At 42.6% G+C, this 60,948-nt stretch overlaps 1 protein-coding gene across 2 annotated transcripts; it reads right to left on the bottom strand.

Moving 5' to 3' along the window:
- Nucleotides 1–2,354: 2,354 nt before the first annotated feature.
- Nucleotides 2,355–41,236, bottom strand: LOC110509887 (signal peptide peptidase-like 3). 2 transcript variants are annotated; one of them, XM_021591070.2, is made up of 11 exons: nucleotides 40,693–41,236; nucleotides 29,322–29,399; nucleotides 28,774–28,865; nucleotides 28,404–28,523; nucleotides 28,014–28,092; nucleotides 27,320–27,432; nucleotides 25,426–25,532; nucleotides 20,648–20,811; nucleotides 20,120–20,307; nucleotides 7,592–7,701; nucleotides 2,355–4,922 (listed from the first exon to the last, which is right to left on the bottom strand). In XM_021591070.2, exons 1-11 carry the CDS (start codon nucleotides 40,716–40,718, stop codon nucleotides 4,851–4,853), a joined length of 1,149 nt encoding a protein of 382 aa, XP_021446745.1. In that variant the 5' UTR covers nucleotides 40,719–41,236; the 3' UTR covers nucleotides 2,355–4,850. The 2 variants fall into 2 exon arrangements, with proteins under 2 accessions (XP_021446745.1, XP_021446744.1); XM_021591069.2 differs by having other exon boundaries at nucleotides 28,756–28,865; nucleotides 40,693–41,234.
- Between the last annotated feature and the right edge of the window lie 19,712 nt (nucleotides 41,237–60,948).

Here is a 60,948-nt window from a genome sequence, read left to right as displayed (position 1 = left end):
CAGGGTCAGCCGTAGTAGTATGGCACGCCTTGCTCAAGTGCACATCATTTTGCTCGGGTATACAAACCAGCGACCTTTCGGTTACTGGCCCAACGCTCTAACCGCTAGGCTACCTGCCACCCCAAATAGAACAGCTCCAAGTTTAAAATCCCTCTACCCTGTTGCAAAAAAAAAACACAATCACCAATGGATTGTTGAAGTCTTGTAAGAATGGTATTTTACAAATAAGTAAAAAACAGCCAACACACCCATAAGCTCTTTGGTGTACACCAAGACTGTTTTCCTTCTGCTGGGTAACCGTTTGGAGCAGAGTCCAAAGGATGAAAACTCAACCCCATTAACTGAACTTCAGAGGAATTCTTCACTTTAGATGGGGAATGCACTTAGGGTCAGAGGGCAAAGGGCCAGAAGGGAATCCACCCACGCCCAGGCAGGCTAACCTGATTTAAACAAGCCTGGAATGCCAGGCGTGGAGGGGACGTGAAGAAACCTCTGCCATTTGCATGGGTCATGACCAGCACATGCATGCACACTTTTATAGTAGGCTATACCAGAGTTGCGTACTAACAACCATTGTTGTAGGTTTACTCTTGTACCGGAGTTTGCAAAAGTTATGGTAAAGGCAGACAAGACTAAAATGTTATTGAGTATAATGTTCATCATTCTGTTTTTGACCATAAGTTAACATGAGTGATGTCATTGTCAAAACATGTCTTCTTGGTAGATTGAAAATAAGGATTTGGCTGAGAACCTTACTCAAGAGTAAATCAGTTCTCAATCTACTCAGTGGTTGACTTGTTCTTGGCCTGCACTTGTACCGGTCTTATGTGAAAGGGACCTCTTCACACAGAACCCTACATTCCAATGGTGGGTTGACTTCTTATTTTAGGACACCCAGCTTGGCGAACTGTGTTCCAGATGCCCTGCTACAATCCCCATGGCCCCGGTGGAATCCTGCCACCTCAGGGCCCTGTAACTGGGGAGAAACCATTGGATGCTCTGGCCAATACGTGACGAGGGGCGGACCCTGAAAATTCAACAGCCCGTCTGTCTCTCTTTCTGCCTTGACCTCACTGACCCTTCCCCACCCCCAATGTCCTGGAAGCCCTCTCCCTCCCTGCCCCCTACCACCACATCTCACTCTTTCAATATGGTCTCTCTCCCACCAGTAGCCTACTCCCTCTACCTCTGTCAAATGGTACAGAATTCTTCACCAAATTCACTAGGTGTGATAGCCTTTGTAGTAACTGTCAGAAGTGGGCAGATTGGCTGTGGTTTCAGTAACAAATATTTAGCTTTACATTTCAGCCAGGGGACTGTAATGATAGATGTGTCTTCGGTTAATTCAACCTCAATGTGCACACTGCCCACCACAATCATATTCAGATCTTGGCCAAATTCATTTACAAACAGATTTTCTATAGACAAATTGCAACTTTCCCATTTAGGTAGACAAGTGTAACCGGAACAGTGGTGACTCAGCAGTTTTGCCACCCATCGCAACTCTGGTCCAGTGGCCTTTCACTCTGTGCTCTATAAATCCCTTACTCAGCATCTTTGGTGCGACTAGGCAGCCATTTTCCCACAGAAGCTTAAGGCTCCTCCATGCTAGAGCTTCCATCAAGCCTTTGACATGCAACAGAGAGATAGAGAATGAAAGAGCAGAAAAGCATCTTTAGAAAATAGAATGATACTCACCAATTATGTCAGATGATCCACAGGGGTAAAAAAAATTAACATACTGTACCTTACAGCTTCTTAAAAGGGAAAGCCTTTCAAATCATGGGACACATACAAACCACCTGGTACAACCCAGAACACCCATTTCACCAGACAAGTTCTGCAGTGTTCAAAGTGAAAATATCAGAAAAACAGTTTTTTTGGGGTGGGGTTTAGAAATGAAAGGGCCACCATCTCAAACTAATGCGCTTTTGTGGGAGCCCAAGCAAATTCTTTGTGAAGCATATACATAATTTGTTGTAATTCACATGCTGTGTGAGGGAGCTATTCATATCGGGCTTGCGCATGTCTAGATTTTCATTTTTCACTATGCCACAGGTATCTGACTTGGACTGTGTCGCTATCAAGTGGTACATCTTGGAATTACAGCATATCTTTAACATAAGGGCATTTGCTCATATTTTCTCATGAGAACACATTTCAACATCTATTCCTCATACAAAAACATAATATAAACCACCAGTAACATCACAGCGTATGACTGAATAATCAAACATGATCCCCTTTGCCCAATACAGGAGCTAGTGTGGAAGAAAGTAATCTATCAAAAGCTCTCCAACTTTCTCCCCTTAAAGTTAACAGATAAATAAAATAAGAGATGGACACAGGAACCGTATAGTTAGAATTATGTTTTATTTACAGCAGAATCCTGACTGAATGGAGGGAAAGGGGGGAGAGGAACAGGGAGCAGAGAGGGGGTTAAAGGAGACACAATGTTTTAGATTCAGCTCATTAGGATTCATGTTTCACTAAACAGCTCTTAAATTTATTCAACTTTTTAAAAAAAAATGATAGAATCCATTTCAGCTATAAAGCCCTCTGCTGCAAGGGAGGAAAGAAAAGTATAAGATGGAAAACCTAAAGCTACAGCACTAAGAAAAAAAAGTCAAACAAGGAGATAAATAGAAAGCCATCTTCCATAAAAAATGAAAACATCTGTATTTTTTTTCTTCTTCAATTATTCATCACTATGATCATCATCAGTTTTCTTTGCCAAGTCCATAAAGAGGCAGAGGGGACAGGAATGGGGTTGTGGTTACATGTCCATTTATGTTCAGGCTGTCCGACAGTGGTCTGTCCCATAGCCAGACAATGTCCAGGTAATGATCAGCTAGAGTGAAATCGGGGCTAAGTGTAAAAAAAATAATAATAAAAAAAACAAAACAACAATTATCAGCCAGGTGGCCTGTTTAGTCAGAACTGTTCAGTCCTCCCGACTCCCTGGCCTTTGTCCATGTAACTTTCCTCTCTGCAGCCTTGCTGGCAAAGCTTAGTGCATTGGTTGGGGCCAGCAGTCTGTTGTTGCAGTCTGAGGAATGACACACACTGTACACTTGACATGCAAGGCCAGAGAACAAACATAAAAAACAGGTAAAAAAGAAAACTCAAGACAGGAAGCCAGTAAACTGCATTTTCCATTCAAGTCTCTCTCTTCGTCCGACTGTCTCGCTTTCACAAACACTTTCACACACACACTTTAATTCCAGTATTGTTTAAGCTATGATCTAACTCAGGATTTCCAAAGTTTGTCCTGGGGCCCCTCTGGGTGCACATTTTGGTTTTTGCCCTAGCACTAGAGCTGATTCTAATAACCAACTCATCATCAAGCTTTGATGATTTAAAATCAGCTGTGTTGTGCTAGGGGAACAAAATCAAAACATGCACCTGTGAGGTTTGGGTGGGGGCTGATCTAACTGACAAACACCACAAAACTGTGAGAGGAATGACAATCCAAAAACCGTTGGGATACCCAACCTTTGACAGTAAAAACCTAGCTATGGGTTAGTTTTAACCTCAGGGTCCATTGATTACAATCCTTTATTAAGATAAATCCCTCAGAAGGGCATAGAGATTTCCTCCCTCAAGGTCCATTACAGACTTTATAGAGGTTATTCTAAACGACCAGGCGCACACACACACACACACACACACACCTCCAGGTACAGCCAACGGCAAGTGGAGGGTTAACTTGGTTTTTCCCAATGTCCATTCTGTCACTTGGAGGAAATTTGTTCACAAGTAAACCACTCCTAGCCTTACAGAACCGAGCTGTGGTCCAAGTCAGACCTGCCCATGTCCCATCAACCCCCAAATGTCACTCCACAAGTTCTCATTGTCAAGGTCTTTTATACCTGTCCTGGATCCAAAACATAATTAAATTGTTCATAATAATGAAATAACACAGTCTCACATACTATGCGCTCTCGCTCACACACACACAGTCACACAACATGATACCCAAATACTTGTGTACACATATATATACAAAGAGAGATGCTTCCCCCCGCAATAGTAGGGACACATTCACAATTTATAATGCATCATTTCTGTATATGCCAAGAATAAAATATTTTCTAAATAAAATACCTGTATCTGGAATGGGGCAGCGAATGACGGAAGGTGGGAGTTTGTTAGAGAGGGGGAGGATGTTGAGGATAAAGAGGAGAGGTGTTCAGGGGACAGAGGGGGTAGATGGAGGACAGAGAAACAGATGGAGGGAGCGACTGATGAACCGTTGCTGTTCCTTCTCTCTCTCTCTCCGATAGGCTGCTGGTCCTGTGCACGGATGTCATTTTCCTGCCTAGTGGCAGCAGCAGTTCTGCCTACTCTCCTATCCTCCTCCGCAGTTCATTCCAAATCATTCCAGAATAATAACAATAATTGTAATGAAGATGCTAAAAAAAGCCTCAGTCACATCCCACACCCAGTAGTCCATATAGGGGGACGCCTGGCCTTGGAGTCCAGCAGAGTCGGGGAGATACACAGATGAGAGGGGCGGTAGTAAAACAGAAAGACCAAGAGCAAAAGGAGAGAGGGAGAGGCCTGACAAAATGAAATGAGCCATGGCAAGGGAGGTGGATGAGGGAAGGAAAAGTAGGAAAGAGAGAGAGGAAAACAGGAAGCAATGAGGAGTTGTGTCTGGCAATGAGGTCCATACACTGGTGTCCATATGTGAGGTCTGCTGCTCAGAGGATGGGTGGAAAGAATGAACTAGTGATGAGGACGAGGCCTCTCTTCAGTGTGCGCTCTCCCTTTCACTCCCTTTCTCTCAGGGCAGGGGGTAGGTGTCCCTGGTCCTGCCCACGCTGGCTGTGTGTTCCCAGGGTGCATCATACCTCCAGGAAGCGGGAGCTGCTGGCCTTCGTGTGGAAAGGCTCTGACCACATACGCCGCAGGTCTCCCTGTAGGACACACCACAGGGTTAGCTTCCCTGTTAGTACTGGTCTCTCATTTAGTATCACACCACTCCTATCCTCACCCACAGATATTACCTAGAGGCCCACTAACAGTGGTGCGTCAAACGTGTTAGACTCACTGGCATGGAGGATTCCTTACCACATCATATTAGGCAGGGCAAACCAATTTTAGTGATTTCTAGTGTAACATTTTTGGACTCATTAAGCAGTTTTTACCTGATTAAGTACAATACCATTGGAAATGAATGTTGAAAGTTGAATTTATATTCCTAACACTTAAGTGGAAAATATTGCTGTCGCTGTTTCCTGTTGAGCAGACATTTTGATAAATAGCCCAATGTCAAAACAAAGTTTCAAAGTGTCCAAATCAATAACCAATATGCAGAAACAGTCTGGTAAATATTGAAAATATAAAATGTATTATGTACACAATACTCTCAATGTGCAATAATAGTTGCTATATTACTTTTTTTTTTTTTTTAAACGAGCACCTTGTAAACGGCAGACGCACCAAAATCCCTGTCATGGTAATAAAATCACTGATATCGATTAGGGGGGACCAAAGGAAATAAAGTTAGATATGGTTAGTGAGCAACTTGCAGAAGACAGCCAGCTACATTTGGAGTGATGCATTTTGATTTGGGGGTCGCCAAAGCGGAAAGAGAAACGCAACACTTATTTGCTGATCCCTCATATTGACATCACATTGAAATCAATTGTGAGAGAGAGGGAGATGAGGTTGCACGTCCTGTTCAAACTAAGGAAAACAAAGTTGTGATCAGAGATCGGGAGGGGGGTTGCAGGAAGATTAGTAGGCGAACAGTCTCTAGTAAAGAGAGGTCAAGTGGATTGCCTGCCTTGTGAGTGGGGACTGGGAAAGGGTGAGGTCAAAAGAGGCACGTGGAAAGAAAGAGTTGGAAAAATTAGTTGAATGCCGATTTCGGGAGGTTGAAGTCACCCAGTACGAAGAGCAATGAGCCATCGTCAGGAAATGAGCAAGTTATCAAGCTCATTGAGGAACTCGCCAAGGGCACCTGGTTGGCGATAGATGACAATGTTAAGCTTGAGTGGACAAGTGACAGTGATGGCATATAATTCAAATGAGGAGCTACAGGTGACTGAGGGTGAAAAGAGAATCTCCACTTGAGTAGCCCTGTGCCACCACCGCGACGACCAGATGCTCTCCGACTATGATAGAAAACGTTGTCAGATCAAGAGAGCAGCTGGAGTAGCAGTTTTCTCAGGGGTGATCCATGGGACTAGGGACTGAAGGGCAGCAAAGGCTGAGATGAACTCAATGTTATTGACTGCCGATTGGCAGTTCCAAACTCTGCCAGAGACCAGGAATTCCACATGGGTTGTGTGCGCAGGGTACACTAAATTACAAGGGTTGCAGCCAAGGGTGGAAGCCTTAGAGCGAACTGGAATAAAACACAGTTGCCAAAGCTACAAAAAAGCTAAATAATGTTATCTGAAAATAACTAGGTAAGATACCCAACAGAGAAAGTGGTGTGGAACTTTCCTCAAATAACTCGGCAGAACAGTCTTTGTTTCAGAGAAGTTCTTAGTTTTGACGATGAGATCGCAGCAGAAACGGATTACCAAAACCACAAGTGATGCATTTTGATGGAAGAGGAACGCCAACTGTGACAACACCTTTCTTGTAAATAACTTGCATGGATATCAGGGTAAAATCAATAGAACCGGGAGCAAACGTTTGGGGTGTAGCTCGGTTTAAAATAACACTATTCAAAGGCCACATGGAAACTTGGAATAACCTATACATAGTTGGTTAGATGAGAACTTGTAGAAGGCTCATTTCTATATATTGGAATGGTGGATTGTTTTGATTTTGGTAGGCTGCCATCCCGAAAAAGGGAGCGGAACACTTTTTCTGTTAGTTAACTTAAACGAACCACGACACAGCATAAGATATCAACAGTCACAATTGCATTAACTCCGTTTCAGCACAAGCCCGGCACGTGTGAATAAAATCAATGGATCAAAACCAAATCTGTTTTAAGCAATCAATCTTGTCATTGTGATGACTATAAACTTTTAAACTAACATCACCAATCTGAGGTAAAAAGGATGTGAAATTCCACTGTATTCTATGGGATGAAAATGCAAGCCTGGGTAAGGTAGTAACAAATTGTCCACATTAGGGAAATTTGCGCAATATAAAATACGGCAAAATAATTCTATATGTCAATTTATGATGATAGTAGATGTTGCCCACTCACAAAATACTGCAACAATGACATCACTCATTTAACCATTTAGATTAAAAAAATGCTTTGTCCGCATAACGGGGCGCTCTGTGGCATCCCTAATAATACCCTCTACATCCACTTATGTCCTCATCCATTACCTCTGGGTCCCTGGCCTGGTATCCCATCTGCCTAGATCCTGGATTACTCCTCTAGGCCTCCTCTACCACTTAACACTGCTTCTATCGGTTCATCTCAGTCCCGTCTCCCTCCCTCTGGGTCAGCATTCAGTCAAAACACATTTACACAAAACACTTGAGTCATATAAAATGATTCCCCAGCAGTCCTGCCATTTTGACTGATCTCATAACCTACTTATGACTGACTCCATATCTCCCAGCCCATCACACCCCTCTCCCCCTTATCAAGCCTCCCAATATGTACCTTCAGGTAGGCCATGGTGAGTAGAGGCAGCAGGGTGAAGGGCACCAGGTAGAGCAGGGCAGGCTGAGCCGCACGGTGGATCCTGGAGGCCACAGTGGCAGTCAGCAGGCCTAGAGGGAACAGAGACAGGTCAGAAAAACTCCAGTCAAAATTCCAGGGGTTAAAGTGCAAAAAAAAGGGAAAGAGTTAACCTCCCCTTTAATGTAAGAAAGTCATGACCATTACACTTTCATGGAAAGAGGATCATTTGTACATGTATTAAACTGCGAGTTTGGCCAATTCCAGTCACCTTGCTTAGGGGGGGGGGGTTTATATTTTTATATTGAAGGACTGAGAAGCTCAGTCCTGGTGACCTCTTAAATGCCCCAAAACATATTGGGGGAAAAAAATGTACCTAAAAATGATTTGAACAGGGGCGCTGGTGAGCAGCAACATGTGAAGACGTGTTTTCTCAGTGTTCCGATCCAGGGCGAACAATTTACTATTAATACTTGACCAACACCTCCCCTGTGTTCATTTTGTAACATTTAATTTGGAATGAATTCATTTGGAACCCAATTAAATATTTTTTTTCCCCCAGAAAATGTTGGCCTTTTAAATCGTAAAATGTCGAGACAACAAAGGCCACAGGCCACAAAGGAGCAGGTCTCTGCTCAAGTCTCAGGCTCACCTGACACAGACTTTGATCCCCCTGACAAAGCCATGGTAATGGAAGCTATCATTAAATTGGACTGTGCTGGCTAAGGTGGAGTCATTATCCACTGACCTATCCACACAAATAGCTATTCTCGCCACGAGGTCAACATAAAGACCGACTCCGTTAACGAAGACCTGGTGAGACATGACACCCGTCTGAATAGCCTGGAAGATGGCGCAAATACTTACTCCAACATAGTGGTGACACTGAAAGAACAAGTCACCCGGCTATCATCAGATGTCATCTAACTCACTTCCAAGATTGAGGACCCAGAGAACAGAGCGCCAGGGGAACGGTCGCAATTTCGGCTGGGAGAGGGACTCGAGAGACCGTAGGCGGAATGCAGCCTACCCTGTCCATAGCTAAACTGCTACAGGAAATTCTAGGCCTCGATTATGCCCCCACACTTGACCGTGCGCACAGAAGCATACAGTCCGCACCGAAGAATGGGGAACCGCCCAGACCCATAGTAGTTAAATTCCACTACCTTCAGGAGACGTTTTCTGTAAGGCAGCGCGAGCGGCTCCCATCACCCACTTCAGACAGAATGTTGGTATTTACCTGGACTACACGGCGGCAGTCACAAAGAAGAGGTCAGCCTTCAACGAGGTGAGGGGGCTCCTACACCGCTGTCTGGACACCAAGTTCGGCATTCTTTACCAGCTGTCCTGAAGATTACTACTCCCTCCCTCCGGCAAGCAGAAGACATTCTTAGACCCAACCAAGGCCAAAGAATACATTGTTACACACCAACACCCACAGGAGGACAAGCAACATAATACTAACTAGCCATTGTGGGCTCATACTGTGACCCTGCACTAGCCGTGCTAACGCAACCACGGACCAACTAGTGAATTTATATCTTGATTGAAACGTGCCTCCACTCTGCTGCCAAAAATGACAATTATTAATCCAGTAACATAACATTATAAACAATGATGGTATGTATATGGTGACATGTTCTCACAAGGACAATATAGTTTGAATACTATTTTATTTACAGTACATGGCACAATTAGCTTTCATCAACTAGTTGCGGCTGTACAGCGACGGTGCTAGGTGGAGCGGTAATAATTAGCCTAGTCGCTACCTAAGGCTAGCCACTGAGCTCTCTTTCCATGCCTTAATAGGGTACCCTACTAACACACTGTGAGCGTGTTTAATACATATACCTACAACTCCCTTTTTTTATATATTGTTTTACTATCCTTCAAATATGCATATTGCATAAGATACCTTGGATGGCTGAGGTGGTTGCCTCCAGAATCCCCTTTCCCAGGCGTAAACTTGATTATGTTCGCCCTGGATTGAGCTCTACTGAGGTTCAGTTTTACATGGTAGCATTTTGCTCTAGTCTAGGAGAGGTAGATGCAGCCTTCCAAAAGGAGGAAGACCAGCATAGGGGTCCAAGGTTTTCTGGGTATTTTGTTGTTTTAAGCCGTTTTTTAATTTTCTTTATATTTTATTACTCTGACCTTTCAGCACATTGGTCATATGATCGTACTAACATTAATTTCTGATTACTATGGCTATGCCTCACATACTCGAGGCGCCACATGCTTTATCAGCTGGAACGTGAAAGGAATTAACCATGTGGTCAAGTGTAGTCCTAGCGTATGCTCATCTTAAGTCCTTAAATCCAGACAGTTTATTTCCGGTCCAGCGACCATGATAAACTAAAGAGGATGGGTAGACCAAATATTTCACTCCAACTTTGGTGCTAAGGCCACAGGGGAAGCCATCCTTATCGGGAAAGGCAACCAGTTTGTCTCCTCCAAAGTCATTTCAGATACTAATGGCAGATATATTATAGTGATGGGGAAATTGTTTAGCACATGTTATTCTGGCTAACCTCTATGGTCCTAATTGGGATGCTCAATTTCTCTGACCTCAACGCAACTTTTCCCGACCTTAACTCTCATCATTTGAAATTGGGCGGAGACTTCAATTGTGTATTGCATCCAAGTCGAGACAGATCCAGACCGAAGCCCAACAATGTAATTTCAAAATCAGGTACAGTAATCAACTCATTTCTAGAATCCTATAATTTGTCTGATCCATGGAGGAGGAGCAATCACACTGCTAAACAGTCATCCTTTTTTCCTCTCCAGTCCACCCCTCATACTCTAGGATTGACTTTTCCTGCTAGACAATATAATTCTTCCTTTTGTAACTAATAGTCAATATCACAGCATTGTCATCTCAGACCATAGCCCTGTTCAGCTAGATATCCGCTTTCCAGACAGTACTGTGTCACAATGCGCGTGAGGACTTGACCCACTACTACTATCCTGTAGTGCCTTTAAAAAAAATACATATCAACTCACATTGATGTCTTTTTACAGATCAACTGCACCCCTGACTCTACTGTGTGGGAGTCGTTAAAAGCCTATCTAAGGGGCCAAATAATTTCATACACAGTGTATGGCACCAAACGCTTATCGGAGCCATCTCAATTCATTCTAGATGTGGACAACAGATATGCCTCTTCTCTTGACTCCTGAACTCTACAAAGAGAGACTGCTACATCAATCGGAATTTGACCATCTTTCCACCAAACAAACGGAGCAGCTTCTGTTTAAGTTGAGACAAAAATTTGATGAACACGGAGAGAAAGCTGGCAAGTTGTTCTCACCAGCTTTGACAATCCGCTGCTAGCAGCACCATAACTGAAATCTGTATTGCAACAGATTTAACTTCTACCAATCCCAAAGAAATAAACAATCAATTGAAGCAATTCTATTCTGCCCTTTACTCGTCAGAGGCTCTTCATGACATCTCGTACGCATGCATTTCTAGACAGACAATCTGGACATCCCCTGTCGCAATTCAGATGAACAAACCAACATGGATGCCTCAATAAGTGATGAAGCTACTATGGCAATCCAGTCCATTCAGATCGGTAAAACCCCTGGGCCTGATGGCTTCCCTATTGCATTTTATAAAACATTCTCCTCTAAATTATCCCCCATCCTCAGCTCAATGTACAATGAAATCCTTTCTAGTCAGAAACTGCCACAGACACTTACCCAGGTGACTATTTCAGTTTTGCTTAAATAAAAAAAGACAAGAATCCCCTAGACTATGGCTCATACCGCCCTATAAGCTTTTTGTGCTGCGATTATAAATTCTCACTAAAGGTCCTCTCGCGCCGTTTAGAGACTAATGCCTAATATAATTAACTCTGACCAAAGCGGATTTCTCTCAGGTAAGCAATCTTTCTATAATATGAGCCGGCTACTTAATGCTCTTTATTCTGCCCACTCAACACTACAGCCAGAGTTGTCATCTCGCTTGATGCTGAAAAGGCTTTCGACCGGGTTGAGTGGGAATATCTATTTACAGTACTAGAGAGATTTGGGTTTGGCCCATCATTCCTTTCCTGGATTAAGATTTTGTACTCATCCCCAGTGGCTTCTGTCCGCACCAACAATGTTATGTCCAGCTACTTCCCTCTCCACAGGAGGACCACGCAGGGTTGCTGTTTATCCCCTTTCCTATTTGATATGGCTATTGGCCTCTTGCTATCACCCTGTGGGCGGAGCAGAGGATTAAGGGAATATTAAGGGGCAGACGATCTTCTTTAATACATCTCTAAAATGTCTATACCCTCTCTCTTGGACATGTTACAAGGTTTTGGGACATTCTCTGGTTATAAGTTAAACCTAACAAAAAGCATGATCCTCCCCATTAATCAGTTAGCAGAAGAATTGGGTATGCCAATTTCCCATTTAAGGTGAAGCATCAGGTCTTTACTTATTGGGGGATAAAGGTCACACGCTCATTTAACCTCTCTGCGCACCGAACCCGTTAGCGGGATGAAATTCAACAACATATGGTGATCGCTACATAAATAGTCATATTAAACATTCATGAAAATACAAGTGCAAATACAAGTGTACAAGTACCCACCCTATGACTCTTGCAACTTGAATGCACCTCAAAAGGAATATTTATCTGGCATGGAACACACAAGGGAACTAGGTAAATAGTTAAACTTTTCTATGGGGTTTCCTGATTTTGTTCTAATAACATTACATGGCAAAAATATGAGCACTGGAAAGTTGCATCCATACCTGAATGTTAAAGTATAGGATTTGAATAACTGACAGCAGCTACAACAGGCTACACACCACTGTTTGAGTTGAGCTCTGCGATTGTGCGCATGATAAGACTTTTTAATTCTCTTCACCTGAACTTCGGCGTGTCAGCAACAATCATGCATGTCAATTCAGTGCACACAGCTTAACAGAGAAAATACTATTTGAGAATACATTTAAATGCCATTATAAAGTGGGTGGTTTAAGCCCTGAATGCTGATTGGCTGAAAACATTTATTTTTACTGCTCTAGTTATGTGGGTAACCACATAAGGCACATCAGGTGTTTGTGGTATATTTCTAAGGGCTGTATCCTTAGCCGTGGTATATTGGCCATATACCACAACACCTTAGGCCTTATTGCTTAAATATACACTACAAGTACAAAACATTAGAAACACTTTCCTAATATTGAGATGCACCACTTTTGCCTTCGGAACAGCCTCAAAATCATCAGGGTATGGACTCTACAAGTGTCAAAAGGCGTTCCACAGGGATGTTGACTCCAATGCTTCCCACAGTTGTGTCAAATTGGCTGGTAGAGGATCTCTACGCTGAATAGTTTATTCTCTCTCATCCCACAGATGCTCAATTGGATTAAGATCTGGTGACTGGGCAGGCCACTGCAGTAAAACTGAATTCACTGTCATGTTTGTGGAATCATTCCTGGACAATCCTAGACTTGTGTCAGAGCATTATCCTCCTGAAAAAAATATATTTGCAGATGGATACACTGCTGCCATAAAATGCACCTGATTCACAATGATGTTCCGATATCCTGTGGCATTCAAACATTTCTCCACTTTTAACAAGGGGCCCAATGTGTGCCATGAAAACACACCATGACGGATATGTATGGTTCTTTATACCATACAAACTATCACGGATTACAAAGGGAATACCAGCCGCGAGCTGCCCAGTGACGGGAGCCTACCAGACAAGCTAAATGCCTTATGCTTGCATCAAGGCAAGCAACACTGAACTATGCATGAGAGCACCATCTGTTCCAGACGACTGAGTGACCACGCTCTCCATAGCCAATGCGAGTAAGCCATTTAAACAGGTTAACATTCACAAGGCTGCAGGGCCAGATGGACTACTAGGACTCAGAGCATTCGCTGACCAGCTGGTAAGTGTCTTCACTGACATTGTCAAGCTCTTCCTGACCCAGTCTGTAATAACTACATGTTTCAAAGAGTCCACCAAAGTCCCTGGCCCAAGAATGCCAAGGAAACACACTACCGCCCCATTGTAAATTACTACCGCCCCATAGCACTCACATCTGTACCCATGAAATGCTTTGAAAGGCTGGTCACTCCACAATGCCCTTTCCCACCTGGACAAAAGGAACACCTACGTTAGAATGCTGTTCATTAACTACAGCTCTGCGTTCAACACCATAGTGCCCCCTAAGCTCATCACTAAGCTAAGGACCCTGGGACTAAACCTCTAGAACTGGATATTGGACTTCCTGATGTGTCGCCCCCAGGTGGTGAGGGTAGGCACATCTGCCACACTGACCCTCAACACGGGTCAATGTGAGCAAGACAAAGGAGCTGATAATGGACTACAGGAAAGGGCGACTACGCCCCCATACACAGTCAGGGCTGTAGAGAGCGGGTCGAGAGTTTCAACTTCCTTGATGTCCACATCACTAAGGAACTATCATGGTCCAAACACACCAAAACAGTTAAGAGAGCACGACAACGCCTATTCCTCCAAAAGGAGGCTGAAAAGATTTGGCATGGGAACTCACACTCAAAAAGTTGTACATCTGTACCATCGAGAGCATCCTGACCTGTTGCATCACCGCTTGGTATAGGAACTTCTCAGCTAGGCGCTACAGAGGGTAGTGTACGGCCCAGTACATCACTGGGGCTGAGCTTCCTGCCATCCAGGACCTCTGTACCAGGCAGTGTCAGAGGAAGGCCCTAAAAATGGTCAAAGACGCCAGCCACCCAAGTCATATACTGGTGTCCCTGCTACTGCAAGGCAAGCAGTACCAGAGAGCAAAGTCTGGGACCAAAAGACTCCTTAACAGCTTCTACCCCCAAGCCATAAGACTGCTGAACAGTTAATCAAATGGCTACAGACTATTTGCATTGACCCCGTTATTTTAGCACAGGCTTTGATTTACACTCATTGGACTCTAACCACACACACACACTACAGACACTAACACGCATGCATATTGACCATAAACATGCTGCTACTCTATTATCTATCTATACATCGTCCCTTTACGTTGACTTGTTACAGGTACCTCATATATAGCCTTGTTATTTTACTGTGGTAAACCAGTTCTGTTAGTTTATTTAGCAAATTTGTAATTTATTTTTTTGGTTGGTTATTGAAGTTGACATCAATAAGTGATCATGGATTCACCTGGTTGGTCTATGTCATGGAAAGAGCGTGTGTTCCTAGTGTTTTGTACACTCAGTGTATTTCATAGAACATACATGCTTCTAGTAGTAGTATTAAGCTGTAATCTCTAAACCAGTGGTTGTGTTACATCAGGGCAGCCCAACCATGTGGCTGGAGACCTACTGTCCTGTAGGTTCTAGCACACCTGATTCTAATAATTAACTGGTTGATGAGCTGAATCAGGTTAGTTACTACTAGGGCTGGGGGATATTGCCTAAATCTCATAATATTTTTCACATTTCACTGTATGACGTTATTTGACATATTGAATAATAAAAAGTTCTAAATATAAGTAATCCAGGACCCTAGCTAGGGTGGCAACTAAATTGACAAGTCATTTCAATGGGGCTCTCTCTATTCTGATTTAACGGTATAACACAATCGAACTTCACAATCTAACAGATTTATTGGCACGACAGCCATATTGCAGCTCCATCCCAAAGCTCTTGCTTGGAAGTATACTTCACCAGACCGCTAAGAACCTTGCCCTCAGCTAGGCCAAGGTGGTGAAACATGGCAGTGATGACACCATAGGCCTTGTGGATCTCTGCACCAGACAGGATGCTTTTGCCAGCATACTTGGGGTCCAACGTGTACGCTGCGGAGTGTATGGGCTTCAGGCAGAAGTCTTCACACTTTATGTATTTCAGAACTTCAGTTTCCTCTGCTTGGAGCATCAGTGAAGTGGGCAGGGCAATACGGATTTCTCTCTTACATCTGCAAGCAGAGTCTGAACATCAGACAGGATGGCATTGTCTCCCTCAATCCGTGCAATGGCTACTGCTATTTTTCAGGAGTTCCAGGCTGCTTTACCTCGCTCTCCCAAAATACATCATCCAGGAGGATCCTCTTGATGGGGCTGTCCATATCAGCAGACTGATTAGCCATTTCTTGGAGAGACTTCTTCGCCTCCAGGAGACTGTTAAACATGATGACAACACCACCCCAATGGGTTTTGCTGGGCAGCTTCAATGTGGTGCTCTTATTCTTCTCACTTTGCTTGGTGAGGTAGATTGCTACTACAACTTGATGACCCTTCACATACCTAACCATTTCCTTGGCTCTCTTGTAGAGTGTATCCATTGTTTTCAGTGCCATGTCGTCATTGAGGAGCAGATTCAATGCATGAGCAGCACAGCCAATGGGTGTGATGTGAGAATAGGACTCCACTTTAGACCAAGCAGCCTTCATGTTCGCAGCATTGTCTGTCACCAGTGCAAATACTTTCTGTGGTTCAAGGTCATTGATGACTGCCTTCAGCTAATCTGCTGCTAATCCAGTTGTATACACAACTTGAGCAAGACATTCATTAGCACTTCTCTGATTACGTTCCTCCATTGAGTAAAAAAAAAAAAAAAAAAAAAATTGATTCCAGGAGGACCATGAGCTGTTGCTATCGATAAGGTGTCCGGTCCATCATTTTCACCTCAAATAGAGGTAGAGGGCCTTTTGTCAGTTGCTGCTTGTTGTGAGCGCCGAGGGAACTTTATGCACTTGGCCAGATAATTCTGCATCTTAGTTGCATTCTTCACATATGATTTGGCACTGTATTTGCAAATGTACACAGCTTTTCCTTCTACATTAGCTGCAGTGAAATGTCTCCACACATTTGATAGTGCCCATGGCATTTTCTTGTAAAGTTTAGGGAAAAATGAGAAGAAAAAAAAACAAATACAATTCCATGTACAGATAAATAATTATGCAGTTAGATTAAACAACTCCTTTGTAAGATACAGTGCCTTGCGAAAGTATTCGGCCCCCTTGAACTTTGCGACCTTTTGCCACATTTCAGGCTTCAAACATAAAGATATAAAACTGTATTTTTTTGTGAAGAATCAACAACAAGTGGGACACAATCATGAAGTGGAACGACATTTATTGGATATTTCAAACTTTTCTAACAAATCAAAAACTGAAAAATTGGGCGTGCAAAATTATTCAGCCCCTTTACTTTCAGTGCAGCAAACTCTCTCCAGAAGTTCAGTGAGGATCTCTGAATGATCCAATGTTGACCTAAATGACTAATGATGATAAATACAATCCACCTGTGTGTAATCAAGTCTCCGTATAAATGCACCTGCACTGTGATAGTCTCAGAGGTCCGTTAAAAGCGCAGAGAGCATCATGAAGAACAAGGAACACACCAGGCAGGTCCGAGATACTGTTGTGAAGAAGTTTAAAGCCGGATTTGGATACAAAAAAGATTTCCCAAGCTTTAAACATCCCAAGGAGCACTGTGCAAGCGATAATATTGAAATGGAAGGAGTATCAGACCACTGCAAATCTACCAAGACCTGGCCGTCCCTCTAAACTTTCAGCTCATACAAGGAGAAGACTGATCAGAGATGCAGCCAAGAGGCCCATGATCACTCTGGATGAACTGCAGAGATCTACAGCTGAGGTGGGAGACTCTGTCCATAGGACAACAATCAGTCTTATATTGTACAAATCTGGCCTTTATGGAAGAGTGGCAAGAAGAAAGCCATTTCTTAAAGATATCCATAAAAAGTGTCGTTTAAAGTTTGCCACAAGCCACCTGGGAGACACACCAAACATGTGGAAGAAGGTGCTCTGGTCAGATGAAACCAAAATTGAACTTTTTGGCAACAATGCAAAACGTTATGTTTGGCGTAAAAGCAACACAGCTGAACACACCATCATCACTGTCAAACATGGTGGTGGCAGCATCATGGTTTGGGTCTGCTTTTCTTCAGCAGGGACAGGGAAGATGGTTAAAATTGATGGGAAGATGGATGGAGCCAAATACAGGACCATTCTGGAAGAAAACCTGATGGAGTCTGCAAAAGACCTGAGACTGGGACGGAGATTTGTCTTCCAACAAGACAATGATCCAAAACATAAAGCAACATCTACAATGGAATGGTTCAAAAATAAACATATCCAGGTGTGAGAATGGCCAAGTCAAAGTCCAGACCTGAATCCAATCGAGAATCTGTGGAAAGAACTGAAAACTGCTGTTCACAAATGCTCTCCATCCAACCTCACTGAGCTCGAGCTGTTTTGCAAGGAGGAATGGGAAAAAATGTCAGTCTCTCGATGTGCAAAACTGATAGAGACATACCCCAAGTGACTTACAGCTGTAATCGCAGCAAAAGGTGGCGCTACAAAGTATTAATTTAAGGGGGCTGAATAATTTTGCACGCCCAATTTTTCAGTTTTTAATTTGTTAAAAAAGTTTGAAATATCCAATAAATGTCGTTCCACTTCATGATTGTGTCCCACTTGTTGTTGATTCTTCACAAAAAAATACAGTTTTATATCTTTATGTTTGAAGCCTGAAATGTGGCAAAAGGTCGCAAAGTTCAAGGGGGCCGAATACTTTCGCAAGGCACTGTAAATGTTTTAAAATTAAACATGTATGGAAACAGGTGAATTAACACTCAGTTAGCAGGCTCAAGCAAGCTACAACCCACATGGTAGCAGAAACTAACTAGCAGAAATTGTTAACAAGTTAGAAATGATTTACACACTTTGCTGTAGGCTGCTATTTACTAGGTAAAAAAAACAATGTGTTATAACATATATTCACCCCACCCAGTATTGTAATCAATACTTACCAGAAAGTACAGTGGGGGAAAAAAGTATTTAGTCAGCCACCAATTGTGCAAGTTCTCCCACTTAAAAAGATGAGGCCTGTAATTTTCATCATAGGTACACTTCATCATAGGTACACAGACAAAATTAGATTTTTTTTTCTCCAGAAAATCACATTGTAGGATTTTTAATGAATATATTTGCAAATTATGGTGGAAAATAAGTATTTGGTCACCTACAAACAAGCAAGATTTCTGGCTCTCACAGACCTGTAACTTCTTCTTTAAGAGGCTCCTCTGTCCTCCACTCGTTACCTGTATTAATGGCACCAGTTTGAACTTGTTATCAATATAAAAGACACCTGTCCACAACCTCAAACAGTCACACTCCAAACTCCACTATGGCCAAGACCAAAGAGCTGTCAAAGGACACCAGAAACAAAATTGTAGACCTGCACCAGGCTGGGAAGACTGCATCTGCAATAGGGAAGCAGCTTGGTTTGAAGAAATCAACTGTGGGAGCAATTATTAGGAAATGGAAGACATACAAGACCACTGAATCTCCCTCGATCTGGGGCTCCACACAAGATCTCACCCCGTGGGGTCAAAATGATCACAAGAACGGTGAGCAAAAATCCCAGAACCACACGGGTGGGACCTAGTGAATGACCTGCAGAGAGCTGGGACCAAAGTAACAAAGCCTACCATCAGCAAGGGCATTGAAGATGAAACGTGACTGGGTCTTTCAGCATGACAATGATCCCAAACACACCGCCCGGGCAACAAAGGAGTGGCTTCGTAAGAAGCATTTCAAGGTCCTGGAGTGGCCTAGCCAGTTTCCAGATCTCAACCCCATAGAAAATCTTTGGAGGGAGTCCATGTTGCCCAGCAACAGCCCCAAACCATCACTGCTCTAGAGATCAGCATGGAGGAATGTGCCAAAATACCAGCAACAGTGTGTGAAAACCTTCTGAAGACTTACAGAAAATGTTTGACCTCTGTCATTGCCAACAAAGGGTATATAACAAAGTATTGAGATAAACTTTTGTTATTGACCAAATACTTATTTTCCACCATAATTTGCAAATAAATTCATAAAAAATCCTACAATGTGATTTTCTGGATTTTTTTTCTCATTTTGTCTGTCATAGTTGAAGTGTACCTATGATGAAAATTACAGGCCTCATCTTTTTAAGTGGTAGAACTTGCACAATTGGTGGCTGACTAAATACTTTTTTGCCCCACTGTATGTAGTCCTTGGCAGTGTAGTAGTGTGGGCTTAATAGCATCTCATTAGTGTGCAATATCTTGAGAATCAGTTGTATATTTGATGGAAGAGCACACTGTGCATGCAAAGGGTTGCAATTCCATTGAATTTGGAATAGTTTAACCAAAATATGCCACAAGACCTAGAATTGCCTTGTGTAGTATCCGCCCCAAAATGTTCACTGTTATAAGCTAACTTTTTTGATAAATTTAAGCAAAATTCCCAGGCTTAACTTCACATGGAAAAAGTCCAGAAAAATTCCAGAAATTTACCAGAAGGTTTCTGACACTTTGCCAAGCCCTATTTACTACTCGAGTGTCACTCTGATAGGAGGGTAGCTCTGACAGGAGGGTCACTCTGACAGGAGGGTAGCTCTGACAGGAGGGTTGCTCTGACAGGAGGGTTGCTCTGACAGGAACAGGATTGGGCAGCCCTGTGTTACATGATGGTCCATCCCACCACTCTCGCTTCTCCACTCTGTTCTTACCCACAAAGTATCCGATGAGAGTGCAGTGGAAGTAGGAGACGCGCCCCATGCGCCCGGGTGTGCCTGGCCCCCCCGCCTCCCCGTTGGCCTGCTTCTTGTAGTTGTCGTAGCGCAGCACAAAGCACAGCAGTAGCCCCGGCATCACTATGTCCCCGATCCCCAGCATGGAGAAGTGACTGCCTGTGGAACTGGAGGGAGAGAGGGTTGAGATATAGGGGGACAAAGGGGGAGGGATGGATGAAATATAGGGAGAAAATAAGAGGGGGAGGGAACCAAGACACGATGAAGGGCAGGATAAAAAGAGGAGGAGCGAGAATAATAAGGAGATGACAGTTGTGGGTTGCATCATAGCAGGAAGGTAAAAGCAGTAGTGAGAAATGGTGGGAAAAGGCAAGAGAAGAGAAATACAAGCGTGAGTTTCAGCGCTCATAACAACACCAGAGGTTAATCAATACAGCTCTAGTGAATGGAGCTGGAGGTTCACACACAAAACCAGCGACCCCACCCCACACGGTCAGGCTATGGTACCTGGGGAAAACCAGCTTGCCAGGCAGGGACAAGCGTGGGACGTCACGGCCCATCCCAGGGCCCAGGTGGAGCTTTCTGGAGAGCACGTCTAAGGGGTTGTCAGCCGGTTGGGTGGCCACCTTCACCATCACGTTGCTGTTGAAGATATAGGCCGAGAAGAACACCTGCAGGACAGACACAAATGGAAGAGTAATCTACTGGGGCTCAAGCAATCCTAAGAAATTGCCACTGTTTGTAGTTCTGTCTTACTAACCACAACAAATGTGATTGAAGAACAGAGTTGGCCTTTAAGGCTCTACCATGGTGCACAGCGGGATTAACCATTAACGTCAACTGTCCTGTTAGCATGGAAATGTCAGTCTATACCATTCTGCTCTATTCCCTGTTCTGCTCTTTCCACCTTAATTACCCTAAGAGACCTGGAACATTGGAACTCTGTACCTTATGTCTTCGCACATACAGTAAGCCACTTTGACATAGTCTACAACGACGAGGTGAGGACCCTCAGAGTGTGGTGTCAGGAAAATAACCTCACATTCAACGTCAACAAAACAAAGGAGATGATCGTGGACTTCAGGAAACAGCAGAAGGAGCACCCCCCTATCCACATCGATGGGACAGTAGAGGAGAAGGTGGAAAGTTTTAAGTTCTCGGCGTACACATCACGGACAAACTGAAATGGTCCATCCGCACAGACAGCGTGGTAAGGCAACCTCAGGAGGCTGAAGAAATTTGTCTTGTCACCAAAAACACACAAACATTTAGATGCACAATTGAGAGCATCCTGTCGGGCTGTATCACCGCCTGGTACGGCAACTGCTCCGCTCACAACCGCAAGGCTCTCCAGAGGCTAATGAGGTCTGCACAACGCATCACCGGGGGCAAACTACCTGCCCTCCAGGACACCTACACCACCCGACGTCATAGGAAGGCCAAAAAGATCAAGGACAACAACCACGCGAGCCACTGCCTGTTCACCCCGCTATCATCCAAAAGGCGAGGTCAGTACAGGTGCATGAAAGCTGGGACCAAGAGACTGAAAAACAGCTTCTATCTCAAGGCCATCAGACTGTTAAACAGCCATCACTAACATTGAGTAGCTTCTGCCAACATACAGACTTAATCTCTTGCCACTTTTATAATTAACATTTGGATGTAATAAATGTATCACAAGTCACTTAAACAATGCCACTTTATATAATGTTTACATACCCTATAGCATCTACTGCATCTTGCCTATGCCGTTGGGCCATCGCTCATCCATATACTTATATGTACATATTCTTAATCATTCCTTTCCATTTGTGTGTGTATAAGGAAGTTGTGACATTTTTAGATTACTTGTTAGATATTACTGCACGGTCAGAACTAGAAGCACAAGCATTTCGCTACACTTGCATTAACCTCTTGAACCTCTGGGGGCAGTATTTAATTTTTGGATGAAAAACATTCCCGTTTTAAACAATATATTTTGTCACGAAAAGATGCTCGACTATGCATATAATTGACAGCTTTGGAAAGAAAACACTGACGTTTCCAAAACTGCAAAGATAGTCTGTGAGTGCCACAGAACTAATGCTACAGGCGAAACCAAGATGAAATTTCATACAGGAAGTGAGCCAGATTTCGAATGCGCTGTGTTCCAATGTCTCCTTATATGGCTGTGAATGCGCAAGGAATGAGCCTACACTTTCTGTCGTTTCCCCAAGGTGTTTGCAGCATTGTGACGTATTTGTAGGCATATCATTGGAAAATTGACCATGAGACTACATTTACCAGGTGTCCGCTCTGTGTCCTCCGCCACGAGTGATTTATCATTGAATAGATGTGAAAAACACCTTGAGGATTGATTCTAAACAACGTTTGCCATGTTTCTGTCGATGTTATGGAGTTAATTTGGAAAAAAGTTTGCGTTGTAATGACTGAATTTTCATTTATTTTCCTAAGCCAAACGTGATGAACAAAACAGAGCGATTTCTCCTACACAAATAATATTTTGGGAAAAACTGAACATTTGCTATCTAACTGAGAGTCTCCTCATTGAAAACATCCGAAGTTCTTCAAAGGTAAATAACTTTATTTGAATGCTTGTTTTTGTGAAAATATTGCCTGCTGAATGCTAGGCTTAATGCTATGCTAGCTATCAATACTCTTACACAAATGCTTGTGTAGCTATGGTTGAAAAGCATTTTTTGAAAATCTGAGATGACAGTGTTGTTAACAAAAGGCTAAGCTTGTGAGCCAATATATTTATTTTATTTGCGATTTTCATGAATAGTTAACGTTGCGTTATGGTAATGAGCTTGAGGCTATAATTACATTCCCGGATACGGGATTGCTCGTCGCAACAGGTTAACATCTGCTATCCATGTGTATGTGACCAATAAAATGTGATTTGACTTGACAGCCGGGGTGACAATCTAATTTTGCCCCGGGGCCGCTTTTGGGGTTCACACTAGAGGTCAACCGATTATGATTTTTCATTGCCGAGAAATAGCCGATACCGATTAATCGACCGATTTAAAAAATGTATTTGTAATAATGACAATTACAACAATACTGAATGAACACTTATTTTAACTTAATATAATACATCAATAAAATAAATTTAGCCTTAAATAAATAATGAAACATGTTCAATTTCATTTAAATAATGTAAAAACAAAAGTGTTGGAGAAGAAAGTAAAAGTGCAATATGTGCCATGTAAGAAAGCTAACGTTTTAGATCCTTGCTCAGAACATATGAAAGCTGGTGGTTCCTTTTAACATGTCTTCAATATTCCAAGGTAAGAAGTTTTAGGTTGTAGTTATTATAGGAATTATAGGACTATTTCTCTCTATACCATTTGTATTTCATATACCTTTGACTATTGGATGTTCTTATAGGCACTTTAGCATTGTCAGTGTAACAGTACAGCTTCCATCCCTCTCCTTGCCGCTACCTGGGCTCGAACCAGGAACACATCGACAACAGCCACCCGACGCAGCGTTACCCATGCAGAGCAAGGGGAACAACTACTCCAAGTCTCAGCGCGAGTGACGTTTGAAACGCTATTAGCGCGCACCCCGCTAACTAGCTAGCCATTTCACATCGGTTACACCAGCCTAATCTCGGGAATTGATAGGCTTGAAGTCATAAACAGCTCAATGCTTGAAGCATTGCTGTCAAACACACGAAAGTGCTGTTTGAATGAATGCTTGCGAGCCTACTGGTGCCTACCGTCTCTCAGTCAGACTTCTCTATCAAATCATAGACTTAATTATAACACACAGAAATACGAGCCTTAGGTCATTAATATGGTCGAATCCAGAAACTATCATCTCGAAAACAAAACGTTTATTCTTTCAGTGAAATACGGAACCGTTCTGTATTTTACCTAACGGGTGGCATCCATCAGTCTAAATATTCCTGTTACCTTGCACAACCTTCAATGTTATGTCATTATTACGTAAAATCCTGGCAAATGAGGCGGCCCAAACTGTTGCATATGCACTGACTCTGCGTGCAATGAACGCAAGAGACGTGACAATTTCACCTGGTTAATATTGCCTGCTAACCTGGATTTCTTTTAGCTAAATATGCAGGTTTAAAAATATATACTTCTGTGTATTGATTTTAAGAAAGGCATTGATGTTTATGGTTAGGTACACGTTTTGAGCAACGACAGTCCTTATTCGCAAATGCGCACTGCATCGATTATATGCGACGCAGGACACGCTAGATAAACTAGTAATATCATCAACCATGTATAGTTAACTAGTGATTATGATTGACTGATTTTTATAAGATAAGTTTAATGCTAGCTAGCAACATACCTTGGCTTCTTACTGCATCCGCGTAACAGGCAGGCTCCTCGTGGAGTGCAATGAGAGGCGGTTAGAGCGTTGGACTAGCTAACCGCAAGGTTGCAAGATTGAATCCCTGAGCTGACAAGGTAAAAAAATCTGTTGTTCTGCCCCTGAACAAGGCAGTTAACCCACTGTTCCTAGGCCGTCATTGAAAATAAGAATGTGTTCTTAACTGACTTGCCTAGTTAAATACAAGTGTAAAAATAAATAAAATAGGCAAAACCGGGGTCCAAATATACCGATTTCCGATTGTTATGAAAACTTGAAATCGGCCCTAATTAATCGGCCATTCCGATTAAAATCGGTCGACCTCTAGTTCACACACCCCTTAATTTTTTTATGCATTTCCTCACCATCAAAATGTGCTAAAAATAGTCCTCTATCCATAGTTTTACTTGAATTATATATTACCAGGTTAGTCTCATTGAAATGAACCTCTTTTACAAGAGGCCAAAATAGCACACAGTTAGCACAAAGAGCACAAAGTTGCAGAAACATTTACAACATCAAATACAAAGCACCACAGTTTAAAAAATATAAATGTACACATTGAACACCAAGATGGCTTGGGAACGTGTGGTGCAACTAGGGATCAAAATATTGACAGCCCCCCGCTTAATTTTTCATCATAGTGTTTTGGAATTTTCCATGTTCCCCAACTGTCTAGCTTAAATGTTGGTGATTATTAGCACGCTGGACACATTCAAGATATTCGTAACTTAAAAAAAAAAACTCAAACCACCCGTGGGACAGATTGGACCCCCTCGCGGGCCAGATTGGACCCCCTCGCGGGCCAGATTGGACCCCCTCGCGGGCCAGATTGGACCCCCTCGCGGGCCGGATGACTCATGACCCTGCCTGTGTTTTAGCAGTCGTATTTGGGTCAACTGGGTGGCGGTGGGGTGAAGGGAGGAGAGGGGCTCTCTTACCCAGAACACGTCATAGATGAGCAGCCCTGACAGCAGCAGGCAAGACACCTTCAGACTGGGCAGCCGCACAAACGCTATCATGGCCACACACAACCCCATGGCTAGAGCTGAGGAGAGAGATAGAGGAATATCACACATGGAGGGAGGGGGAGAGAAGGAAAGAAATGCACACACACAGATCTGAGATAGCCAGAGGAATCAAACCTTTATGAACACACACATGAAGCTCAGAGAGCACGAGAGAGAGAGAGAGAGAGGAATCAGACATGAACTAGAGGTCTTCACATGTCCAAAAACCACCCAACCAAATATGCAGTAATTACATTTTAAAAACAGACTGTTCCCAATGGACCCGAGGACAGTCAGACCCATTCCGAAAAGGGCCGTGGTAAAGAGACCCGTGCTGGTTTGGCTCAGAGAGACCTGTTCAGATCCGAAAGCAGAACGAACGAAAACTCCCAACTGGGCGCTGCTAGCGCCATCAATAAACAAGTGATATTGGCCAAATGATCCACAGTTACGTGCCCTTAACAACTGCCTATAACAAATGACAAAAACGACTATTCGTTGTGTAGAATATTCATATATAAAGGGAGCCCAGCCTAGAGAGAACGAGAGATATATCCCGGCACCATGGATTTCTTTAGATTTGTCAGATATCTGTATAGGCTACTACTGCTATACGTGTACAGGAGGCTACTTTGTACATTTTCTATCAGAATATTTTTTAGAAAGATAAGCATGATAATTGTTAGCCTAAAGGAGCAACTCTGCTAAGCCTAAAACAGTCCCCTCACCCGAAGTTCAACTGTCAAGAGTCAGTTTGAGTGCCTGTGTGCACTGCCTAAGTCTAATAATAACCATACCTACACAAAAGTTGCTTAACTTTATTAGGGTAGTAACAAAAGCCAGTCAAGTCTTTTATAATAAAAATACAGAACTGGACTATAGAAGTGTTTACCAACAAAAGATATTGCGTACAGTAGTCCTTCCCAACAAATGACAGCAATAGATTAATGCTATTTATTTTACAACATGCCTACTTTTAACATAGATTTTTTTGTAATTTAGCCTTAAACTAAATACGAAGCACAAAGTTAGCCAACAAAAAGTAAAACATACCAATTTTTGCATAAGTTATTTAAAGAACTGGTTTAGATTATTAATAGGTCTATAATAATGGATTTACAATAATACAAATAATAATAACAACACAATTGATTGAATACGAAAATAAATAAATGAAAGGTAGAAAATTGCATCAAACCTAAATAGCAGTCAATTAGGCCACACCAACGTGCTTCTCATCTTTGTCCACTAGAATATTAAAACTTGTCCGAGGACATTCCCCTTGTCGGCTTCTTTTCACTATACTCCTCATCCCCTAACTTTTGTTTTACTACATCTTCGCAATAACAGTAGCCTAGGCTACTGAGATGAGCAGCCGGAAACAGTTTCAGCTGGACATAAGCTATACGATTTATTGAGTTGCAATTAGCTGACTCAGATAACAAGCATGCGCAGTTCTCATCACACAAACACAAAATTAACAGAGGATAGGTCCAATAAGGTCGAGTCGGTAAATTAATTTTGATTGCACATACCCAAGACCTGTGGCAATTATTTCAGTCCCAACCCTGATCCGAGACAAAAGTCAGAATTTAGGACGCGCGCCCGCTCCAGTCCCGATCTCGAAAACTCTGGTTCCGTTGGACCCATGAAGACCTCTAATATGAACACATGCTCAAAAACACAAGTAATGGAGCTCAGAGAGTGAGACACACAAACTGAGATAGAGAAACTAAAGAAAGGCAATGGCAAACAATCTGAAACACGCCATTTATGCCCCCACACACATTCACAAACACAAGGTAGTTATGACACAATGATATACCATCCATGAGCAGCCAGTGTCCCGTCAGCACCCAAATCAGCACCAGCATGACAGAGAGGGAGAAGGCGAGGAGCTCGGCCAGAGTGAAGCGCCCACAGCAGCCAAACGAGATCCTACAGGGGGGAGGAGGGAGAGAGATGGTTTATACACACTGGACAAGACACAATCTCTTCACTGGAAAATTACATTCTCTAAACACAAGTCGATATGTACGGGGTTAAATAAGTAGATATAGCAAAGTTTACTCAAAACCTGGACATGGCGGTCCAGGTTAAGAGTTCAAATAAAGGCCAGATGCTTTACATTGTCAAACAGAAAAGGGGAATTAAAGAGTTGTGGCATTGGAGACTTGGCTATGGTAGCCTCTCAGTTTGACATGTGGACCAACATGATACCATGCATCTCTAACATCCTCTTGATGAGCCTGAGGACGGATGGTGCCGAATCAGTTGTGCCTCTGGAGTGAATAGAGACCCATTAGCATATGCTGCGGAACAATTGGTATTTTGCTATTTTTGGTGCCAAAGTAATCACAGGCCAGCAGGCACACACCGATTCAAATGGCATTATGTAGATTTGTGAGAGATAAGAGAGAACAAGAGCGATAAATAGAGCCAGAGGGGGAGAGGAAGACAGCAGGGTCCTGGGAGAGAGAGAGAAAGAGAGAGACAAATGGACAAAGAAACTTACTTACTTGTTTTGTGGGGAGCAGGGTCTGGTCAAGTACTGGCACATTGGCAACAGGAGGAATGCAAACGCAATTGTCGCAAGAACTGATGAGGAACAACAAAGAGGGAGATAGATAAGTGAACGAGAGACTACTCGTAACCAGACAGTTTGTTTCAGTCCATTGGTTTCCACTCAGTTTAACAGTGATAATCATTGTCATCTCACCCATAAGAAGTATGCAGATAAATGTTTTTTGTTATATCAATGCATGATGACTTGTATTTTGCCTAACTGCACAACTAATATATCATGCTTCAAGGAAACAACTAAATGAATGTCTGCTTGCCTTTAGACAAGAAATTGCTCTAACATTATGGCACATTTGTTTGTGTGTGTGGTGTGACGGGTCAGGTACCTGCAGTGCAAATGGTGAAAACCACCTGGACAGAGTCGAAGAAAAAGAACATGACGAGCAGAGACACGGAGGCTCCTATGGGCAGGAACAGAGCCTGCGTGGAGTCTATGGTTTGAATACCTGCAAGACAACACAATACATGCACAAGTGAGAATGCTCAAACACACAGAGATGGACAATCACTATCATACACACACACACACACAGGCATACACATTTCTGCATGTGCTGCATCTATAGCCTGGGTAACAGCAAACAAACCAACCAATAAATATACAGAATCCATGGTATGACGACTTCCAACTTGTAAACAGAAAAGAAAAACACACGCTCTGTATGTCTTATGTCTCACCAAATATGTGAGACTCACTGTTGTTTGTGTTGCCATTGTTGAAGGCCCCATTTGGGACAGGGTTACCATCCTTATCCTTCTCCTGGTTCTCACAGTCCATGTTCAACGATCTGCATGGGGAAAGAGAGAAAGGTGGAAAGAACGGTTGACTAACTGAAATAAATCAAGCTTCTCTCACGGAGAGAAAAGCAAATTCAGAGATCCTCACTGAACTTCTGGAGAGAGTTTGCTGCACTGAAAGTAAAGGGGCTGAATAATTTTGCACGCCCAATTTTTCAGTTTTTGATTTGTTAAAAAAGTTTGAAATATCCAATAAATGTCGTTCCACTTCATGATTGTGTCCCACTTGTTGTTGATTCTTCACAAAAAAATACAGTTTTATATCTTTATGTTTGAAGCCTGAAATGTGGCAAAAGGTCGCAAAGTTCAAGGGGGCCGAATACTTTCGCAAGGCACTGTAGGTGTTCAATGCTTACTATAATGGAAATAACATGATAAAGAAGATGAGCCCCATAGTGACGAGTGTCTGCCTATCTGGGATGTAAGCACTTAGACGGGGTACCCACCTGAAGCTGCCATAGACAATGAGGAGGATGGAGATGAGGAAAGTGGACACCTGGCTGGAGTCGACGAGTGAGTACGCCCTATAGACAGAGAGCGAGAGATATTTCAGATGATCATCCATTTCCTCCACAGAATATAGTAGCCCATAGTATACTTCAGTGATGCATATGTCAACAAAGTTGAATTAATAACATGGCTAACTTTGCTACATTGAGTTATAAAAGTGGGTCCATTTTTCTTTACTATATTGTAGCATAATAGTGAAGACATCAAAACTATGATATAACATATGGAATCATGTAGTAAACAAAAGAAGAAAAAAAAGAGTTGATTCAAAATATATTTTACAAATGGGAGATTCTTCAAATAGCCACCATTTGCCTTGATGACAGCTTTGCACACATGGCATTCTCTCAACCAGCTTCATGAGGTAGGAATTTCTTTCCTTCTTAATGCGTTTGAGCCAATCAGTTGTGTTGTGACAAGTTAGTGGTGGTATACAGAAGATAGCCCTATTTGGTAAAAGACCAAGTCCATATTATGGCAAGAACAGCTCAAATAAGCAAAGAGAAATGACAGGCCATCATTACTTTAACACGTGAAGATCAGTCAATGCAGAAAATGTGAAGAATTTTGAAACTTTCTTCAATTGCAGTCACAAAAACCATCAAGCACAGATGAAACTGTCTCTCATGAGGACCACCACAGGAATGGAAGACCCAGAGTTACCTCTGCTGCAGAGCATGAGTTCATTAGCGTTACCAGCCTCAGAAATTGCAGCCCAAATAAATGCTTCAGAGTTCAAGTAACAAACAACTGTTCAGAGGAGACTACATGAATTAAGCCTTCATGGTCGAATTGCTGCAAAGAAACAACTACTAAAAGGTCATCAATAATAATAATAATAATAATAATAATAATAATAATAATAATAATAATAATAATAAGAGACTTGATTTGGTCAAGAAACACGAGCAATGGACATTAGACCGGTGGAAATCTGTCCTTTGGTCTGACGAGTGTCTTTGTGAGACGCATGTATGGTTTCCACCGTGAAGCATGGAGGTCATGTGACGGTGCTTTGCTGGTAACACAGTCTGATTTATTTAGAATTCAAGGCACACTTAACCCACATGGCTACCACAGCATTCTGCAGCGATACGCCATCCCATCTGGTTTGCACTTAGTGGGATTATCATTTGTTTTTCAACAGGACAATGACCCAACACACCTCCGGGCTGTGTAAGGGCTAATTGACCAAGGAGAGTGATGAGTGCTGCATCAAATGACCTGGCCTCCACACTCAGATGACCTGGCCTCCACACTCAGATGACCTGGCCTCCACACTCAGATGACCTGGCCTCCACACTCAGATGACCTCAACCCAATTGAAATGGATTGGGATGAGTTGGACCACAGAGTGAAGGAAAAGCAGCTAACAAGTGCCCAGCATGTGGGAACTCCTTCAAGACTGTCGGAAAAAGCATTCAAAGTGAAGCTGGTTGAGAGAATGCCAAGAGTGTGCAAAGCTGTCAAGGAAAAAGGTGGCTACCTTGAAGATTCTCAAACAAAACACTTTTTGTTACTACAGGATTCCATGTGTGCAATTTCATAGTCTTGATGTCTTCACTATTATTCTATAATGTAGAAAATAGTAAAAATAGTAAAAAAATACAATAAAGAAAAACCCTTGAATGCGTAGGTGTCCAAACTTTTGACTGATACTGAACGTTTGGTGTTGTCAACGTTTGATGCTGTGAAACTTGAGGAATAGCAAGCACTGTCATGTAATGATAGCTTGGTTGGGACAGGCGGAGGAGCTCGAATGATTTCTCTCTGTCACATGGAAATAGTTTCAGTGTTTAGCTAGCTAGCTAGTTAGTTGGTCAGGCAAGAAAAGGTGTGTAGCGTTAAAATTTGGGCTGCGCTCAAAGCGCCAACCTCAGCTGTCACTTTCACTAGCCAGCCATAAAGGGCAGCTAACTAGCCACTGAAATGAAGGCTAGAGTAATTTGTGTTTATCTGTTGGGCTTAGGTTATGGTTTGTCATGTTTGCAAGGTACAGATACTCATTGGCTTGTCTTCCTATTATTTGACAGCTTAGCTGTCATGTTAAAGTAGTAGATGCCTGCGCAGTGGAGCTCATATGAGAAGGATATTTGTTACAAAGCCAGCTAACAAACTACTTGTTTTGGCCCATTTCTACTGATGCAAATCATTTGGAAACTGTCCCAGCTTCGTAACTAACCAGCCAACATTGGCTAACTCTGTAGCTAGTCAAGCAAGAAAGCAAGAGTTGATTGGAGGAGAGAGAGAGTGTGGAAAGGGAGCCGGGTAACTATCACACAATTTATTACGGAAACCCTTTATTAGGAAGAGAGTATGTGTATGGTTGAGAAAAAAAGGAGGAAGGAAGAGACATTGAGTGAGTGAGTTGTTCCTGACTACAATTGCATCCTATTTGTTGCTCCTCTCCCTGTTCCTCTGGGTCAGTGAAAACAAAGGACATGATTTGGAGTCAGGGCTCAGCAGCAAAAAGGCATGGAGAAAGAGGAGTTAGATGATTGGAGAGATAGAGATGTGGAGAGTAGAAGCAGAATGAGAGTACAGAGCAGAGGGAGGGGAAAAGGGCGAGCACACCTGAGAGGGAAGCCTACGTTTCCATCGAGTGTGTCTGCCCCAGATCCCACCATTGTACCACACAGCCTGGGCCTAAAGTGACAGTGGCAGGGGGTTTGGAGTCGTTTTTAAGTGGTAGGAACTTATCTGCTCTAGAGCTTGTAATGGGTTATACCAAGAGAATGGGCGGGGTTGGCCATCTTGACCAACCGAGGAGCTATTACAATATTGGACGCACAGGCAGAAAATTGTGGAAGTATGTGTTTGGGTGATGCTCAACATTGCCATCATAAATTGTGTGGGGGACCCTGCAAAAGGCTCCTTACCAGAAACCCCAACTGCAGGGGCCTAAAGCATTCAAAATGCAGCTTGTGCAATCACTTTGTGATATGGCTACAGTGGCAGGAAGAGGAGAACCAATAGTGTGGCACCAGGGCGTGTGAACTGAGTTGTAACTCATTGGAAAGCAGGTGAAGCTTGAAGGGCACAAGAGACGGTGCGCATCCGGAGTGGATGCAGGGCAAAGAGTGGGAAAAACCTCTGTTGGGTACTCCACGTGTTCTGTGACACTTTGCAGGGTGGGGCCGTGGTTCCAGAAGTTCCATGATAGGTTGTAGGCTAAACGCAAACACTAAAGTGACAGTGTGAAATACATCCTACAAATCATTTGTCTCTGAACAGTTGCGTATCTTCTCTCTTCGTCTCTAATACTTGTTGCATTAACTGAATTGTCAAAGTAGGCTATTATTTCTACATTGTGTTTTATTTTACCTTTATTTAACCAGGTAGGCCAGTTGAGAACAAGTTCTCATTTACAACTGTGACCTGATCAAAATAAAGCAAAGCAGTGCGACAAAAGAGTTACACATGGGATAAACAAAAGTACAGTCAAATAACACAATAGAAAAATCAATATACAGTGTGTGCAAATGGAGTAAGGCGGTAAGGCAATAAATAGGCCAATAGTAGCGAAGTAATTACAATTTAGCAAATTAACACTGGAGTGATAGATGTGCAGATGATGATGTGCAAGTAGAAATACTGGTGTGCAAAAGAACAAAATAAGTCAAAAACAATATAGCGATAGTCAGTTTTATGAGGGTATGTTTAGCAGCGTGTGTGAAGGAGGCTTTAATGCAAAATAGGAAGCCAATTATAGATTTAATTTTGGATTGAAGATTCTTAAGAGCAGTTGGAGGCCACAGAATGAGTGCTGTATGCCATTGAAGCTCATTTGGAGGTTTGTTAACACAGTATCCAAAGAGGGGCCAGAAGTATACAGAATGGTGTCGTCTGCTTAGAAGTGGATCGGGGAATCACCCGCAGTAAGAGCGACATTGTTGATATATACATAGAAAAGAGTCGGCCCGAGAATTGAACCCTGTGGTACCCCCAAAGAGACTTCCAGACATCCAGACAACAGGCCCTGCCAAATCTGACACACTGAACTCTGAAGTAGTTGGTGAACCAGGCGAGGCAGTCATTTTAGTAACCAAGGCCGCTGAGTCTGCCGATAAAAATATGGTGATTGACAGAGTCGAAAGCCTTGGCCAGGACGATGAAGGCGGCTGCACAGTACTGTCTTTTATCGATGGCGGTTATGATAGTGTAGTATCTTGAGCGTGGCTGAGGTGCACCAGTGACCAGTTCGGAAACCGGATTGCACAGCGGAGAAGGTACGATGGGATTCGAAATGGTCAGTGATCTGTTTGTTAACTTGGCTTTCAAAGACTTTAGAAAGGCAGGGCAGGATAAATATAGGTCTATAACAGTTTGGGTCTCGAGTGTCACCCCCTTTGAAGATCTTTAGGAATCTCGGACGATACGAAAGGTTGAAAAAAATAGAAATAGGGGTTGCAACAATGGTGGCGGATAATTTTAGAAAGAGAGGGTCCAGATTGTCTAGTCCAGTTGATTTGTACAGGTCCAGGTTTTGCAGCTCTTTCAGAACATCTGCTATCTGGATTTGGGTGAAGGAGAGCTGGGGAGGCTTGGGCAAGTAGCTGCGGGGGGTGTGGAGCGGTTGGGGAAGCCAGGTGGAAAGCATGGCCAGCCGTAGAGAAATGCTTAATGAAATTCTCAATGATCGTGGATTGAGAAATCAGTGGTGACCATGTTCCCTAGCCTCAGTGCAGTGGGCAGCTGGGAGGAGGTGCTCTTATTCTTCATGGACTTTAGTGTCCCAGAACTTTTTAGAGTTAGAGGTACAGGATGCAAATTTCTGTTTGAAAAAGCTAGCCTTTGCTTTCCTAACTGACTGTGTGTATTGGTTCCTTCCCTGAAAAGTTGCATATCGCGGGGACTAGTTGATGCTAGCGCAGTACGCCACAGGATGTTTTTGTGGTGGTCGAGGGCAGTCAGGTCTGAAGTGAACCAAGGGCTATATCTGTTCATAGTTCTACATTTTTTGAAAGGGGCATGCTTATTTAAGATGGTGGGGAAATTACTTTTAAAAGAACATCCAGGTCTCCTCTACTGACGGGATGAGGTCAATATCCTTCCAGGATACCCGGGCTAGGTCAATTAGAAAGGTCTGCTTGCAGAAGTGTTTTAGGGAGCGTTTGACAGTGATGAGGGGTGGTCGTTTGACTGCGGACCCATAACAGATGCAGGCAATGAGGCAGTGATCGCTGAGATCCTGATTGAAAACAGCAGAGGTGTATTCGGAGGGCAAGTTGGTCAGGATAATATCTATGAGGGTTCCCATGTTTACGGATTTGGGGTTGTACCTGGTGGGTTCCTTGATAATTTATGTGAGATTGAGGGCATCTAGCTTAGATTGTAGGACGGCCAGGGTGTTAAGCATATCCCAGTTTAGGTCACAACAGAACGAACTCTTTAGATAGATGGGGGGCAATCAATTCACATATGGTGTCCAGGGCACAGCTGGTAGCTGAGGTGGGTCTATAACAGGCAGCAACAGTGAACAACTTATTTCTGGAGAGATTAATTTTTAAAATTAGAAGCTCGGACTGTTTGGGCATAGACCTGGAAAGTATGACAGAACTCTGCAGGCTAACTCACCCTTTGGCAGTTCTATCTTGACGGAAAATGTTGTAGTTGGGGATAGAAATCTCTGAATTTTTGGTGGCCTTCCTAAGCTAGGATTCAGACACGACAAGGACATCAAGGTTGGTAGAGTGTGCTAAAGCAGTGAGTAAAACAATCTTACGGAGGCTTCTGATTTTAACATGCATGAAACCAAGGTTTTTACGTTAGAAGTCAACAAATGAGAGCGCCTGTGGACACACAGGGCCTGGATTAACCTCTACATCAACCGAGGAACAGAGAAGGAGTAAGATGAGGGTATGGCTAAAGGCTATCAAAACTGGTCGTCTAGTGCGTTGGGGGCAGAGAATAAAAGGAGCAGATTTCTGGGCGTGGTAGAATAGATTCAGAGTAGAATGTACAGACAGGGGTATGGTAGGGTGCGAGTACAGTGGAGGTAAAACTAAGCATTGAGTGACGATAAGAGAGTTTGCATCTCTGGGGGCACAAGTTATGCTAGGTGAGGTCACCGCATGTGTGGGAGGTGGGACAAAAGAGGTATCTGAGGCATGTTGAGTGGAGCTAGGGGTAACTTTTGAGATATTTTGTAGTCACGTTGCGCAAGTTGGAACCAGTGTTTTTCTGGATCAAACGCGCCAAATAAATTGACATTTTGGATATATATATATATATAGACAGAATTAATCGAACAAAAAGGACTTCTTTATTTCTGCGTTTTGTGTCGCGCCTGGAGGGTTGAAATAGGCTTGTCAGTGTTTGTTTACTATGGTGATATCCTCTGATAGTAGCATCGCTCACTTTCGCCGAAAAGCCTTTTTGAAATCTGCCATGTTGGCTGGATTCACAATAAGTGTAGCTTTAATTTGGTATCTTACATGTGTGATTTCATGAAAGTTTGATTTTTATAGAAATGTATTTGAATTTGGTGCTCTGCATTTTCACTGGCTTTTGGCCAGGTGGGACACTAGCATCCCACATATCCCAGAGAGGTTAACGGCAGTCAAGCACCCAAGCTGTGGTGTCAGAACATTCGGATCAACTCTACTCATCGGCCAGAGCGTCCAGTGTGTGCTCTGAACGCAAAACGTTTTGAACTTACGAACGGACAATCACCAACACTCTGGATAACATAACATCCTAAACAGCTCTGCTAGGGCGAGTAATGTTCAATGAGCTGTTCTCTCTCACTTAGATGTCTGGAAGTAGCTAGCAAGTTGGCTTGGGTGCTTGACTGGTGTTAGTAACGTTACATACAGAGCCACCCTTAAAGTGGTGGGTGGGGCTAAAGCTTAAGAGGGTGTGAACGATGCTGAATGGGTGTAGACAAAGAAGGGATCTCCAATAGCAGTACCAAAACATTCAAAAATCATTTTCACAAAAGTGAGTTTACAAGTTTATCAACTTTCAAAACAAAAATACTTTCCCATTGTTCCTAAACTATAGTGTATGAAATACCATTTTGGTCTTTTTTTAATATTTTTTACATTGGATAAAAGTAATTTCAAATGTTGCTACATAAGACCGATTTGAGCCGTTTGGTCACATTTGCACATTATTCTTTTCAAAATTCTTCAAGTTGTGTCAAATTGGTTGTTGATCATTGCTGGACAACTATTTTCAGGTTGACAGATTTTCAAGTAGATTTCTAGTCTAAACTGTAAAATGCAGGTTTGGCCTTGTGTTTTGGGTTATTGTCCTGCTGAAAGGGGCGGCAGGTAAATCAAATCATATCTTATTTGTCACATACACATGGTTAGCAGATGTTAATGCGAGTGTAGCAAAATGCTTGTGCTTCTAGATCCGACAATGCAGTAATATCCAACGAGTAATCTAACAATTCCACAACTACTACCTTATACACACAAGTGTAAAGGGATAAAGAATATGTACATAAAGATATATGAATGAGTGATGGTACAGAACGGCATAGGCCAGATGCAGTAGATCTTATCGAGTACAGCATATACATATGAGATGAGTAATGTAGGGTATGTAAACATATTAAGTGGCATTGTTTAAAGTGGCTAGTGATACATTTTTTACATCAATTCCCATCCCTTTCCATTATTAAAGCGGCTGGAGTCGAGTCAGTATGTTGGCAGCAGCCACTCAATGTTAGAGGTGGCTGTTTAAAAGTCTGATGGCCTTGAGATAGCTGTTTTTCTGTCTCTCGGTCCCTGCTTTGAAGCACCTGTACTGACCTCGCCTTTTGGATGATAGCGGGGTGAACAGGCAGTGGCTCGGTGGTTGTTGTCCTTGATGATCTTTATGGCCTTCCTGTGACATCGGGTGGTGTAGGTGTCCTGGAGGGCAGGTAGTTTGCCCCCTGTGATGCGTTGTGCAGACCTCACTACCCTCTGGAGAGCCTTATGGTTGTGGGTGGAGCAGTTGCCGTACCAGGCGGTGATACAGCCCAACAAGATGCTCTCGGTTGTGCATCTGTAGAAGTTTGAGTGTTTTTGGTGACAAGCCAAATTTCTTCAGCCTCCTGAGGTTGAAGAGGTGCTGCTGCGCCTTCTTCACAACGCTGTCTGTGTGGGTGGATCAATTCAGTTTGTCCGTGATGTGTACGCAGAACTTAAAACTTTCTACCTTCTCCACTACTGTCCCGTCGATGTGGATAGGGGGGTGCTCCCTCTGCTGTTTCCTGAAGTCCACAATCATCTCCTTTGTTTTGTTGTTATTTTCCTGACACCACACTCCGAGGGCCCTCACCTCCTCCCTGTAGGCCGTCTCGTCGTTGTTGGTAATCAAGCCTACCACTGTGGTGTCGTCCGCAAACTTAATGATTGAGTTGGAGGCGTGCATTGCCACGCAGTCATGGGTGAACAGGGAGTACAGGAGAGGGCTCAGAACGCACCTTTGTAGGGCCCCAGTGTTGAGGATCAGCGGGGTAGAGATGTTGTCACCTACCCTTACCACCTGGGGGCGGCCCATCAGGAAGTCCAGTACCCAGTTGCACAGGGCGGGGTCGAGACCCAGGGTCTCGAGCTTGATGACGAGTCTGAAGGGTACTATGGTGTTAAATGCTGGGCTGTAGTCAATGAACAGCATTCTCACATAGGTATTCCTCTTGTCCAGATGGGTTAGGGCAGTGTGCAGTGTGGTTGCGATTGCGTCATCTGTGGACCTATTGGGGCGGTAAGCAAATTGGAGTGGGTCTAGGGTGTCAGGTAGGGTGGAGGTGATATGGTCCTTGACTAGTCTCTCAAAGCACTTCATGATGACAGAAGTGAGTGCTACGGGGTGGGGCGGTAGTAGTTTAGCTCAGTAGTTTAGCTTTAGCTTTCTTGGGAACAGGAACAATGGTGGCCTAGTGGTTAGAGATTGTTGGAATAGTAACCGAAAGGTAGCTAGATCGAATCCTGCCCCTGAAAAAGGCAGTTGACCCACTGTTCCTAGGCCGTCATTGAAAATAAGAATGTGTTTTTAACTGACTTGCCTAGTTAAACAAAAGGTATTTAAAAAAAGGTCGATGGTCACCAGTGTCTGGTGGAAAGCAGATTGAACCAGGTTTTCCTTTAGAATTTTGCCTGCACTTAGCTCAATTGGGGCAGCAGGGTCACCTAGTGGTTAGAGTGTTGGACTAGTAACCAAAAGGTTGCAAGTTCAAATCCCTAACCTGACAAGGTACAGATCTGCCGTTCTGCCCCTGAACAGGCAGTTAACCCACTGTTCCTAGGCCGTCATTGAAAATAAGAATTTGTTCTTAACTGACTTGCCTAGTTAAATAAAGGTTAAAAAATACTTTTTTTTTTAAATCATGAAAATCTCCACAGTCCTTAATGATTACAAGCACACCCATAACATGATTCAGCCACCCAGAGCATCCAGGGTCAAGCTCCCCACCAAAGGGCACATCGACAGATCTCCCACCAAAGCCAAATCGGGGACCCAAACCAGCAAACCCTCGGACACCGACCCAAGCTCCCAACCATCTAAGACCCCCAACACAGTTCCCCCGAGAGCTGCCCCTCAATCATCCGAGATCCCCCCCCCCCCCCACACAAAAAAAATCTCACCCTCCACTCCCCATAATTATGGAGAGTGAATGAAATCATTTTTTTGTCATCTTGCTAGGGAGTTATCGAGCTGTGGCCATCTGGCTAGTATTATCAAGCCAGATGGGCTCCCAGGTGGCACAGCGGTCCAAGGCACTGCATCTCAGTGCTAGAGGCGTCACTACAGATACCATGATTTGAATCCAGGCTGTATCACAACCAGCCGTGATTGGGAGTCCCATAGAGCGGCGCACAATTGGCCCAGCGTCATCCATGTTTGGCCTGTGTAGGCAGTCATTGTAAATAAGAATTTGTTCTTAACTGACTTGCCTAGTAAAATAAAGGTTAAAATAAATAAACAAACAAGGGCTTTCTGCAAAATAGCAACATTAGTGCAGCTAGCTAACTAACGTTAATCTAGACCAAACCTAAGCAACAACCACAGACATGCATTGCCCCCAAAAAATGTACTGCCGCCTTCTAGTTTGGGAATATTTTAACAAGGCTGAATGGCTGACGACTTCAAGGTCTTTGCTGTGTTAACACAAAAGAGATCGACTGCCTACACGGGCAAACGTTTGACAATCCTACCGGTGTGTCTGAGCAATAAATGTTTTCCTCCACATCAATACTTAACAATACTAGCCATTTAGATGGCACATAATTAGACTTTAGTTATGCCATGATCTGCAGCATAGGCCTTCAATTAAAAACATCAAATGTACAGCTAAAGTGGACAAAATGACCCCATTCCCAACTGCGAAAAATCGACAAATGACACGGATGGACATGTTATTTATCAGTCTACCTAATATTGGTCTGGTACACTTGCTATCACACATAAAAAAATAAATTAGAAAACTATTATTCTGGCACATTACAGTAGGGATTGCAATCAGTTAGTTATAGCTAACAATGCGGGAAGATAAACCCCGATTTACAGATCAATGCCTTACTTAGCCAGCTAGCTACTCTTAGGAAGCAGATATTATGATGGACAATCAAGATAACAAGCTAGCTAACGTTAGCTAAACAAGCTAGAGGTGTTGACTTGCTAGCAAGCCAGCTGCGCACGTCATTAACAAAATAAAAATGGATGACTCAATAACATAGCTATTTCTCTCCGACTTTATAAAACACCGGGCGTGTCATAAATGTATCACAATAACAACATAATTATTGTGTGAAAAGTTAGACATGCCATGAATAAAGCCGGTGAGCTTTTCTGCTAACGTAGCCTGGCTAGCAGGCGTAAACTGGTTCGGTAGGCTAGCTACGCTCATAGGCTCCCTTTGTGTGTAACTGGCTAAGGAGACGTAGCAATAAGATATTTATGCATACAAAACAACTGATGTTGACGAGGGGCTTACAATCTAGATAGCTAACTAAATAATATTATTTTGGTAGGAGTTGGCGAACTAACGTTAGTTATATACAACCCTACAGATTCGTCTACCTTGTATAACCATTTCCGTATGACCAATGAAATGCCAACATTAAGACGAGCCGCTAAGTTAGCTAACTGGCAGATAGCGAGCTAACCCTGTACTTGGACCGTAGTTAGCTAGCTCAAGAACACAATTTGAAAACAGGGCCATCTAATTCTAGTTAAACAAAATAGTGGCTGATTTATTTAGGAACGATGCAGGTTGTCAACTATATATGTAACAAAAAAAAAGTACATACAGCAATCAAGTCAGGCTATTAGCCAACTCGTGCAATGGCTATACCTATGCGCACTCACCAAGAAGAGTAGCCTTGCTCCGCCATGTCACCGACGACAACAGTCAGTGGTGGGTTCCGCGACTGTTGAGATTCGGTTCCCTGTGGCCAAAACGAAGGACCTGGTGGACAAAATTTCCGCCTTTACTTCAAGATGTATTTTTTAACAGTTACTATTTGATAACAACATGGCGATGTACCCCAGCCCCCATCTAGCAAACACTAATAGAATAGCTTCCAATCGAATGACAATGATGGTTTGCTAGCTGGCCAAGACAAAGCACCCCGAGAAAAACTGTATATTTCGTCAGTTTCGCGAGTGTCCTGCAGTCTCACTGCCCTTACAGGCCCGAGTCTCAAATGATCCTATACTCGCTGAAAATCCATATTTAGGAGTGTTTCCTAGCGTCTATATTCATATATTCCCGTAGTCTGCACCCTCCGCTGTAATGGATGCCGCGCAGACAGCTTTGTTTTCTATGGCAAGCCAGTCGCGTGCACGCGCAATATCGCCCTTGCTAGAAAGATTTTACGAGTAATTTGTGTGCACTGAAGTGCAATGGAAACACGCGAATATGCGTGTATTCATTCCACCGATTCTGTTGCGAAAGTTTCTTAAACGGAACGAAACGGGGAGGGACCTTCCTGAATTTTTTCAATAGAAACTCTTGTATTTTTTAAATGTAAAATGTTTTCTTGGCAAAACAGCTTATTCGACACATTTTGCCATGGGACACAAAACAATTGTTGCAGTTTCATAACTAATTCTACACATTTTGCAAAGAGAAAATGTAGATTTTTTAAGCAAATTTGCTGCTATTCTAAACCTTCTGCTACGAAAAGTCACTTCTGAGAGCTGCATCCCATTTGGTCAAAACCCACTTGTTAGTTGGCCGTGAACACGTTTACATGCACACCAATATCAAATCATATGTTATTGGTCACATACACGTGATTAGCAGATGTTATTGCGAGTGTAGTGAAATGTTTGTGCTTCTAGCTCCAACAGTGCAGTAATATCTAACAAATTACACAACATATACCCTATACACACAAATCTAAGTAGGAATGAATTAAGACTACACATATGGACAAGCGATATCAGAGCGGAACGGACTAAGATACAGTAGAACAGTATAGAAAACAGTATATACATATGAGATTAGTAATGTCAGATATGTAAACATTACGTGACTAAGATAGCGTAGAATCGTACAGAATACAGTATATACATATGAGATGAATAATGCAAGATGAAAACATTATCAAGTGACTAAGATTCCGTAGAATAGTATAGATTACCGTATATACATATGAGGTGAGTAACATTATTAAAGTGACTAGTGTTCCATTCCTTAAAGTGGCCAGGGATTCCTAGTCTATGCCTATAGGCAGCAGCCTGTAATGTGCTAGTGATGGCTGTTTAACAGTCTGATGGCCTTGAGATAGAAGCTGTTTTGCAGTCTCTCCGTCCCAGCTTTGATGCACCACTACTGACCTCGCCTTCTGAATGATAACTGGGTGAACAGGCAGTGGCTCGGGTGGTTGATGTCCTTGAATATCACGTTATTATTCAGGATACTCAAGTAGGGTGTTCTGTTTTTGAGTTGACACATATGGGCTTAAATTAGGAATATTCTGCTTATTCACGGATACAGGGATACTTGTGAAATCGGGATATAAACTACTATCAGGAGTACTATGCGCATGTAAACGTGGTCACTGTTGCAGCAGCAGAGATACCACATGATGGAAAGCGCCTCAATATTGCTTGAGACATTTTTGTGACATTTTACTCAATCAATCAATCAAATGTATTTATAGGGCCTCCCGGGTGGCGCAGTGGTCTAGGGCACTGTCTAGTGCTAGCTGTTCCACCAGAGACTCTGGTGGGCTCTGTCGCAGCCGGCCGCGACCGGGAGGTCCATGGGGCGACGCACAATTGGCCTGGCTTCGCCCGGGTTAGGGTGGGCTTGGTTGGTAGGGATATCCTTGTCTCATCGCGCACTAGTGACTCCGGTGGCGGGCCGGGCGCAGTGCACGCTAACCAGGTTGCCAGGTGCACAGTGTTTCCTCCGACACATTGGCTTCCGAGTTGGATGCGCGCTGTGTTAAGAAGCAGTGCGGCTTGGTTGGGTTGTGTTTCGGAGGATGCATGGCTTTCGACCTTCGTCTCTCCCGAGCCCGTACGGGAGTTGTTGCAATGAGACAACATAGTAACTACTAACAATTGGATACCACAAATGGGGGGTCAAATTTAATAAAACATGAAAAAAATGATTTATAAAGCCATTCTTACGTCAGCTGATGTCACAAAGTGCTGTGCAGAAACCCAGCCTAAAACCCCAGGGGTTTCAAGCTTCATGACGAGTTTGGAGGGTACTATGGTGTTAAATGCTGAGCTGTAATCGATGAACAGCATTCTCACATAGGTATTCCTCTTGTCCAGATGGGTTAGGGCACTGTGCAGTGTGGTTGCGATTGTGTCGTCTGTGGACCTATTGGGGCAGTAAGAAAATTGGAGTGGGTCTAGGGTGTCAGGTAGGGCGGAGGTGAAATGATCCTTGACTAGTCACTCAAAGCACTTCATGATGTAAGTGCTACGGGGCAATCATCAAGTTTGCAGATGACACTACAGTGGTAGGCTTGATTACCAACAACGACGAGACGGCCTACAGGGAGTAGGTGAGGGCACTCGGAGTGTGGTGTCAGGAAAATAACCTCACATTCAACATCAACAAAACAAAGGAGATGATCGTGGACTTCAGGAAACAGCAGAGGGAGCACCCCCCTATCCACATCGACGGGACAGTAGTGGAGAAGGTGGAAAGTTCTAAGTTCTCGGTGTACACATCACGGACAAACTGCATTGGTCCACCCACACAGTCAGCGTTGTGAAGAAGGCGCAACAGCACCTCTTCACCCTCAGGAGGCTGAAGAAATTTGTCTTGTCACCACAAACACTCACAAACTTTTACAGATGCACAACCGAGAGCATCCTGTCGGGCTGTATCACCGCCTGGTACGGCAACTGCTCCGCCAACAACTGTAAGGTTCTCCAGAGGGTAGTGAGGTCTGCACAACACATCACCGGGGGCAAACTACCAAATCACCAGTCACTTTAAACAATGTCACTTTATATAATGTTTACATACCCTACATTACTCATCTCATATGTACAGTGCCTTGCGAAAGTATTCGGCCCCCTTGAACTTTGCGACCTTTTGCCACATTTCAGGCTTCAAACATAAAGATATAAAACTCAGCTGTAGATCTCTGCAGTTCATCCAGAGTGATCATGGGCCTCTTGGCTGCATCTCTGATCAGTCTTCTCCTTGTATGAGCTGAAAGTTTAGAGGGACGGCCAGGTCTTGGTAGATTTGCAGTGGTCTGATACTCCTTCCATTTCAATATTATCGCTTGCACAGTGCTCCTTGGGATGTTTAAAGCTTGGGAAATCTTTTTGTATCCAAATCCGGCTTTAAACTTCTTCACAACAGTATCTCAGACCTGCCTGGTGTGTTCCTTGTTCTTCATGATGCTCTCTGCGCTTTTAACGGACCTCTGAGATTATCACAGTGCAGGTACATTTATACGGAGACTTGATTACACACAGGTGGATTGTATTTATCATCATTAGTCATTTAGGTCAACATTGGATCATTCAGAGATCCTCACTGAACTTCTGGAGAGAGTTTGCTGCACTGAAAGTAAAGTGGCTGAATAATTTTGCACGCCCAATTTTTCAGTTTTTGATTTGTTAAAAAAGTTAGAAATATCCAATAAATGTCGTTCCACTTCATGATTGTGTCCCACTTGTTGTTGATTCTTCACAAAAAAATACAGTTTTATATCTTTATGTTTGAAGCCTGAAATGTGGCAAAAGGTTGCAAAGTTCAAGGGGACCGAATACTTTCGCAAGGCACTGTATATACTGTACTCTATACCATCTACTACATCTTGCCTATGCAGTTCGGCCATCGCTCATCCATATATTTATATGTACATATTCTTATTCATTCCTTTACTTTTGTGTGTATAAGGTAGTTGTTGTGAAATTGTTAGATTAATTGTTAGATATTACTGCAAGGTATTACTGCAAAACTAGAAGCACAAGCATTTCGCTACACTCGTATTAACATCTGCTGACCATGTGTATGTGACCAATAAAATGTGATTTCACCATTCCAGTGTAGTCAATTGAGTGAAAGTGAGACTGTAGGGAGCGCACCAATGATGTGAATAGCATATTATGACCTAGCTCATCCTTAATAAATAAAACATGTTTTCTATGATGATTAATGATCAATAGATGTTCAAATTATTGAAGAGAAAACGTAGCCTTGAACTAGGAAGCCCTTAATCATGACTTACAGTTCCATTACATTACACGTAAGAGAGTCAGCCATTGGACGAAGGCGTCTTCTGTAGGGGGAGTTTTGTTAAGATCCTAGACCCTCAGTACTGAACATTTACGCCTTGGTCATACCGACAGTGTCCTTGCATTTTGGTAAACCAGAAGTACATTAATTTCCAATGGAACGCTGCGTTTGCCTTGCAGCATTGCGTTGTAGAGGCAGTTGCTGTGACTTCTGTGTGGTGCATACGTTGGGTGTATCGAACGTATGCATCAAGCTGTGTAGACGGCTTGACAGAAAAGGTAGCAGAAGGCGAATGTTGAATGTCCAGATGATGCTGCATACCATTTTGCGACAAAAGACTGTCGGTGGGATCGAGGCTTAACATGCATTTGCGGTAGCCAACGGTGTTGGAAGCATAATAAGTTAAGAACCTTATCTTTCATATCAGCAATAAATAATTTTCAAAGCGAGACAACAGTAACCGTAGCTTGCAAACACCCGCGGAACCTTTGATGAGTATGTCGGACCACTATCGGTTAAAAAACTGTATCTTTGTTTTTTATCGGATTTGGTACAACTGTACTGTGACTGGTTTGGCATGGCGGCTAGTTCAGATGGTAGCGCTAGGGCAATGTATATTGATAATGATGATAAAACCAGCTTGTTTTCATGGATGCCAAGGGAAGTCAGGCTTGCCCCAAAAAATGCACCCCCCAAAAATATATATTTAAAATAATGTATATTTCGTCTCTCTGTTTCAGAATTTTTCTTCAGTTTGCAAGAGGTTGAATGTATCTCATCAGAGAAAGCAAGCAAAACAGCACCCTTCTTTCTCTGTATGTGTAGGCCATCTATCTGATACTGTCTGGTTCCAAAGAGTAGGCTTATGACATTGCTGCCCCTACCATTGAATGCAATGGAAGCAAGCATTCGGTCTCCCTTGATAAAAAATGTATAAAATAATAGCCAATCAGCCTTGAGCTAAACTGAGTGAGCTCAACTGTGAATGGTCCTGGCGCACCAACAAAAAGTGTAAAGAGAAGCCTATCAAATCTCACCAAGAGCCTATGTCATTGACAGAAACAATTTTAATTGTTTAATCTCATTGTAGTTGTGCTGTTGTCCTCCAGTGGCTAGCTAGCTTGCTAACATTAGCCCTTTCTAAATTAGCCATGGATGAAGATAGGGATATGGTAGGGATAGGGATATGGACTTGTGGTTTTACTTAATTCTCCATACTGGCCAATGATTATAATGGCGATTCTGATCCAACCATTAATTAATGCATTGTGCCCCTAGCCTGAGAGGATGAAAGTTCAATATGTAGCTAGATGTAGTGTTTTCCATGAGAGGAAGTTAGGCTAGCGAACAAACATTTAAGCCAATTGTGTACTGTATGACAGAGTGATAGACCATTTCCTCAACATGAAAGAGAGGAGGATGGCATTGGTGTTTCTATACAAGTGGGGTGAGTCAACATGTTTTTTTAAAAGAAAAACAGGAGCTGCCTCCACTATTTCAGCACCATTTCAACTTCAACATTTCAACATCATAAAATCACCTGTGCTTAGTCAATGTTGAAATGTTGAAGTTGAAGAACGCACACACACACACACACACACACACACACACACAGAAATCAGAACCATGGACAGCCACATCATATTTAGCTTACATTGATTGGACTAAATTGTTTTTGGTATCTTTCAGTTGTCAATTTATGTGACTAAGCACAGGTGATTTGATGATGTTGAAGTTGAAATGGTGCTGGAATAGTGGAGGCAGCTCCTGTTTTCTTTGTGACTTGTAGTAACTCTCGTGGTTCTAAATCAATAGTTGTTTAGTGGTCCTAAAATGTCGGAAACATGAACTTTCTTGAACATATGTAGGTCATGTAACTGTTTGTTGCATTCAGTATGCTTTGTGGACTTCACCGGACAGAGGTTGCTCTCTGGTTTTGTGATGTGAACCAGAAAGTAAGTACTTCAATCCGTTGCATTTGACAAAACCAATTAGGAAAGAAATTGGGGTGATTAAGGGTGCCAAACCACTGGGTTATGGGCCCTGATCATTGCAAATAGTCAAATTCAGTAGGAGAAAGTTTTGAAATTGAACTCACTAAATGGGGGTGAGGTGAAAATGTCACATTCCTGGTGCTATGTCTAAACTGAGGGAAATAATTGCTGGGATGCCATTGGAAATTACCATGGAAGAAATGTACCACTTTCAGGCTTCCCTGAAAGGAGGAAAAGTTATTGATGTGAAAAGGATGAAAAGCAAAAAAGTGGCAGTCGAGTGGACACTACAACTGTACTGTTACAATTGGAAGGGAAACTGCCGAATAGGGTGTAGCTAGGATCACTCAGTTGGAGAGTATGTGACGCCTCCACTTTGGTGCTTAACATTCCAACGGATGGGGCATGTTGCTAATGTGTGCAAAGGTAAAATGAGCTGTGCAAAGTGCGGTGGGGATCACGAGTATGGGAAATGATCAGAGATGGAAACTCGAGTCGCGATTAAGAAAAGAAAATGACTTGCGACTTGACTTAGACTTGTGATCAATTGACTTGTGACTTGACTTGGACTCTAGATGAAAGACTTGTGAACAATGCAAGTCAGTACTGGGATAAGTTTTAGTTGTGCATTCTGTCAGATAACATGGAACAGACGGCGTTGTAACACGGAGAAAGTAGTTTAATACAGAGGGCTGAAAAGCGTGCTAGAACATCTGCGTCATTTGTACGTGACTGTAGTACTACAGCTGAACAATCGTAATCAGGAACGATGTCATCAGGTGGTGAAGCTTTTGTTAATAAATTTGGTTACAAGAACCTGCAGTATAATGCCAGTGCCCAAAAAAATGAAATGCTGTTTGCAAAACTTGTGGAATTAACATTAAAGATGCTGGCGAAACTACAGTACATGAACTTCATCCGACATGTGAAAACTCACCGCGAAAGGTCAGTTAGGCTAGCTAGCTAACAATGTTACAATGTGATTAGGCTAATAATAGCCTGTTTAGCAGATGCCAACTTGATATAGCTAGCTTTATTGTGCATCATCTTTTAGCTAACTGGAAATGTATTACTGAAAAATATTCCTTGAAAGGTTAAGAGGTGGGTTGTCAGATAGCTAGACCTACTTGTTAGCAGAGATGATTAAATTACATCTCGGCGATATGCATATCACTCAGATTTAATATACTTTCTGCTCTAGCCTGTTCCTAGGAAGTAATTTAGTATAAAACGAGAGTTCAAAGCATGCAACTTCTTGGACATTTCTGCTGAAAAATCGCATAGACCATAAATATTTGTTTGTGTCCTTGTACTTCCATCTCAAGTCAGCAACAACTATCCATCATGTTGTTCATCTGCAGGTTCACTGAATTCTGCAAAGCAAAGGTGACCAGCACAGGGACAGAGCAGCATTGACTCATTCTTGACCACCACAGGTGTCCATGTGTATAGCCAGTGCCACCCCAGGCAGAAGGCTATAACAGAGGCTATACTGCAAGACCTGATCATTTCCTGCAACCTGCATATGTCCTTAGTGGACAACCCTCACTTTAGGCATTTCATGTCAGTGGTAGGTGACAAATATTGACCAGTAAGTAGGCCCACGTCGACCAGGTGCCTGCATGACTTAACACTGAACAAAAAGGCTACAATCAAAAGGGCCCTAGAACAGACAGAATCAGTGTCTGTCACTGTAGATATATGGACTGACAGGACCATGAGGGGCTTCATGGGAGTAATGGCCCATTACATGGCCATGGAAGGGGGGAAAAAAACACCCAGACTGGAGTCAGTTCTGTTGAGCTGTGATAGATTCACATGGTCACACACTGGGGAAAGAACATTTGACATTTAATATGTGATAATTTGGATATATGTGATAACTCTGAAAATATGAAAAAGGCCTTCATAGTTTGTTTCCCCAAAGCAATCAATGATCATGATGATGATGTGGATAACCCCAGCATATGGGAAGAATTTGGTGAAGAGTACAATGCTGATGTAGAAGCTATCCAAACCAACTGCAGGTAACAGCACTTACAGTGCTTTGCCCATTCATTACAACTGGTGATTAGAGATGGACTAAAGGAAACAAAAATCATAAACAGTGTGATGTTTAAGGTAACTAAACTTTGCAGCTTACTACACACTACCTGTTCTCTGACGGAAGCATTTGAAGCCGAGTTCGGAGCCAATCGTAGTATCCCTGCTGCTGTGTCTACCAGATGGAATTCCATCCTCCAGCTTGTTAAAGCAGCCACCAATCTGAATCAACAAATCCTCAATACGCTACTTGAGGCCCAACGACACAAGGAACTCTGCTTATCACAAAGGGAATGGAGTCAGCTATTGGAGCTAGTGGACATTTTGGACCCTTTTGTCCAGGCCACCGACCTTACTCAGGGGGTTCTCTCAGTGCTGCCCTTCCTTGTGTACTGTCAACTATCATCTGCAAAGTATACTGTGCACAAGTCATCATCTACTCAGTCTAGTAAAAGCACTGCAGCAGTCACTCAAATGCCAATTCCAGGGGGTGTTTGTGAATGTCAGAATGGAGCACTCGGATGAACAGGCAACAAAACTTACTTTGGTGACAATGTATACATAACGGCTGCACTGCACTGGACCCATCTTTCTGCCTGTTCTGGCTTGATCATGATGTCCTCATACCACATGAAGATCAAGCTGAATTGAAGGAGAGTCTGATTGGTAAGTACAATGCATTGCAACATGTAGCGTTTTCTATTTCACTTGCATTCAAATTATTTATTTTCATGTATAATGTATACTGTTATATTCTTGATCATTTTATGATTTTTTTTTCAGACCTAGCCAAAAGGCTGAGGCATGGAAAGTCACCATTATGGAGAGCAGTAGTGGAGAAGAAGAACAATCACCTGCCAAAACCTCCAGACTGTTCCCTTGCCTCCTCAACAAGATCAGCATGAAGAAAGGAGACAAAGTCACCTGTCAAAGCAGAGATTATTCGCTACATTGAAGTATCTTCTGATGAAAAGTAAGTTGATTGCTTGGATTTTTGGAGAATCCATGCAAAAGACTTTCCAAGACTCAAACAGGTAGCAATGACAGTGTTGGCTGTGCCTGCCACCAGTGCCCCAGTGGAGAGTGTTTAGTCATGCACCCTCATCATGCCAGGCTCACTGCAAGAACGCTGACAAACTTGATCTTTCTGAAATGTAACCTGTCTGCAACATAAATATTCTCTCTCTTAGGGCACAGGATGTAATTTGCTACTTGTTACAGGAAATTGTATTTATGTTAAGTGTCCAGGTTAGTAAGTATATTTTAGGGGTAAAGGTCATTATGTTTGATATATAGGACACTTTAGTAGTGCAGTTATTGAACAGTTGTCAGTCATTTTGGTTTACATTCATACATTCATGCTTGTCATATCTTCCCTCACCTACAGATGTTCTGTTTGTGTGACACAAAATACCATGCACTTTAAAATGTTATGTTTGCTTTTTAAAATATCCGGTACAATTACTTTTATTAAATGTAAACTGTATACATTTTAAAAGGAAATGTATTTGGATTTAAATAGTGCCTGATGTGTTTTCTTTCATAAAAGTATGGACTAATGAACAGGGGAGTCTCTTCAAATAATTTACAAGGTTTATAGACCTACAGTAACCCACAGCAGGTAGAAAGCCATTGCCAAAATGGACTTGAGACTTGACTTGAACTCTACCTCAAAGATCTGTGAACATCTCTGGAAATAATGGCCTGATGCTAATGTTAAATGTTGTAACCAATGTTCCCTCTATAAACTGCGTGCGTGCGTGCGAAGGCCGCGTACTTCATCGAAGACTGTTGTGCAGAATATGTGCCATGCTGCGCAGACACGAGACACGAATTTCACTGAGTTCGCCCCTTCAGTTTGCACTATATAGATCAACGTTTTTTTCTATGATCGAATCCAAATTATATCAGCCCCTTTTCAATACAACAAACCAAAACAAATCTACCTTTGCAAGACTGAGTCTGTGATTTTGTTGAAGGCAGAGCTGGAGCGCATCGGAGTAGAATTCTATTGACATGGGTAGCCCAAGAGCGGTCTTTCAATCATCAGCGAGTGAATGCGCCTTTCAGTTCAGATCAGAGCCGCGTGTGTGCACATGTGTTTATATTCTTTGCTAGTTTGCGATTTGTTAGCCCAGTTATAGATAAGTATAGGTCAGCAATGAGGAGTGTAGGCTACATTTCAAGCTGTCTTTGAAAAGCCAGTAAGGTAAAAAGCTAATGTCTTAATTAAGGGGCAGTGTTGTATTTTATGACAGGCTTGAATATGCAAATAAGCCAATAAGCAGAACAATGTCTAATTCTCTGTATGGTAACAATAATTAATATTATTTTGTGGTTTCTTGCATCATACAACATAATATAATTTACAGTCAGCTATTTGGCCCATGGTGTTACAGACCAAGGAGAAAATAAAGAATTTTATGTAGGCCTACATTGAACACCAAATATAGGCTACTGTAGGCTATATCATAGAAATCAAAAGCTATTTCCATGTGAACATGTTATGGGATTTGTTCCATTGGTTTTGTTGCTAGGCCTACATTGTGAACAAATAGCCACAATAGCCTATTGGCTACTGTCTAAAACGGTAAGGGTAGGTACAGCCTCAGTCTTCACTTTAAACACGCGCCGGAAGTTGCACAAAATTCTCACAATTTTCAAGTGTCCACTCACAAGACCTAAAATTTGCTCAGTCCCCCCCAAAATTTGAGGGAACATTGGCTGAGGCTGTGAATGAGATGCAGCATATGGAGGATGTGAATAGAAAGCCATGGAAGCGCAGAGGTACAACATTACAAACAATGTATCCTATGCTGAGGCTGTTATGAAAGTGAATAACAAACCTAGTGTTTAAAATGCTTCAGATACAACATAGTGGCAGACAGTGGTTTCTCCCGAGGAGGCCAGTGGAACCTCAGCCGATTGTTATTGTGATATGCTAGCATAAAGGCTTAATTGTAAAGAAAACCATGGTAGTAGATCATGTAGACTTGGCCTTCATGTGTAGGGCAATCAATGTGACTGCTCCACATGAGCAGGACTACATAAATCAAATAATTAGTGAAGGCAGCCAAAGACATTCTGGGGATTTCTGAAGTTACGGTAGAAATAAATAATATAAATAATAAATCAGATTCTGAATCGAAATTCAAAGGATGACCAGGATAATAAGTAGCCTACTATTAGGCTGTTCGTTGTACAATGGAACGCTAGGAGTTTGATATCCAATGGACAAGATTTTTAAAAATACATGATTTAGATGTTATACCAGACATGACGCGTATACAAGAAACATGGTTTAAACCTCAATTGGATTATATTATACCTGAGATTATCTCTGTAAAAAGTGATAGAATTGAGTGCTCGGGTGGTGGGTGTGATACATTTATCGAAGAAGGTGTAGCACATAGAGAAATAACTGGTTTCAAATAACACGAATGTGTGGCGGTGGAGATTTGTAGAGAATGGGGTAACATCGCGTTGTTTAAGTACTATAATCCCTGTAAACCCATTTCTCTATCTGAATTAGACATAGTTGCGAAATCAAGTTTAGGCGATAAGGGGACATGGTGTGGCGATCTCAATGCGCATAACAGCTTGTGGGGCAGCAATATCACAGATGTCAATGGTTTAGTGGTTGACGATTTTATGGAGCGGAAGGGACTAGTTTGTAAAAAATGATGTTTAGATCTTACATTGGTGTCCTCCATTGCTGGTAATATTATGTGAGTGGGATGTGACGATCGAATCCACAATAGGCTGTGCTAATTTCCCAGTCATGTGCAACATAGATCTTGACGTACAGTATGTTTTCAGAAAAGGGAACCGGTTTCAAATTGGTGTTTTGACAAAGCAAATTGGGGACTTTTTTTTTTTTTTTACACTATGTGTGAAAATGAGGGTCATAAATGACTGTGAATGCGGTCATATTGGATGCTGCCCTATTAGTTATTCCAATGAGAGGAGGGAGGGTGGGGGGTAGAGGAAAGATAGTTCCTTGGTGAACTGAAGCATGTACTAAGGCCATCATTGATCGTGATAATGCTTTTAAAACTTTGAAGAATAATTTGACATTCGATAGCATGATAGTATTTCAGAGAGAGCATTGGCTAGGAGAGTCATTAAGAATGCAAAGAAAGGTGCTATTGTATTTTCTTGTCTAAGAAATACTAAAGAAGACAATTGTTCTTTAAAACACAAGTTATTCTTTATTCAAGTTAACTGGAGCCATACCAGTATAGTGCGTTGAGCTGGAATCTCCCACTCTCCAATACTATGCCACATCCCCCTTATCAATATATGCCTTTTCCAGAATAAGATAAAGCAATATCTATTCTCTATAAATCTGCTTACAATTCTTTGTATAGTGAACACTGCATTTGAATAACACCTTTATACTACCTCAATCAGCCTCAGATGTGCTTTTACATCTCTACCTGACCGTCTCATTTCAACAGGCTGCCCTGGTGGGTCTGACACAGGAGTGTCTGTGCTTGATGTTGTCTGACTTCTGTCACTCTCTTGCCTGTCTGCTAACACTCAGGTACATGTAACAAATGTCTCCTATTGCTCCTGTATTTAACTCCCTCAGGTGTCATTACATCATATGACCTGGTTGCCGCTTTTTTTCACCACGAGCCTCAATGTTCCATGTTTTACCATCATGCATTTTTACTCTATCATTTGGACTGAGTGCACTGAGCACCTTGGACCCTTTGTCATAGTACCTTTTCTGTTCACTCTTCTCTCTGTTTGTTAAGAATGACCTTGTTATCCTTCTGTTTGTATAACTGGCAACCTAGTTGAGTTTCCTGTTGAACAGCTCTGCAGGAGCTTTTAGTGAAGTAGCCCTGTAGTTTAACAAAGCTAGATATGGATCTGTCTTTGAGTCGAGAGCTTTCTTAAGCAGTAGATTCACTGTTTTGACACCGTTCTCGACTAACCAGTTAGACTGTGAGTACAGTGGGCTGGATGTGACACTTGGTATCACAATTCCTGAACCCTTAAAACAAAATTCCATCAAGTACAGATGGCGCATCGCTGTATTGACCATAAGGGTATGGTATAGTTTGTACAGCTTGTATGGCTTGAATTACCTTTTGCAAACACTTATCCTCTGAAGTAGCATGTGAAATAACTGTCCACATTTCATCTGAAACTGGGCAACTCTTTCTGATAAGGTTTACATGTATGGTATCATTCTGCTCGTAAATCTGGTTTGCTTCTGAGCCATCAAAAGCTTTGGAAAATGTTCCTGCCACTAACAATTCTTTCCCTGGCCTGTACTTGAGTTGCAAGTCATATTTCAGAAGTTTTAGAAACAGTCTCTGTACCCTTGGTGGTGTGTATGCTAGACCCTTCTTTGCAATAGTAACCAAAGGTTTGTGATCTGTTTCAGCCCACACTGTTTTACCATAGATAAACACATGGAATGTCTCGCATGCATGTGACAGTGCCAATGCCTCTTTCTCAATGTGAGCATAGCTACACTCAGAAGTTGTCAGAGCGCTGGAGGCATATGCGACTGGGCGCCATCTAGTGCCATACTGCTGCAACAACACTGCACATAATCCTGCTTTAGAGGCATCTGCTGAGATTTTGGTTTTGTGCTTTTCATCATAGAACCTCAGTACTGGAGCATGTATGATTAATACCTTGAGCTCCTCAAACTCTTTCTGGTTATGGTTCCAACACCACACTGTAGTTTTACACAGTGGACTTCTCATCTGACTTGTGAGAGTTGCCAGATTAGGTACACATTTGCCCACATAGAACCTTTGTACACCCTCTTTGTTGGTAGGCGGTGGCATGTTGTTGATGGCTGTCAATTTGCTCTGGTCTATCTGAACACCTTCACATGTTAGTTTTTCACCCAAAAATGATATTTCTGTCTTTCTGAATTTACAGTTGTCTGCGTTTAGCTGTAGCCCATTAGCTCTGGCTAGATCAAGTGCTGCTTTCAAACTTGTGTTGTGCTCAAGAGTCTGACCTCATATTAGCAAACCATCAATGTACACTTTTTTGCCTGGCACAATCAAATATATGTTGGGCTGTCCTATGAAAGACTACTGGTGCTGAAGTGAGACCAAACGGCAGCCTTTTAAATGAGTACCTAACAAAATGAGTATTGAAAGTACAAAGCCTTGTATTCGCCTTGTCTAGAAGGATCTGCCAAAACTATGAGGTGTCTAGCTTTGATAAATATTTAGCCCCTGCTATGTCCCCAAATATCTCCCCCCTGGTAGACAGCTGACACCTTTTCACATACTTGTTAAGCGCTTCTGGATCCATACAGTCTGAGTAAGCAGTCTTTCTTCTCAACTATTACTAGTGAGTGGACCCATTTCAGTAGGCACTTCTAATTTGTCTAGGATATCTAAAGACTCTAGCCTCTGAAGCTCTGCTTTTAGCTTGTCTCCTAGGGACCTTTCTAGGTGCATGGATCACTGGTCTATAGTAGCTCTGCTTTTAGCGATAATGGGACCTTTCTAGGTGCATGGATCACTGGTCTCTCAGGCTGCTTTAACTCCATTTTGTGCTGCACCTTGAAGTTTCCTCTGTCCTGAAAACCACTAGCATATGTATCCTCAACCTTGGTCATATTCACCATTCACTATATAAACCCGTTTCATTAGACTCAGTAAGTTACATGACTTTAACCCATTGATGGGTGGTTTTTCTACCTTTACTATGACAAAAGAAACCTTGTGAGATTTATCCACTACCTCCAGCACCAATGTGCATGTCCCTGAAGTGGCAATCGCTTCACTACTGTAAGCTTTCAATCTTATCCTTTGTTTTGTGGTCACCAATGGTTTTATCTGTAACAATTCAGTCCCTGGAATGATGTTGTTCTGTGAACCCAATATCAGTTCCATTAGTCTTGTAAGTAACAGTCCAGTCCTCGGCTAGTCCTGGGAGTGCGACTGTTCCTACTAGAGGTCGACCGATTATAATTTTTCAAGCCGATACTGATTATTGGAGGACAAAAAAAGCCGATACCGATTAATCGGCCATTTTTTAAAATTGATTTGTAATAATGACAATTACATCAATACTGAATGAACACTTATTTTAACTTACGTCAATAAATACATCAATAAAATAAATGTATCCTCAAATAAATAATGAAACATGTTCAATTTGGTTTAAATAATGGAAAACAAAGTATTGGAGAAGAAAGTAAAAGTGCAATATGTGCTATGTAAGAAAGCTAACGTTTAAGTTCCTTGCTCAGAACATGAGAACATATGAAAGCTGGTGGTTCCTTTTAACATGAGTCTTCAATATTCCCAGGTAAGAAGTTTTAGGTTGTAGTTATTATAGGAATTATAGGACTATTCTCTCTATACCATTTGTATTTCATATATCTTTGACTATTGGATGTTCTTATAGGCACTTTAGTATTGCCAGTGTAACAGTATAGCTTCCGTACCTCTCCTCGCTCCTACCTGGGCTCGAACCAGGAACACAACGACAACAGCCACCCTCAAAGCAGCGTTACCCATGCAGAGCAAGGGGAACAACTACTCGAAGTCTCAGAGCGAGTGACGTTTGAATGAATGCTTATGAGCCTGCTGGTGCCTACCATCGTTCAGTCAGACTGCTCTATCAAATCATAGACTTAATTACAATATAATAACACACAGAAATGGGAGCCTTAGGTCATTAATATGGTCGAATCCGGAAACTATCATCTCGAAAACAAAACATTTATTCTTTCAGTGAAATACGGAACCGTTCCATATTTTATCTAACGTGTGGCTTCCATCAGTCTAAATATTCCTGTTACATTGCACAACCTTCAATGTTATGTAATAACTACGTAAAATTCTGGCAAATTAGTTCACAATGAGCCAGGCTGCCCAAACTGTTGCTTATACCCTGACTCACCTGGTTAATATTGCCTGCTAACCTGGAATTATTTTAGCTAAATATGCAGGTTTAATACTATATACAGTGGGGCAAAAAAGTATTTAGTCAGCCACCAATTGTGCAAGTTCTCCCACTTAAAAAGATGAGAGAGGCTTGTAATTTTCATCATAGGTACACTTCAACTATGACAGACAAAATTAGAAAATCCAGAAAATAACATTGTAGGATTTTTTACGAATTTATTTGCAAATTATGGTGGAAAATAAGTATTTGGTCAATAACTAAAGTTTATTTAATCTGGGAATCTGGAAGGACATCAAGGAATCTTTGTGTTGTCTGAATTTATAGCACGGCTTTTGATGTTCCTTGGTTGGGGTCTGAGCAGATTATTTGTTGCAATTGCAAACGTAATAAAATGGTGGTCCGATAGTCCAGGATTATGATGAAAAACATTAAGATCCACAACATTTATTCCATGGGACAAAACTAGGTCCAGAGTATGACTGTGACAGTGAGTGGGTCCAGAGACATGTTGGACAAAACCCACTGAGTCGATGATGGCTCTGAAAGCCTTATGGAGTGGGTCTGTGGACTTTTCCATGTGAATATTAAAGTCACCAAAGATTAGAATATAATCTGCTATGACTACAAGGTCCGATAGGAATTCAGGGAACTCAATGAGGAACGCTGTATATGGCCCAGGAGGCCTGTAAACAGTAGCTATAAAAAGTGATTGAGTAGACTGCATAGATTTCATAACTAGAAGCTCAAAAGATGAAAACGTCATTTTCTTTGTTTTGTATATTGAAATTTGCTTTCGTAAATGATAGCAATACCTCCGCCTTTGCGGGATGCACAAGGGATATGGTCACTAGTGTAGCCAGGAGGTGAGGCCTCATTTAACACAGTAAATTCATCAGGCTTAAGCCATGTTTCAGTCAGGCCAATCACATCAAGATTATGATCAGTGATTCGTTTATTGACTTTAATTGCCTTTGAAGTAAGGGATCTAACATTAAGTAGCCCTATTTTGAGATGTGAGGTATCATGATCTCTTTCAATAATGACAGGAATGGAGGAGGTCTTTATCCTAGTGAGATTGCTAAGGCGAACACCGCCATGTTTAGTTTTGCCCAACCTAGGTCGAGGCACAGACATGGTCTCAATGGGGATAGCTGAGCTGACTACACTGAGTGTGCTAGTGGCAGACTCCATGCTCTATGCTGGCAGGCTGGCTAACAGCCTGCTGCCTGGCCTGCACCCTATTTCATTGTGGAGCTAGAGGAGTGAGAGCACCCCTCCAGCTAGGATGGAGTCCGTCACTCCTCAGCAGGTCAGGCTTGGTCCTGTTTGTGGGTGAGTCCCAGAAAGAGGGCCAATTATCTACAAATTCTATCTTTTGGGAGGGGCAGAAAACAGTTTTCAACCAGCGATTGAGTTGTGAGACTCTGCTGTAGAGCTCATCACTCCCCCTAACTGGGAGGGGGCCAGAGACAATTACTCGATGCCGACACATCTTTCTAGCTGATTTACACGCTGAAGCTATGTTGCGCTTGGTGATCTCTGACTGTTTCATCCTAACATCGTTGGTGCCGTTGTGGATAACAATATCTCTATACTCTCTACACTCGCCAGTTTTAGCTTTAGCCAGCATCATCTTCAGATTAGCCTTAACATCGGTAGCCCTGCCCCCTGGTAAACAGTGTATGATCGCTGGATGATTCGTTTTAAGTCTAATACTGCGGGTAATGGAGTCGCCAATGACTAGAGTTTTCAATTTGTCAAAGCTAATGGTGGGAAGCTTCGGCGTCTCAGACCCCGTAACGGGAGCAGTAGAGACAAGAGAAGGCTCGGCCTCTGACTCCGACTCGCTGCTTAATGGGGAAATCCGGTTGAAAGTTTCTGTCGGCTGAATGAGCGACACCGGTTGAGCATTCCTACAGCATTTCCCTCCAGAAACCGTGAGAAAGTTGTCCGGCTGCGGGGACCGTGCAAGGGGATTTATACTAACATTACTATCTGTACTTACTGGTGGCACAGACGCGGTTTCATCCTTTCCTACACTTTCCTATCCTCGCCGTAAGGCGATCGTTCTCCTGTATATTATGAGTACAGCGACTGCAATTAGAAGGCATCATGTTAATGTTACTACTTAGCTTCGGCTGTTGAAGGTCCTGACGAACCATGTCCAGATAAAGCTTCCGGAGTGAAAAACTTGAGGGGAAAAACAAAAATATAAACGGTAATTAAAAAGTAAAAGTGTACCTATGATGAAAATCACAGGCCTCTCATCTTTTTAAGTGGGAGAACTTGCACAATTGGTGGCTGACTAAATACTTTTTTGCCCCACTGTACTTCTGTGTATTGATTTTAAGAAAGGCATTGGTGTTTATGGTTAGGTACACGTTGGAGCAACGACCGTCCTTTTTCGCGAATGCGCACTGCATCGATTATATGCAACGCAGGATACGCTAGATAATCTAGTAATATCATCAACCATGTGTTGTTATAACTAGTGATTATGATTGATTAAGTTTAATGCTAGCTAGCAACTTACCTTGGCTTCTTACTGCATCCGCGTAACAGGCGGGCTCCTCGTGAGGCAGGTGGTTGGAGCGTTGGACTAGTTAACCGTAAGGTTGCAAGATTGAATCCCTGAGCTGACAAGGTAAAAATCTGTCGTTCTGCCCCTGAACAAGGCAGTTAACCCACCGTTCCTAGGCCGTCATTGAAAATAAGAATGTGTTCTTAACTGACTTGCCTAGTTAAATAAAGATTAAATAAAGGTGTAAAAAAAAAAATATCGGTGTCCAAAAATACCGATTTCCGATTGTTATGAAAACTTGAAATCGGCCCTAATTAATCGGCCATTCCGATTAATCGGTCGACCTCTATTAGGCGGTGTCAGAGGAAGACCCAAATGGTCAAATACTCCAGTTACCCAAGTCATAGACTGTTCTCTCTGCTACCACACAGCAAGTGGTCTAGGTCTAGGACCAAAATGCCCCTTAACAGCTTCTAACCCCAAGCCATAAGACTACTGAACAAGTGGCCACCCCAACTATTTACATTGACCCCCCCCCCCCCCCCCCCCCCCGACACTGCTGCTACTAGCTGTTTATGGTCTATGTATAGTCACTTTACCCCTACCTACATGTACAACCTACCTTGACTAACCTGTAGCCCCGCACATTGAAATATATAAAAAATATATACAGTGAGAGAAAAGAGTATTTGATCCCCTGCTGATTTTGTACGTTTGCCCACTGACAAAGAAATGATTAGTCTATAATTTTAATGGTAGGTTTATTTGAACAGTGAGAGACCAGAAAAACGCATGTCAAAAATGTTATAAATTGATTTGCATTTTAATGAGGGAAATAAGTATTTGACCCCTCTGCAAAACATGACCTAGTACTTGGTGGCAAAACCCTTGTTGGCAATCACAGAGGTCAGATGTTTCTTGTAGTTGGCCACCAGGTTTGCACACATCTCAGGAGGGATTTTGTCCCACTCCTCTTTGCAGATCTTCTCCAAGTCATTAAGGTGTCGAGGCTGACGTTTAACTCAAACCTTCAGCTCCCTCCACAGATTTTCAATGGGATTAAGGTCTGGAGACTGGCTAGACCTCTCCAGGACCTTAATGTGCTTCTTCTTGAGCCACTCTTTTGTTGCCTTGGCCATGTGTTTTGGGTCATTGTTATGCTGGAATACCCATCCACGACTCATTTTCAATGCCCTGGCTGAGGGAAGGAGGTTCTCACCCAAGATTTGACGGTACATGGCCCCGTCCATCGTCCCTTTGATGTGGTGAAGTTGTCCTGTCCCCTTAGCATGAAAACACCCCCAAAGCATAATGTTTCATAGGCAGCATTCCTCGACCTCCAAACACTGTGAGTTGAGTTGATGCCAAAGAGCTCCATTTTGGTCTCATCTGACCACAGCACTTTCACCCAGTTGTCCTCTGAATCATTCAGATGT

This window comes from Oncorhynchus mykiss, chromosome Y (genome assembly GCF_013265735.2).
Source record: "Oncorhynchus mykiss isolate Arlee chromosome Y, USDA_OmykA_1.1, whole genome shotgun sequence".
NCBI lineage: Eukaryota > Metazoa > Chordata > Actinopteri > Salmoniformes > Salmonidae > Oncorhynchus > Oncorhynchus mykiss.
The sequence above is the reverse complement of the archived record's forward strand: the minus strand, read 5'-3'. Positions and strand labels throughout refer to the sequence as shown.

Bases quoted from the DNA above. Each gene is read 5' to 3' on its own strand.
- LOC110509887 (XM_021591069.2), bottom strand. From the start codon at position 40,718: ATGGCGGAGCAAGGCTACTCTTCTTG. The intron at 29,400-40,692 runs GTGAGTGCGCAT...CTCTGTCTATAG, and splicing joins GAGCAAGGCTACTCTTCTTG to GGCGTACTCACTCGTCGACT. The intron at 28,524-28,755 runs GTGAGACATAAG...GTTGTCTTGCAG, and splicing joins CAGTGAGTCTCACATATTTG to GTATTCAAACCATAGACTCC.